This window comes from Juglans microcarpa x Juglans regia, chromosome 4S, assembly GCF_004785595.1.
Source record: "Juglans microcarpa x Juglans regia isolate MS1-56 chromosome 4S, Jm3101_v1.0, whole genome shotgun sequence".
In the NCBI taxonomy this organism is placed as follows: Eukaryota; Viridiplantae; Streptophyta; class Magnoliopsida; order Fagales; family Juglandaceae; genus Juglans; species Juglans microcarpa x Juglans regia.
In genome coordinates, this window is record NC_054601.1 from 7,285,502 (window position 1) to 7,342,617 (window position 57,116).

Sequence of the window (57,116 nt, forward strand, 5' to 3'; positions counted from 1 at the left end):
AAAATTATGACTAGATTGGAGTGTAAAATACAATTTATGGATAAAATTTGAGATTGCAATATGTCAATTTTGATAAATTACAATGTAAAGTGTAAAATTCTTAGTAGTTTGAACTTTGAGAGTGTAAAGTACAATTTATGGATCAAATTACATATTGACACGAGAAAATATAAATGTAACGAAGATATAGTATGTTGAATTTTTCGTAACCATAAATATTACTATTTATATTGAGTCCCGTTTGATTTCATAGATGGTCTCAATTAATTTCATCATATCTTATCGCATATTATCTCATGTCAATAACTAAACACCATTCAAATATAAACATTTTTCAATTTCAATTTTTTAATTTTTTTAAATTTTTCATCTAATCATTACCTAATCATTATAACTTTTCCAAATTTCCAAACAAAACACAAAAAATAATTAAACCTTTTCAAATCCTAAAATAAAAATAATATTTTAACAATATTTCAACTTTATAATATTTTTATTCAACTTTTTTTCTCTCATTTCCTAAAATTCTACAAAACATCTTAATTAAAACTATTTCATTATTATTCACCAATTATCTCATTATTATTCATAAAGTTTTCATTTTCTCTCATCTGTATAAACAAACAAGACTTAAGTTTCTTCATTAGTCGTTACCAAACATTGTTTTTGTGCACGCTTGACCGTAGGTGTGTTTTTTCGTGATCTGGAGATGCAACTCAGCATGCTTGTCACCAATTTTATTAATAAATATTATGTACTAAAAAGATACTTTGTATCATCAATTTAATACAAATTTCATATATTAAAATCATCTTAATATAAATTCTACAAAGTTGATTTTAATGGGTATGAGAGAGAAAAAACAGTAAAATAATATTTGGAGAGTAAATAGTATTCTTCAAATAATTTGAAGAAATATTATTTATAACTATACAAAATTTTGAATATGCATGATTTAATATAAATTAATTTAAAAATATATTATTTAAATATAAAGATGCATAAGTTATTACCAATGCTCTAGATTTATATTGCTAATATTTTTACAAATTTTTGTTGGGAAGAACAAAGTAATTGAAAGTGGGAACGATGAAGCCGAAGATTCAAAGAGCCAATTAATGCCCAAAAGAAAAGGAGCTCAAAAGTCGAGCAACTTCCCATCAGGGGGGGGGGGGGGGGGGGAGGGGGGTAAAAGAGCCTATTGATTTATATTTACGAAGATAAACCCAATTTGGGGTTATTGGCCTAGTCAAAGTATTCCTTCCTTCGAGTGCTGCTAATCCTACCAAAGTGAGCGTATATCAAACTTGCACGCGTCGAAGCGTAATTTCATCCTCCATGAAATAGCAGCTACGCATCTTTGCTTCGCACTTTCTACACTTTTCGCCTCAAATTCAGTGCGGCTAGAGTAAACTCCCTGTTAAGTAATATTTTTGATTAAGAAATAAGAAAGATTTTATTGTTAATAATTATGTAAAACATAGTTAATAAAATATTTATATGATATAATTTAATTTAAAAATAAATTTTAAAATTTAAATTTTATCAATTAAATCTTATCATTAAATTATGTGAACGGTATACTCTACATACTGATTCGAGAATTGAATATCTCATGAAAATACATGAGTACCAGACTTTATTCGGGCTAGGCTGAAACTTCCGTTGCAAGACTGAGACACTTCCTATGTTTGGATGTCAAGATCACTTCAATCCATCTCAAACCAATTATTGATGGAACGACTCATACTTTTTAAACTTTTTATAAAAAGTTAAACGCATCTTAATATATTTTATACATTCAAAGACATATTTTAACTTATTTACATTTAAACACATCTCCATAAGACATATAAAATATTAATATTTCTATTTCAACTCAAATTATCTGATATCATTCCAATATTCAAGCCATTAACTAGATCTCTAGTGTGATCGTACTGCCCCAACATACGCGAGGTTATAACACATACAGTTCATGCGACATAAAGTAATAGCGAGAGCAACAAATCAAGAAAGTATATATACAACCGCGCTATTCTTTTAGATCGAAGCTCCTTAGCATGCTTTTAGTGTTTCTCGCAGCTAAATTGTGAAGGGTGATTACTTTTCCTTTAACTCCTTAATCCCATTTGTCTTTAGGCTATAGCTGTAGCAGTTCACAGAGAGAGAGAGAGAGAGAGAGAGAGAGAGAGAGAGAGAGAGAGAGAGATGGAAAAGTTGTCAGGGCTGAGCCACCTCTTCATGACAATATTTCTGCACAACTTCTCGACTTTTATGGTAAGCCCAGCCATCACAGACGTTACAATGTCTGCACTTTGTCCCGGAAGAGACGAATGCTCACTCGCCATCTACCTGACGGGATTTCAACAAGCAGTAAGTTCTTTCATCTCCCAAAGCTTTCTAATTTATTATTAATGATCACCTCTCTTTTTCCATTCCCAGTTTTCCATTAATTCTCTATCTTCCAGCCAGGTTTCCTTTTATCATATATATATATATATATATGTATATCAAAGTTAGACTGCATGCAATCTCTTTTTCTCCTAATAGTGGATGCAAGATATATAACCCAACTCAATTACATTCTTTTTTTACGTACTGATCGGACGTGTGCTTAGAAATTTTTCCTCCTTCTTCTTCTTGTTGTATGCTTTTTATTGTATGGTTTAGATAGACTATTGGACATTAATTAGTGTTTTGATTTTATAATTATTACAAGCTGCATATTGGGAGTGCCGCTAGGGTGCTGCCAGCAGTGATGATGGCCGTACTCATAGGCAAAATTTATTTTTTAAATTTTTTTATTTAAAATTTTTAAATATTTTTAAACATTTTAAAAAATATTAAAAAAATATCAATATACTAATAGTCATTTTCTTAATCAATAAATAAAAAAAAAATTAAATGTATAAGGAGTCAAAATGAAGAAGTGAAATAGAGGGATATAATAACATTATTCGCATATATATTGGACGTCAATTCTTCCTATCAATTAAAAATTATATAAATAAATAAATAAAGTGCTTTCGCCATAATTTTTTTTTTATAAAATATATTTACAAATTAAGGTTAGTTGGCGTGTTTATATCACTGAATAATTGTAGCTAATCTCTCCTGCAATTTAAAATCCCTCTCTCTCTCTCTCTCTCCAGTCCAACGAAATTTCCATTCACTTTCACGAGGCTTCCTAGCTTTTTGGCTCCTTCGGTTTTTATGCATTTCCACGAACTTCCAAATCGGGTGACCCACATTCCCTATTAAATTTACGACCCATATCAGATGCAGTAACAATGTAAAATGCAGTTTGTGCACTGCACCCTTTGTTTTTCCCACAAAAATCCAGTTTTTCTTTTATTTCATCGTACACTTTGTCCGCTCATAATAGGAAAATCATACGTACCACTCTTTCTTTCTGGCCCTGTACATGTGGCTCCCATCCACAGTTCCCATCACTGGTCTGTGATCCAATGATTTCAAATAGAAAAATATAGTCTATTGCTAATTAGCAGTTAATTACAAAACAAGTTATTCCTTGAAACCTAAAGTTTATAGAATATTCAAAACGCAAGTATTTCCTTTTATTACCAATTGATGTGACTTGGTTTCGATCGTTTTGGATGGGCACGGATTTGTAAATAGGAGTTTGTTTTAAGTAAAAATCACAGGCCCACTCGACAATATTGCAGGCCGGGGAAGAAGCAATGCAGTGACGTTTCCCCTTTCCGGGAAGTAACGAACTTTTTTCTTTGTTTTGGTAGGCTGACACAAGCACTCCAAGACAGTTCTAACTTCAATTTAATCGACTTCTAATTAACTGAATCCCATGGAATTGGAATATTTAACTCAGCGCTCGTTTGTTTTTAGAGATGAGATGAGATGAAAGTTAAAAAGTTAAATAAAATATTATTAGAATATATTTTTTAATATTATTTTTGTTTTGAGATTTAAAAAAGTTAAATTGTTTATTTTATTTTGTGTGGGGATTTGAGAAAGTTATAATGATGAAGTGAAATGAGATGAAATGAGATATTTTCTGAAAACAAACGAGGCCTTAACTTCTAAATCATTGTTTGTCTTAAAAATTTAAATAACAGAATCCTTCAACCACACGATTCTGAGATTTTCTAATTGTTAACAAGTACAGTGAAAAATATGCAGACCAACCATTGAAAACTGCTAACTAATGAAAGAACAGAGCTTACTTACTACGTACGACTAAGCTATCTGTCTCCCTTGACTAATGGGAAACCATGTCACAGCCTTCAGACCAGAGCATATTCACCTGACTTTGTTCTGTCATTCTACCCATTTCACAGCTATACCCCAACGTTTTATATATAATTGGATACTTTTTTCTCTTCTGGGAGTGGGAACTTTATATATATAAGTACTGCTTTTTCTAAAGGTTGTGTTTTATAAATCATACACAGATGACAGGACATTTAACTGCTTTAATGGAATAAATGATACTTATATAAGTCTGTCGTTGCTTCTGATCATGGCTGGCAAGCTATCGTTCGGCTGCCCCCCACCCCAGTTTTGTTTCATTTGATTTCGTTCAAAAGCTTTCGAGGGACAGAGGTGAACATGAAAGAGCTATTAGGGTTGAGCCACCTGTTCATAACAGTGTTTCTCTGTGACATCTCCACGTTTATGGTGGTTCCGGTTATCACAGATGTTACTATGTCGGCGCTTTGTCCTGGAAAAGACAAGTGCTCATTGGCCATTTATCTCAGTGGATTTCAACAGGGGGTAATATTTTCTTCATAACCCAGGCTTTGCTAATTTACTTCCCAGTTATCTTCTTCATCATTTTTGTTTCCCACTTGAGAGTTAGAGAGCGAGAGCGAGAGCGAGAGAGAGAGAGAGAGATCATGTTCTTGTTCATTACAAATCCCGGATTGAAGACTTCTTGAGCATTATTCAGGATATGATTTGATTGCTTATTCGGTCTGTATGCTGTGAATGTAACAGGTGTTTTCTATTTGCCTGAAAGCAAAACTTTCAGCCTTGCAGCATAGAAATCTCTTTCTCTCTCTCTCTCTCGTATTCATAAGTAATATAAACTCATGATTTATGCAGATAATAGGGCTGGGAACACTGGTGATGATGCCTCTGGTGGGAAATCTCTCTGACAAGTATGGGCGGAAAACTTTGCTTACAGTCCCAATGATTCTCACCATTCTTCCCCTTGGTATGCAATTTCTTTTTTCTCTTTCCAGCTGAAACTCAGTATTAATCTATCACTCATCGGGGTCTCATCCTTTTCACTTTCCGTTCACCATTTGTGGTGGAAAAAGAACATGGTCTCAATATGTGTCAATGCATGATATGTTAATAAGAAGAGCAAAACTACTTTTCTCTTAAATTTATTATTTTCAATATGTGATTTATTATCAAATAAACAATTGTTTAAAATTTAGAGTAATGCTAAGTATGATTGTGAGTGTGTAAACGTTGTGCAATCGCTTTGAAAAAAATAGGGTCTACCATTAAAAAATTAATTTATTTTCATGTGAATCTCGTATTTATTCATTTTTTTTTAAAGTGATTACACGACGCTTATATACTCACGACTGCAACTATCATTTCTTTAAAATCTATCGCATCATTCAATACAATTGAGAATGATAAATTACTGATAAAAAAAAAATAATTCTTTATTAAATATGAGTGTTGAATACACCTTCGCACACGATTATTTTCAAAGTTTTAGAGAATAATATTAATATTTAGAGTTAGGCTAGCCATAACACTCTAATGACATCAATTAACAATTGCCCATTGCCCCCTCATTCATTATTCAATAAAAAAAAAAATGGTTGACGTGATTCCATGCCATGTTAGTTAGTGATGTTATGTGGAGTAGAGATTTTTCAATATTTATACAACTAGTTTATATTATTTTAAAAGAAAAATTCTTCTCATTAGTTATTATTCACTACTTCACACCTCATACTTTATAAAAAATACCCCGATATCCTATGAAAAAAAAAAATTATAAATGTAAGATATAAAAATAAATAGTAACTGATGCATGGTATTCATTTATTTCAAAATTATATTTATAACACTACTAATTGAAATATTGTGGAATCAACTAAAATAAATTGGTGACATTTAAGCTTTACAAGACAAATAAGTCAAAAAACAAAAAAAAGAAGCACTTTACTTTTTTGAAAAAAAATAATAATGAGAGAATATCAGAATAAAGGTTATAAGTAGTACTCTTATCTTTAATATTATTTTTTTCAACAATTGGAGATAAAAAGGATTGGGGTCACACTTAATATATGCTGTAACTGCTGGTCCATGTTTATTTATAACAGTGCGTGTCGATTGTCCAATTGACATAAGGTTGTCTCCAACAGATCATATGCTAAACTTCTAATTTCTAAAGCCATATTCCTGGAGGAGGGCCCATACGATTGAAGAAAAAATAAATTCACATCTATTTTCTTATTATTTTAAATTAGACACCCACTAGTGTGACTAAAAAAATATTATGTATAGATCAATTATATATTCTCATGGCATTAATTTTTATTAAGAAAAATCAGCACAATATCTTTTTTGCCATAGAAATATTAATTTAAAAAAAAAAAGGTGTAAGATATCGATTGCTCTTTTCTCTTCTCATCGAATTCTATATATCTAATTTCCGCAAAAACTTATTGTTCATCATTTTTTTTTCAATAAAATAATGAAAAAAATCCTTTTTCTTTGATTTTTATATGCAAATCAATAAATACTATTAAAAATGGCTTTTTATTTAATTATATATATGTGTGTGTATGTATGTAATACGAAGATTCTCATATCTGAAGGCACCTATTGCCGACTTAATGAGTGAGTTCCAGGTCACCCAATGCGTACGCCGACAACAATGCCACTTCCAAAGCTGTTGATTTATTGCTATTTGGTATTTTAATATTTATAAATTTGAAAAACAAAAAAAACACGTTGGATTAAAATGACGACAGCATTTGTTGACGCTTTTACAGGAGTATTAGCGTACAGCAGAGAGTGGAATTTCTTCTACACGTACTATGTGTTAAAGACCCTCACTGCCATGGTTTGTGAGGGCAGCGTTCACTGCCTTGCCCTTGCTTATGTGGTGACTCTCTCTCCCTCTCTAGTTATATATAATTTTAGAGAAGTAATAGTTATAATCGTGACTGTGTAAATATCGTGTAATTATTTAAAAAATAATAAATAAATACAAGATTCATATAAAAAAAATTAATTTTTAAATATAGATGTTACTCTTTTTCTAATTGACTGTTCGACACTTACGTAGTTTATGATTATATATAATATTACTTATAATTTTAAGACATGCATAATCTTTTTAAAAACTAATGTGGCCTATCTATTGTGTCACTGATAATGCATCTTTTGGGCTATGGAATGGCCCATTAGGTGAATTATGGGCTTTGGATGGGCTTCAGCTTTCAACCATTCGCTTCCCATCGAGCCTTTATAGTTGAGCTTATGATTTGACCCGCATAAGACTTTAAGGGCTCTCTCTCTGTTTCTATTTTTTAGAAATTTTATTATATTTTTTTATAATAATATTTTTTATTATAAAATAAAAAAATAGTAGCTTAATATTTTTTTATTATAAAATAAGTAGCTTGATGTTAAAACGTTACATCAGTATATAAATTTACTTAGAACGTTATTTATAAACATTGCGTCAGTATCGTGTGATGCATTTTGACATTTAAAATTTTAGTACGATCAAATTTCATATATATTTTTAAAGAAGTGAATAAATTTAAAATTAATACAAAAAAAATCTTATTTTAATAATAGACTCAAATTTTTTTTTTTAAAGAAAATAGGCGATACACATTCCCCGTATACAGCATCACTTTTTTCGTTTGCAAAAGGTTCTGTTAAGAAGTACCAAAACCTCTCGAATTCAATACCTTTTTCTTTCAGGCAGACAATGTTGCTGAGGGCCGGCGAGCGTCGGCCTTCGGGGTTCTATCGGGGATTGGATCCTCTGCATTCGTCTGTGGAACACTTTCCGCTCGTTTTCTGTCCACCTCTTCTACTTTCCAGGTTCTTTCTCTCTCTCTGAATTAATGAACAAGTTTCATTCGAGTTCCCGGAGGTCCTTATCCACTAAACAACATGTCATTAGGTTGCGACCTCCGTGGCGGTGGTAGCAGCGGTGTACATGAGAGTATTCCTCCCTGATTCCGTCGTAGGCCACGGTCTTACGGCTTCATTGATCTCAAAGGAAAAACCGGACCTTACTAAACCAGATGGAGAATCGACTAGGAATGGCACGCAGCTTTTCAAAAGTATGCCTTCTTTGGAGGACATGGTCTCCTTGCTGAAGACTAGGTCCGTATATTTTATTTCTTTAATTTTTTTTTTTTTTTTTTGGCCTTTTGTCTTTGGTTCTTTGAATGAAAATTTGTAGTCCATTCTCCTCTAAACAGGTTCTTGAATCTTAACGTTTCTTGTTGGGAATAATTATATTTACTCGATTTGCAGCTCGACGTTTTCCCGAGCTGCAATTGTTGCGTTTTTTAGCAACCTTGCAGATTTTGGCCTTCATGGTTCGATGATGGTACTCCTCTATTTCCATGAATTACACACATTTTTGTTTTATGAACTTACGTAATTATAGTGGCTCTACACTCACTGTTCCAAAAACTTAAAGCTGTCAGAAATAGTGTAATGGGCCGTTTGGATACTTAGAATATCTCAATATATCTGTTAGTAGTAATGAAATGGTTTGAATTATAATGTTTTATTGGGTTTTGGAAAATAAGAAAGAAAAAGTTGAATAAAATTATTATAAAATTAATCATCTAATTCAACACTCCTCTAGTGCGTGGCCACTCCCTTCTTCTTAATGTAAGTCACTGCACATTTGTTTTGGAAAAACAACTAACACAAGAAATGGTTGCCTGAATATGAACTGCTGTCTATGCCTCTTATGCTGACAAAAACAGAATGATTTCAATTTTCTTCATGCTTGGTTGAAATGAACTAATTTCAGGTCGCTCTAAAGAACTACCCCTAAAATCTTCAAATTTAGACATTATATTTTAAAAGGTTTTAATTAATGGGTAACTTAAAAGTCATGAATTGCCATTATGCAGGTGGTTTATATACCGAAATATAATGTTATGCAAGTGGACCCTATAATTTTACACAAGGCATTAAGGTGTTGAAGTTTGTTATTTCCTTTGCAGTATTACCTAAAGGCCAGGTTTCACTTTAATAAGGACCAGTTCGCTGACTTAATGGTCATTTCTGGGATCGCAGGGACCATATCACAGGTATGTTAGACATTTTTTTTGGGTGCCACTTGCATTCCCCTTGCGGAGTCATTTTCAATATAGCCATGGTTCCTTCCATTCCATGTTGAAGTCGATGTCAAAAATAAAAAATAAAAATTGAAGCTATCATGCAGCTCTTCCTCATGCCTGCATTGATTCCTGCTCTAGGAGAGGAGAAGCTGCTTTCAGTAGGGCTCCTTTTTAGCTGTGCGCATGTAAGCACCTTGTCTCTCTGTAATAATTCCCTTAGATGCCACAACGGCTTGAGCATAAGAACTTTTGTCAAAGTTGATTGTCACCTTTTCAAAGCAAAAGTTATATAGCATGTAGATCATGTTCTTATTTAATAACTTATGGACTTGAATGCAGATGTTTCTTTACAGCATTGCGTGGTCTGTCTGGGTACTTCTTTGCAACTTTACTTCAAATCCAAGCTTCTTCCTTTTAATTTTATTCAATTTGCTTGCTCCATTGTTTTTATTAAGACTACTTTTATTCTTTTCTAGACTAAATTCGGTATATGCTTTAGCTAACTTCGATTATGTTAAAGTCTGACTAACAGTTTGAATGCTGATAGGTTCCTTATGTCGCTGCTATGTTCTCCATATTTTTTTTTCTCTCACATCCATGTGTGAGTCTTCTTCATTTTGTAGTTTCAATCTATGGTGCATTTACTTGGTTATAGTCTGTTAAATAAATTACTGTAAAATGTGCAGATGAGGAGCATTGTTTCTAAACAAGTTGGGTCCTGCGAACAGGTAAGTTTCTTAAAGAGTCCCTTCAATATCTTGCTGATTGGCATTGTTTTGACAGTTCAATGGCATAAATCTGTTGACTGCTGCTTTTATCCCATTAAAGAATAAACATGGATTGTTTATCTTTTAGTGAAGTGACATTAATAAAGAAAAAAAAAAGAGATGAAGTTGCAGAAAAATAGTTCTGCAGTCTGTATGGCCTCAAATATGTCCCAATTAGAGCAGATGCTTTTCTTCCCCCCCAGCACAGGTTCTGTTTTTTACATCTGACTAATCGCTTTTCTTTTGTTTTTGTTCCCGTCTCTTACAGGGAATGGCTCAAGGGTGCATTTCAGGCATATGTTCCTTTGCCAACGTTGTTTCTCCCTTAGCTTTCTCTCCTCTAACAGGTGATTGGGAATTTAGTTCAGTCTTATATTAAGCCCAAAGCCAATTGATCTTAACAAGGTTAAATTGTTCTTTCAGCTTTATTCCTGTCTGATCAGGCACCTTTCAATTTCCCTGGATTCAGTATTATGTGCATTGGATTTGCTTCGGTAAGAGAGCTTATGTTATGTTGAAGATGTGCGTTAGAGTCATTATCAACGACAGCACTTGTCTTTTGACAGCAGAACTAAAACTCCTTTCTACATTTAGATGGTCTAATTAGTTAAGATTCATAATTTTACACTGCTGCATAGAGTGGCATATCTCTGTTATATGTGCTGGTTCAATAGATAAATCCATATGTGATTTACACCACCGTGTAGACTGACATATGTTTGTTAGATGTGGCTACCTATCAGTCTAAACCAGGACTTGCTCATTATATGGAATGAGAGAATAAAATAAGACAATGCTTAAGGTGGTATATTGTAACGACCTGGCCCAATATTTTTAAGGAAAGTTTACTAGGCCTAAATTATGTTTGATGGGCCATATTGGAAAGCACAATTGCAATTTATTGACTGTCTCCATAACCAAGTGGGCCCCATTTAATGACTGTCTTTTCCAGTTTAGTTGGTTTGGGAAACTATGATTATGTTTTAGACATGGTTTATTTGATTAACTCTTTCATGAGGTAAACAATGTTTTTATTTAATTACGCAAGTCTCTTGCCTAGCTTAATTTACGCAAGTGCGTGACATCCCTAGCCTACGGGAAAGGGGTGTTGCATATATAGTTTATGATTCAAATGACTCCTATATCATGTTGCATTGAATAATTAGATCAACGAACTTGCATCTAAGGGCATGAAAGCCTCCTAGATTCAGGCTAGCTAAATTTCAGAGTCCCAATCTTTGTAATCCCAATTCAGACTAGCTTCCCTATGCCTTTTATCTTAAAAATATTTTCTTGTTCATTTTGAGGTCTTTAGCTTTGTATTTTGCTTTTTATCTAAATGTTTTAATATATAATTAAAATTCTTAGAGTTTCACCTTTTATACTTTCTGGTTATAGAGATGAATTCTAAGAAAATTTGTATGTGCAGATGATAGCCTTCATTCAGAGTATGACGATAAGAGCAGCTCCTCCCATGTTATTTCACAGAGGCAGCGATTGCAACAATGCAGAGGTATAGTTTTTAACAATACGAATGCTCCCAACTGGAAGCATTCTCCCTAGTATTCTGAAACCATTAGTTATTAGATATATGCATGTTGTCGAGGAATAGAACTCTCAAGTTGCAACAACCATCTTACCCCAGTAATCTTGAGCAGGTGTAAATTACTCCAAACCATTTGCTCGCAGTCGCATCTGGAGTCTGTTTGACATCATGGCAACATATTCTGCTATTTGTAAAGGTTGCCTTCAAAATCGATTTGGTGACGAAACAGCACACTTGAGCCTATTTTTTAAAAGCACCTCAACGGTAAAAATATCTGTATGTTCACATTTTCAGAACATGATACATGCCTTTAACACTTCTTATCACAAGTTGGACTTGAATGAATTGTGTAGAAGAGAAAAGGGCATACTCCTTGAGTCATTGATGACTTTCCAGCTGTATGATAGTGAAAGTCTTATGTTCCCCCCATCTGTTCATTGCCACCTTTTGTGTGATTTTACAGTCGACACATGAGTTGCGCAAATAGAGGAATGTTATTTGTAAAACCACGAGCAGAACAACCACCCAACATTACTGATGTGGCAGGCATGTAGTAGTCATAAAAAGTCTAAAATTGAAAAAGAACCACAATGTCCATCACATGCATGCCCACATAAGTGACGTTATGCGAATGTAACTCTACCAGCATTGCTCGTAAAGCACCTATCCCGCTGTCTCGACCTACGCAGGGGTGATCAATTTTGTTTACAAGTGGGCCACTCTCTCTCTCTCTCTCTCTCTCTCTGTAAATTAGTAACTAACGTATTAGATGTATGAGAAATGTTTTATCTACAAAAAAATTTTACAAAAATATATTAATAAAATGACGTAATTCAATGTGGTGTGATGCATTAAATTATGAAAAATGTCGGCAACCGCGAGGGGCACCATGGTGGAACCATTGCCCTCGTGGAAAATGAAACGGCGCGCGTTTCATTTTTTCCTTCAGCCTTGGATTGCCCCCCAAACCCCTTCTCCTTTCATTCATCTTCAACCCTCGCACTCCTTCAGCAATCCAGCTCTCTCTCCCTCCCTTCGTCTTCCCCAGGAACTCAATCAATGCTTCGTCTTCCACATGAAATCCATGCCCTAAGCCCTACGAAATCAAAGCCATCTTCTCTCCTTTCGTCTTTCACATGAAATCCCTATCCTAAGCCCAACGAAATCAAAGCCCTTACCCCCACGAAATCCCCCTTCCCTTCGTCTTCCCCAAGTGATGAATGTTTGAGGACTCACACGAAGTCGACGAATCTCTGCCTCTACCTCGTCTTCCCCAGATCTTCTGAGCCACGAAGTCGTCTTCTCTTGATGCCTAGTCAAGGTGTGAGAAACCATTTCTGATCCCCCTGATAATACCCAAGCTTGCATCTGTGAATTTACCTACTGGAGCTGTTTTAATAGTCAGTCTATCTCAAATTCAAAATCATTCTCTGAAGTATCAGTTTTTGCCATGGCCTTTGTAGAAACCACCTTACGATATGAATTCATTTGTTCATCCAACTGAGCTTCAAGCTTCCGAGCCTGCAATCACATACAGATGAAATACTCAGTGGAAAAATTACATTTACCACATAGCAAGAATTTAAGAAATAAAACGCACACAATACAACCCATGATGAATGCCCTGTTCAGTACATACAAAAATATTAACCGGCATATACGTTCTTAAAATTATGCGGTCCTATCATCTAAGATCTAATATGTTAAATTGTTTGTTCAAGCTCAAAATGAGATAGAAATCAACAAAGAGAAATTGGGTTGAAAAGGTCGATAGACAATGTAATTATACCAAGAAATTCTTCATTTATTTGTCGATCTACCTTCTTGTCCAATATTTTAGAGGTTGCGGCCCATACATACAGCTAATATTTATATGGCCAACGATTGCAACAATTAGGATCAGAGATTAAATTTAGACGAGGAAAATGCCATCTTTACCTAAGATTTGTATATGTATGATAAGTTGATGATAAAATGTCATTGCCATCCGTGGAGGAAAAAAAAAATTCCCAAATTTTAACAAATGACCATGGAAAAGTTCCCAATGGAGGGAGATGCAGAAATTTCTTTTATTATAGGTATGGCGATAATTGAAGGAAAAAATAAGGAATCACAAGCTGATTTCAGACATTCAATTTTCCGCTCAGTAAAAACTCCAATTTTGGCTGTCGAAACCGAAGGACAAACAAACTTCAATTGTATTTCTCTAAGAGATTTGGATTTTAGAGGTTGTTTGACGACGACGACGCAGTGAGGAAACAGAGCTGTTCTTTCACGTTTTGTATTGAAATTTCGAATTCTTCCCTCTCGTTTCATCCATTTTTAATTTTATTTTTTATTTTTTTATTTAAATATATAGGCTAACGTGGCAGACGTGGCCGGTTACCCAACAATTATGCCCGTCGGTTGTATGTAGCATTGTTGTTAAATTATAAAGTTCTTTTTACTATAAAATAAATCTAATATATCTAACACTTATATTCAGATATTCACTTTGATATAAAGAAGGATAAAAAGATGGCTTACACATCTTTTTCTTGTTGCTCATTACAATTTTCGGACTATCCATGAGAGTTAATTGGCCTTTATCCTTTGTGTCCTTTTGATAAGGAAAGTGGTGCCAATATCCACCATCGTCAAGAACGGAAAATCTTCTTGCAAGCAATTTTGCGCATCAAACCGCACACTAATATCAAATATAAGGCATTATTTTATTTATTTTTTAATAAAAAAAAGTTATGTGAGTGTTGGTATGCGATTTGGTGTCCCTAACTGCTTGTAACTAGTAAATCCCCGTCAAGAAATAGGTCTCATGAAAATTTAAATGTGGGATAGATAATTAATGTTGTGACGAGATCATTTTGAGGGATGCAATTGGATGTGAGTTCATTGTATGCTATAGTGTACTATTGTGATAAATAATCTCATTATTATTCACAAATCATTTCAATTCATCTCATCTCACTATCCAAACAGGTCCTAAATCTTCTCACACCCACCCAATGTGGGGGAAGTCTAATTAGCACTATAATCAATAGGAGAAGTACTAAAAATCGGATTAGATGAAGGTTTGTAAGAATTGTTTTGGGGAAGTCGGGCTCGTTTAGATAGTAAGATGAGATGAGATTTTTTAGGTGAGTTGAATAAAATACTGTTAGAATATTATTTTTTTAATATTATTATTGTTTTGAGATTTGAAAAAGTTAAATTATTTATTATATTTTGTATGAAAATTTAAAAAAAATATAATAATGAGATGAGATGATATGATATGATTTCTATATCTAAACGAGCCTTAATTTTTAATGGTCGTAAGACTTTTAAAGTAAGACATAGATGTAAAGTCTACAAGCTATAAGTATTAGAGGAGAAGAGAGATATATGAAGTGAAACTTATAACATTTATTTACTCATTTGAGTCTACCAAATAATATTTTACGCTCGATAAATACTACAAGTTTTACTTCATGCGTTTAATCCTTTCTTATTCTAAATCCTAGAATTTTGATGATGTCTAAAAGGCGGAGGTACACTCTAGAGTGAGTGCAATGTTGATATATTCTGTACGTACATTCGTGAAGAAAGATTTTGGGGAATAAATTTAAAAACTCCTTGAAACCACTGACATATTTGCAATCACCTCTAAACTATTAATTTCAAGAATCACCCCTTTTAAACTATCAAAACATTGTAACGTATAGCTCCATAAAAATTTGGCTTTTATTAAAAATTAGAAAATAAAAAAAGCATATAAAACTTAGAGAAAAAAGTTTAAAAACTAATTATAAGGTAGGAAAAACTTAAATTGAAGATTAATTTTTAAAACAAAAAAAAAAAAAAAACTTTTTCGGATACGAAATTTTGAAAAATGTAGACAAGAAGTGAAAAAAATATTATATTTTCTCGTTTCTTAAAAAAATTATTCTAAATTCCTTTTTTATTTGTTTTGAATTCATTTGGATATTAGTCATTTAAAATTTTATGATAGTTTAGAAAGATGGTTGCAAAATTTAATAATATGAAAGTGATTGTAAAACGGGTGCTAGTTCGAGAGGATTGTGTTATTTCTAAAATTAACATGAAGGTACGGGTGAGACAAATTTATAAGGGTTCATGTTGCCTAAACGTTCTTAAATATTTTCCACTTATTTTATCTTCCATCTTGAGAATATGGGGAAAGTTGTAAAATCGAAACGGCTAATTTGATTACACAAAATCAAACTATCTCATCTTATTTTATATAATCATTAGGAAAAGCTTTAAGCCGGAACCGGTGTAAATTTTAGAATTACACCAGCAAATAAAAAAGGGACACGTAAGAGACTTATTTAATTTATAATGGATGCACACTGAGAGCATTCCTTTCTCAATTCTCTTGAAACCTTCATTCAATCTTGTATCTCTCCCTCTCTCTCTCTATCCAAACAAATCCAGTTTACAATATTTCTCAGCACTCACTTTCTCTATCCGAACATATCCAGTTTACAATATTTATCCAGAAGAACCCTTTCAATCTTAGTCTTAAGAAGCCCTTTCTCCAAATGAGGTCACGAGTTCAACGAAAGCAGTAGTATTTCGCATTCTCAGGAATAGGTATCTGGCAACACAAACCATCGGTTAAGCTCTAAGATTTTCCGAGAAAGTGAGAAAATGAGCAAGAAAATGAGCGGAGCAGGTAAGAAAGTTGCCGATGTCGCATTGAAGGCGTCAAGGGCCATAGACTGGGATGGGATGGCGAAGCTTCTAGTCACCGATGAGGCTCGCGAAGAGTTTGCCACTCTCCACCGTGCATTTGACGAGGTCAACTCCACCCTCCAGACCAAATTCAGTCAGGAACCTGAACCATAGATTGGGGGTACTATAGAAAAGGAATTGGGTTTCGCTTGGTGGATATGTACAAAGAGGCTTATGACAGCATAGAGATCCCCAAGTATGTAAACACAGTAACTCCTTAGTACAAGCCTAAATTCGATGCACTGTTGGTGGAATTGAAAGAAGTAGAAGAGAAATCCTTGAAGGAGTCTGAGTATTTGGAAAAGGAAGTTATTGAAGTACAAGAGGTGAAGAAAAAGATTAGCACCGTGACTGCAAATGAATACTTTGAGAAGCATCATGAGCTGAAGAAAAAGTTCAATGATAAAATCCGTAATGATTACTAGGGTTATTGATTCTTCCACCAACTTGTTTCAGTTCAGCATAATTTCTCAGCAAAATTCTCTCATCTCATGTTTGTTGAGTAATAAATATAACCGTCTTTTATACTATATAACCTGGTTGCTTGTGATTTGAGGATTTAAGCTTTGGCAGAATCAGGATCCAGTTTATCATCAGATGCTTCGAAAGAGAGAGAGAGATGGGTGAAAAGTGAAAAGTGAAAACACTGAATGAAGAAGGGAAAAAGGCATCAGTCCTACCAAAAGTTCTACAAATTCACTACAATCAATTATATTCCACTTTTAAAAGAACTCTTATGTGTCACCTTGTAATTGGATGGTGTAAAATATGTAAATACAACAAGTCCTACTGTCAGCCACTCTCATAATCATTATAACAATATTTTATTTAATTTTTAACAAATCATGTCATATTATCTCATCTGAATTATATAATCATCTGAATTATGTAATCAAACGAGTGACTTGCATCTTGGGTTTGAAACCAATTGGGTTAAGAATCCCTTATTATCATTCACATCACACACTTCGCATCACCATTTTTTTGGGCATAATTGAATCTACTTTGCCTTCTAACTTGACGAAAATAAAAACAAAAGCACCCAAAATGCTCAATTAAGAACTGCACCAGAAATCTACAAATCTCAAATGGAAGAGAATGATAAACCAGGTTCACCACAAACATTGATTATTAAGCTCTACTACCTTTACAAAAAAAGTACAAGGGATGGAAACATGATCATGATTATCCTTGGCAGAGCTAGCTTTCAAACAAACTTAATTAACCGTCACTTTTCCCACCATGCCTGCTCCCTGGTGAGGAGAACAGTAGAAGGAGTAACTTCCCTTTTCTGTCAAGGTCACAGCGTACGTCTCTCCTGGGGCATTGAGGAGGTCTTCCTCGCTCATGGAGATCTTCCCGGCGTCGACACCGCTGGGAATTTCGTCCTCATCGAATACAACGTTGTGGGGGAAACCTGCATTGTTCTTGAACACTATCTTCTCTCCGGGGCTGATGCTGAAGCTGTTGGGAACGAAAGCCAAGCCCCCATCATCACTGCCGAGCAAGACCTCTATGGCCATGGCATTGCTTGCAAGCAGTGCGCTTGCGGCAGTGGCCACAACAGCAACGCCCACATCCTTGATTGAAGCCTTGATGCTGAGCCTTGGGACTGCAGAGGCTGAGACTTTAGCGGTGGCGTTAACTTTGGCTGCACCGGCTGCTTTTAGTCCGGTGAATGATGGGATGGCAACAGCTGCAGAGGTGACAGTGGCCATGGATAAGGATTTTTCCTTTTTCTTTGCGGTCTTGTTTTGTGTTGCTAGTTGGAGGGGATCGAAAGGAGCAGAGAGGAGAGTTGGATTTTAATAGGGTGAGGCTGATTTTGTGTGGTATGGATTGGAGGAGAGATCTGTGGTTAGATAACGAATGGGTGTGGTGTATTGTGCATGAGTGGATGAAGGGGTTATCTGCTGGGGATTGTTGCCATTGGCTGGGTTAGATACTATCCAATGACGTGGCTTTGACTTTCCCAATGTGAGGCGGAAATGTTAGTACTAAGAAGTAAGCCAAATTAGTCGAGGACGACAGCCACTAAATAAGATTTTGCATCTTTGTTATGAATTCTTTGATCTTTTAATCATGGGAAGATATTGCATTTATATGATTCCATTTCCTTGGGAGCATTCGACAGATGCAAAATGCTATAGAATAATATTAACATGCTCCCTCATTTTGACCGTTTATGTATTTAATTTTTTTTATATAAAAAAAAAAAAATTACTCACTGATTAAGGAAGTGACTATTAGTATATTGATATTTTTTTTTAATTTTTAAACATGTTTAAAAAATGTTTGAAATAAAAAGAAAAAAATAAAAAAGTACAACTAGAGGCACACCGCGTGGACAAATCGAGAGGGCATAGTAGCACTACCCAGATGCTATATACTACAAACTCCATCCCACTTCTGTTATACTGGGTGGATGTGGACGCGATATTATCATTTCAACCTGAAATTTATTACTTTAAAAAACAAGAGCTAAATATACTATACTCATATTTCTTTATTGGTGTAACTTTATCTATCGATCTTTGAATTTGAATTTGTTATTTTAAAAGAAAGAACGGATCTAATGTGTATGTTGAGGCAATAAACCAGTCACGGCAGTTCTGGTTCTTCTTCACTTGTGACAAAATATCACTAAGATAATTAAAAGCCATAGAATAAGAAGAAAGCGTAAATTTTGTTAAAAATGTGTGTCCCTGTCATTTTGAGGACCCATTAGATACTTACTAGTAAAATCTTGGATGCATCTTTCCATTCCAACCTTGGAAATATGTGGCCCACGGAACATTCCTGTGCGAGATTTTTTAGGCATGACAAATCCATTTGCAGCATTGCTTACTCAACCCATCCATCAAAGTGCTGATGACCACAGAAGCGAATGTGTATAAATAAATGTGGAGATGAGTTTTCGTCCCTGATCTGAGGACTTCTTGTCAGATGATCATACTCACCCACTTTACATGAATGAATTTAATCTATAGAACCTATTGTTAGGTAAGATGAAGAGCATTGTTTCTGAATACAGAATAATTACTTCGAAAATAAGGCTTTGAAAAAATAATCAATATACTACTAAGGAGAAGGACAAATAAACATGATTTCTAACACAACTTCATATGATCATCTAATAAGTATAGGGACATTTTCACCGCATTAGAGCTGTATAATTACTATTTTGATAACAAACAAACGAAGGTTTACTTTAAGCCTTGCATAGTGTTGCAAAGCCACGATGGTTTAAAACCTATGTGACAACAGCTTTAAACATGATCCTTGAGCAAAACGTAAGTCTTTATGAAGTTATTCAACAAAATGATTCTTCCAAAGAATGAATTCAAATACTTGTGACATGAATCCTCCATACACATTAAGAGCAATTATCTAGTAATGCATACTCTCTAAAGCTATTGCATAGCAACTCTCATCTCAAAGATTCCAATTAGATACAAAGGTCTGTTTAACTTTAAATTAAGTTGACTAGTCAATGTTATAGATGGAACTTGAATCACTATAAAACCCAGTTTCACCAAATAAGGAACCAACCTGGGACTTTACACGGCTACGCTTGGATTTTGAGCTGAGCTCAACTGAGTTGAGTTCTTTATGAATAGTAGTAAGTTGAGTAGTGGAGGGTGTTATGTGGAGCTCATCTAAACTGAATTTAAAATGTGTTTTGATGTTAAGATGAGTTTAATACTTTTTATGGAAAATTGAAAAAGGTTATGAGTCCTACGTGTAAGAAAGTTTTGAGTTGGAATGAGTTTAATAATTTGAGAGTTGGATATTTGAATATTAGACTCAACTTAAAATTAGACTAAACTCAGCTGAGTTTGAGAATCAAACGTAACCTAAATGCACCTCTATCATACTTCTACCCAATGTAGGACTTGGTAAGTGGGGGTTACCACCATTCTCCTATTGTCAAAATGTCCAGGCCCCGGGGTATCCACAGTGACTATCACTATACAACTTCCCACCCTATCATGCATGCATTAACCAAATCAGCGATTAGCGTCTCCCATGCAACTCGTACAAATAGAATGGCCAACCTACATTTCCAAAGAAACAATTGGAATATGAACAATCAAGGCAGATTGCTGTTAGACTCCTTTTTCAGCTAGATGGTTTCACAAGTGAAGAATACTTCACAGAGAACAAATAAATCTTTTAACGGCAACCATTTTTAGACTTTCCTGACTGCTAACATTTGATATGACCTCATTATTGGTGAGTTGGATTTGCAACAACAAAATTTGAATCTTCAAATCTATCTAGAGAGTGCGCTCTTCCAAAAGTCCTACAAACAACATATATGAGTCAATACCTAACGTTTCAATGCTTATCATTCTACCAAATTTCATTGATGAATCCAACTTTGACTTCAGTTACCAATATGAAAAGAATACTATAAATAACAGAAACATTTACAAATGGGACAGAAAAAGTTGCCACGAACAAGGAAAGGAATGTACACCACTTATACAATTGCTCTTCACCTCATTATATGGGAAATCCATCATTCCTATCATCCTCTGTATCAAGGTACTTGAAGCCAACCTCATCCCATTTCGGGTCTTGATAATTGAAGCTCGGGTTCACATAGCACTTCATCTCGTGAAACAGGTTCAAATTATCCACCAGCTTATGAAATATATGACATCCACAGCACTGGCAACAAGTTTTATTTCTTTCAATCAGTTTTTAAATAAATTTAAACAAAAAACAAAAGCATGTAAAATTGGTTAAAAAAAACCATTCAACAGAGCCTACTTCAACCTTGAAAATAAATTCAAGGTAAACTTTTATATGGGAAAGAAGCTATATATTTTATATTATTTTACTTTCTAGGCAACCAGACAGATTTTAAAAGAGAGAATTAATTACCTGCACAAACACAGTGCCATCAGTGTAAGCATGGGGATTGATGGCACGAGTGGTTCTCTGGCCGCAAACATTGCAGGTGAACGCAACACGCATACGCCTACGTGGTGACTTAGTGAAGAGGGACCACGGGAAGGTCGAGATCCTTTCTGTACCGGATCCATCTTCGGCTCCGGCGGGGATGGACGGACCCTCCATACCTGATCCGGTCGTCCAACCTCTCACAGAAACCGCGCTCAAGACCAATCCCATCGCCGCATCCTATTCATTTCCCAAAAACAATACGCCAATTTTTACCTAATTCCCATCAAATATAAAAAAGTGAAAAAATCCAATAAATTTAAAGTAATTACTTTGGAAAGAGTGTGATTGCCGAAGAGGGGGACAATACTGGAGTCTTTGGGGTCGGATGGGAGATCGAAATCGTTTCCTTCCTCTGAACCGATACGAAACGTTCCAATCAGAAAAACGAGAGAACCAGAAATTAGCATAATATGGGAAAAGGATGAAGGAAAAATCTTACTTTTGGAAGACAAGGTGAACCGTACGAGTCTTGGTGAGTCAGGCCTCACTGGAGAGAAGACAGAAGGTGGAGAAGACGAGGAGGAGAGGATGGTTGCAAAGGAGCTTAGAGCTTCCATGGCGATCGCGGAAAGTATCGAGGGTTTTGGGTGGCTTTTTTGACGAGAAACAACGTGCTATCGATCACAGATTGGTAAGCATAATAAGCAACGACTTCTAACGAAAATGACAAAACTCCCCCACAAACTCACATATAATTTATAGTAACCTCTAAACTTTTCCTTTTAACAACGTTCTCCCAAGCTATAAACCGCGGCACCAGCTCCGATAGCAAATAGGAGGAGGTAACCAGCGTAATATTACTATCTCGTCTCTTTTTACTTTTTATTTTAATCGTTAATTGTTTTTATTTAATAATTAAAAAAGTACTACTAATATATTAATTTTTTTTAAATATATATATATATATACACACATAAAATTTACGCTTGACGCCCCCACAAAGCGCGGAGAGTATCACCACTCAGGTAATAAACATCAATCAACTCCCGATAAGAAGTGTGGGGGACACTGATTTAGGAGAACCCCCCCCCCCCCCCCCCCCCCCCCCCCCCCCCCCCCCCCCCCCCCCCCCATCACAATTGGGAAAAGGGAGAGCCACGTCTATGCACTATGCGCCATGCGGCTATGCCTGTAGAGAGAGCGATAATCATATTTGTTTAGCCGCCCAATTTACAGCTTCGCACTTTAAAATCTTCTTTAAATATTTCCTGCTGGCTGGTCCCAAATTTACTCACTCAAGCAAGCAAAGGATAAAGTCTTCCTTGTATATATGGTCCAAAACCAAACAAGAAATACACCTATTGAGTACACAGAGAGGGAGCAAGAAAGCAAGCAAAACCCAGAACCCAAAGCTCTCTCCAACCAATGGCGACTCCAGTAAAAGTGCACGGACCACCCATGTCCACGGCTGTGTCCAGGGTCTTAGCTTGTCTCCTTGAGAAAAATGTCGATTTTCAGCTCATCTCCGTCAACATGGCCAAGGGCGAGCACAAGAAGCCCGAATTCCTTAAGATCCAGGTACTTCGACATACTAATCTCTCTCTCTCTCTTTCGCGCCCTCTCTTTCTCTCATGTGGTTCTTGTAACAGCCCTTTGGCCAAGTACCAGCATTTGAGGACGGGGGCGTCTCCCTCTTCGGTAACTATAGCCAGACTTCGTCATTTCCATTCGTTCTTTTTGGTCATTCGACATAACTCCATTGATTTGTACTTTTTGTTTCTATTTGTTTGTGTTCGAGTAATTCAGAGTCTCGAGCGATATGCCGGTACATTTGTGAGAAGTACGCGGACAAAGGAAACAAAGGGCTGTATGGAACGAACCCGCTGGCAAAAGCATCCATAGAACAGTGGCTAGAGGCGGAAGGGCAGAGCTTCAGCCCTCCAAGCTCTGTTTTGGTGTTTCAGCTCGCGTTCGCGCCGCGAATGAAGATCAAGCAAGACCAAGTGGTGATCAAGCAGAACGAAGAAAAGCTTTCCAGGGTGCTCGACATCTACGATAAAAGGCTCGGGGAGACCCGGTTCTTGGCCGGCGATGAATTTACTCTGGCTGATCTTTCACACTTGCCCAACACCCAGTACTTGGTGGGTGTCTCTGGTAGAGGCGAGCTCTTCACTTCGAGAAAGAACGTGGGAAGATGGTGGAACGAGATATCCAGCCGAGACTCCTGGAAAAAGGTGGTTGATATGCAGAAGAAAAGTGCTTGAAAACTAGGCTGGTGATTTGGTTCTTTGTTTCTGAGTTTTTATTGATGGCATTTTGTTGAATAAATTGCTTCAATCGAACACTAATGCCTTTCTAATTTTGGTTATGCTGAGTCCAGAAGATATCTTTCAGTACAGTCTATTAATTCAGTTGAATTGTTCGCTTCATTGAATTCACGAAGGATTCTTCTGTATGTCTCGATTATCGTATTTTGTTACGAGACTACTATTATTCACAGTTTGCAATATTTTTGTCGAAAACGTCAAACACAAGTGTTCCTTCGTTGAAAACCAAGGAAAAATACAGTAGATAATTATTGAAATCCAGGCCTCGAGAATTCCATGTAGCAAGATCTTGTTTTAATAAAAACATCAACCCTCGATCTCCAGAAAAGCTTTTCATTTTATCAAGCAGAGAAAAGCATTCTCTGCATCCCTCTATCTCAGGCTGTCATTTTATCAAAGCAGGTGAGGGAAACCAAAAAAAATGTACAGAAAGTTGACCACAAGAAAAATTCTCCTCATTAACAACTATTTACCACTCCACGTCATGCGAAAAACACCTCCATACCTATATAAAACACCTTCATTGAATGCATTTTGTCAAAGAGTCAATGTTCAAATTCAATTCATTTGTTTCATAAAATCCACTTCGCTTGTTTAATAAAAAATAGTTTTCAAGTTCATAAACGTTGAAATGACAACAGAGGATTTGAATAAAACTTGTTTGCTCAGTGGGAAAATTTTTGGGTCTGAAATTTGTAGGGCTTTACCCCAGAGGGGAGCCCTTCCAGAAATTCTCGAAGGCCAGGGGCAAACCCAGGCCTAAGAGGGGGTTTGGAAATAGTTTTCAACCAGCAATAGACGCGCCTCGGTTAGAACCTCACTAGCTGCGTCATTGCCCCAAGCGCAAAGATACCTTCTAATTGCTCAACCCGCCCCTTCTTATAACCCATCATTTGCCCCCGCTATTCTGTACGTTTTCGATGCGGGACTAAAACAAGTCTCGAAGAAATTGTTTTTCTCAGTCAAAAGCCTTAATAGTAAGAGTTTTACTATGTACAAGTAAGTTTATGTATCAATCTACATATTAATATTGTTATCTTCATATTTTAAATTCAAATTAGCACTATTTTTAATAAAATCTACTTTCTGACTAATCATATTGAAAGAGTGCGCATATTAGTGCGTAGAATCGCTTACAATTAGATTTTTCCTATTAATAATATTTATAGCGAGAATGAGAAGAAAAATATTACAATCACAAAAAATTTTATAAAAATAAATTTATAAATTAATATAATTTTATATAATACGTTATATATATATATTATAAGAAAAATAATTTTATAATTTGACATAGTATATTAAGACACATCAATTTTTGAGTTTATTTTTACGAAACTCATTTATATTTAAAGTATTTTCCAAATGATAATGGAAACAAGTCTGTCTTGATTGGTATGGTATTGGACATATGAGTGACTCATAGTGGGATGGATTCAATGACTGACTTCCCTAAGTAGACCGCCGGTTGGATGGACCAAAATCTTGATTAATTTAGGGGTGCACCTAATGAGTTTCCTGCAAGTGACTTCTCTTTTACATATTCAAATTACAGAAATTTTTTATTCATAAAGAGATTTTACAAAATAAAATTCACGTGACTATTGTGGTATATAATTATATTAGATTGTCAAACTCTTTTTTCTATTAAAAAAAAATATAACTTGGCATTTAACCATGTTGTGAATTTATTTATTATTTTTTTTAATGAACCTAGCACTTCTCTAGCTAATGTTTTGGACACGTTGAAGTATTTTCTGGGCCATTGCTTAGACTATTGAGTTGACGAGCTTCGTTTTCAGTCCATTTCGACTTCACGGTTCCGAGATTTTCTCAGACATTTTCTGCTTGGACTCGTTTGTTTTCATAATCCATCTTATCTTATTTAATTATTATAATTTTTTTAAATTTTTATATAAAATAAAATAAATAATTCAATTTTTTTAAATTTTAAAATAAAATAATATTAAAAAAATATATTCTAACAATATTTTATTTAACTTTTAATTTTTATCTCAACTCATCTCATTAGTAAAATTAAAAAAGACAAATCCTCAACAATATTTATTCCATCTAAGATAAGGTTTCGTTTAGTTCATAAACTCATTTTAACTTATCATTATAATTTTTTAAATTTTAATATAAAATATAATAAATAATATAATTTTTTTAAATTTTAAAATAATAATAATTTTAAAAAATAATATTTTAATAATATTTTATTATCTCAACTCAGTTCAATTTAACGAGCCTTAACGTTGAAATTGAAATCCAAAAGATCAAAATTCCATCTCTTTTGCCGGGAAATTCCATCAAAATACCCCTTTTCCATGACTCGAAATCTGAGCCACTTCATTAGCAAATAGCAACAAAGTCTCTGTTTTGAAACAGGTCCTCTTTTTTCTTCTCTTTACCCATTTTTCTTTAGAATCTGGGATTTTTTTCCCGTTCTTACTGGAGAAACTACAAATTCTTACCTGTTTGGCAGAGTCGTAAAAAGTGAAGTTGAAACAGTCATTCCTTACCAGAAAACCACAACTTTTCCTTTCATAGAAAAATTACAGTTCTAGCGTTGTAAAATTTAACAGTTTATTTACACGAGACTTACTACAAATATCATTTAAAGAGAAATTACCATATTTGGTAAAGGAAGTTTACTACAAATGAGAATCCTAGCTTGAGCACTCTCAATATTTGGCTATTCCAATCAGAATAGTTATTTTTTTATTATATAACAATAAAATAATATGAGATAAATTTGATTTTAACTATTTCATTCATATCGAACTCTCTAATTAGATTATTTATTTATTTATTATATAATAATAAAATAATATTACTTTAAAAAATATTAAATTTTTTAATTATTAATTTCTTTAATTTTATCATTCTATCTATTATATGTGAATTAGTAATATCATATTTTAATTATATTAATGTTGCTGATGAGAAAAAGGAAAGATAAATAATTGAGAGGAAAGAAGTCGAAGAAGTCGAAACAATTTATGAGAAAGAGGAAAGAGAAATAATTGATGAAATATATATTTGATCTGTCAACGGTAATCTTCAAATTTAAAAAATATTTTGAAATTCATTGCAGCTAAAGTCTAATTATTTAGAATTTAACTAATCTATTACGATCATATAAACATTAGAAGGACGCTACCAACGGCAAAATCGTGCTCATGAAGGAATTATACCAAACTGCGCACTTAAAATTGTACTCCCAAAAGGACCATGCCATATAGACACCCCAACCCTTCTACTACTCGGTACATTCCAGGGCAAATGATTCATTTTTTGGATTGAGAGAAGCTAACATCTCTCTAACTTAACGGAGGCATCTCCACAGGGTTCTCCAAGGCTCTTTCTTTGGTAGCAGGTTGGCTGAGATTGTTACAGACATAGCTGGAAATTGCATCAACATACCAGTTTGTGTGAGAAGATAATTAGAGAGAAAAATATTTCTTAGAAAGATATTCGTGATCAACATTGTGCACTCGTACCTTGAATTAAAACAGAGTATAAACAAAGATCTAGTACTAAAGCTTTGCTGTCAATACAGAGTCATAATTCATCATACTCTTCATTTATTCAGTTGCTATTGTGAGGTTTGATTTGTAGTTAGTATTATTGTTATTACAAAATGAAATAGAATAGTATAAGAAAACCCAAAGCCATCAACGACCTAAACCATTCCATGCTTGGTCTATTGGTCAGTCCGACATTTTAACAAGCATCTCTTGTGCGGGCGACAATGCCCAATAAGGCACCCAACGGAACTCAAGATGCGTCTCCGTGTCCACTTCAAAATCAGGACAGGCTTTTAAGACGTGTCTTGTTACAAATCCATCGATATTTACAAATCCAACAAAGCTCTTGGATCATATATGATCAAAGGGACCTAACTATCTAAAATAATTGAAAAAAAAAACTATAAAAATAAAATAAACCTAGACTCAAACAAAGAAGGCAAATAAAAAAGGGTAGTGCTTGCCACTCAAGTTTGTCCACTTGTGTGCCTTTTGAGTTTTGTGTAAATTGTACTTTTGTTATTTTAAATATTTTTTATACATCTTTGAATATTTTTAAAAAATAAAAAAATACCAATATATTAATAATCACCCGTAAATTTTTTTTAAAAGAAAATATATTAACCGTCAAATTGAGGTGCAAATTTAGAGGCATAGTATTTTTTCCAATAAAATCCCCGACAGAAATTGCTCATCAGACTTGTTTCTTCCGAAGCTTAACTGAAAAAACTAGATCTGCTTCATTTACCAAAACCAGCATAAAACAAAAAAGTCAAAAACTGTTATGTGACAGCATTTTCGACAGACTCCTCATGGTTCATGCACCATATGATATCTCGTTTTTACGACACCAAAATCACAAAGAAATCTGCACTTACATTCAAGACGAAACATCAGCAAGGATTCGGTGTAACCCAAATTGGAGGCCCGTGTACCTGCGAGTGCGGATTTCGCTGATAACAGGGTAATGGTTCGATGCTTCCATCCCATATCTTGAAGATGCCCAAATCATACTCTCCAAAATCACTATCAAGATTGAATTCACAGTCATCGTCTGTGAAATATATACAGTTCCCTAAACATCCCGGAAAATCAGAAGCCTGTAACGAGAAGGATGAATTTTCTCCGATAAACAACATCCGGTCACCCAAGCTTGTAACTTTCTCCCACTGGGGCCCGCTCCAAACCATTCTGAACACCTCAAACCGCACCGTTTTGTAGAACGCGTTCAGCGAGTATGGGGCGATGTCATCGTAATGAAGTTCTACGTACCGCGTTACCATCAACAATTCATCCCCTGAATTTACCAAATATCTCATGTCGCCACGGGATTCGATTGGCATTCTGATAATTGAGACGCTCGGCGACTCGCTGTGTAAATCGCACACCGCGATAGCGCCTTGCTTGTCCACCGCGTAGAATAAGTCCTTATGATATATAACGTCCTCGCAGAAAAACCTCGCGCTGTGTAACAGTGTCCAAGATTGGTCGCCGTTCTTGCAGTACGCTAAAATATCTGGTTGAAGGAGAATTGCCAGCGCGATGAAGTTTTTATTATTGTTGTTATCACTCTGCGGGCTTGAGGAGAGAACCACTTTCTTGATAAACGAGTCGCGCATTTCCCTCAAACCACGCCGGTGGATGTCCCGAAGGTGCCTCGAAGCTCGTATTCTTTACCGACTTCGGAGTAATTGAAGCTCAGGACGTAGGGGAAGGTGGAGAGCGGAGGGAGGTGAATCTTGGATCGAGTGAAAGGGTTGAGGAGAAGGACTTCTGGGGTTTCGCCTAGGATCACGACCCAACCGTGGGAGGATCCGCAGCGGCGCTTGCGGTGAGAGGCGGCTTCAGGAAGCTCGAGGAGGTGGAGTGACTGGGCAGACAGGTCAAAAAACGCGAGATGGGATTGGAGAGATTGGGTGTAGGGAAGCATAAGCCAAGGCAGCTGAGGAGGTAGGTGGCGCGGAATGTTTGAGACGGAGGATCGCCAGCTGTGACAGACGGCTCGGAATCGGAGGTAATCGGCGTAAACGGTGAGGCACTTTGAGATTGACTCGAAGAGTTCTCGCGGGAGTTGAGTCCAGTCGACGGCCATTTCTACGAATTTTTCAATTTTGGAGAATTCCCTTCAAACAAACCATTCAAATTCTCGTGGATTAGAAACACAGCTTTATACTTGGGGAACGGGCGGAACTTGAGAGCGTCTCCTTCAATGCTTACCATGACATTGACCGTCTACGTAGGACTCCCAAGTCGTCCTTGGGGCTCGAGCAGACCCACGCTTACGATCACGACGAGAAATGACAATTCAGCCAGCTATAAGGCTAACACACGGCAAGGATTGCGTATCTCAAATGGCAACTTTTTTATTTTTATTTTTATTGTTTCTTTCACATTATGTTCCTTGCATGTTTCTACTTTACGTAGTGGAAGGAATCGAAGGATGACACTCGCAATTGACAACTCGATGAAAATGACATGTTTTGTTCTTTCCTCCCTCCCAACGACAGGTTCTGGCTTAAATCTTAAGCGTCTCTGCATAAAGGACCGAGGGTAATTGCCAATTGGTATGGCCTGATTCGCTCAACTATATACCGGAGATGTACATTGTACGATGCCCGAAACATTTTTGACATAAAGCTTTGAGAATTTTAATAGCACTATTTTATCAAATTCTAATTTATTTATTTATAAATCGGTTGCTTGAACAAATGAATCGATCACGTATTCTGTTCACTTTCTCCGAGTTTTATTTTTAAAACTTTGATTAATCATCCTCCCACTCATCCACACTAAATTATTTGAGAAGACAAAACTTCTTCTCTGTAGATAATGACATTTCACTTTTAATAAAAAAAACTCCGTAAAATGCTCGAATGACGAATTCTTGGTGTATTGCACTCAAAGCAGCATGGCATTAGACCTTGTTCGAATTGTCTGAAAGTCCCAATGAAAATTAAGCTAACATGGGTAGCGAAGACAGGAGGGAAACGCAGAGACAGAGAAGGAACCAAAAACAAGAGCTTTAAACGAAGGCGACAAGCTACTTGGTGAATGTATTGGAGAGATCTTGGACTTGAAAGAAGGTCAGTTACTGGGTCCTAAGACAAATGAAAATTTTATACACCACAATACTATCCTACTTTCATTCTACTATGTATTATGTAAGATGCAATTCATTTATCACCATTTTATAATCTTTTATTAGAAGATTCTTTATTATCCAATAGTGATAAACACGCTGCATCTTAAACAGTGGGATGAGAGTATGCATATAACATTACTTTTTCCTAGAGTGATGGTTCTTCTCACTCTCACACCAAAACAACAAAAGGGTTTTAAGTTCGAATAAGGAATCCATCAATAAAGAAACCCAACAAAACTCCTCAATCAAATTTGGTTAAAGAACCTGAACTTCATTAATGTATTCTTAAAATAAAAACCATACTCCCTCAGGCTTGTGGTTCCTCTGAAGCATCGATCCAAAATGCTTCATCTATTCACTTCATACAAAATCACTTTGGTAAAAGCTATCTGACTTTTTGAATTCACTATTGGTACAGGTTTTCCATCGGAGAATGACATATCACATCAATTGGGAAAGACTGGAGCAGAATCCCCTTTTGTTTTTCATTTTTCTAGCGTGTTTGTCAAGTCTAATAACAAGTAAATTAACCATGCCATGGATAAAGGAAAAGGCTCTTCTATAACATCTCAGCATGCATTTGAGTGCCTCTCATCTGAATAATTCACCATAATGCACAAATCCAATATACAAATCTCACCCAATTAGGAAAGGATGCTAAATTCACCATTTCGTGAGATTTCATACGCAATAAAACAATGCACAAATCCAATATACAAATCTCACCCAATTAGGAAAGGATGCTAAATTCACCACTTCGTGAGATTTCATACGCAATACAAGGAGTAATTCACACACAAGATACATGGAAAAAGTAATTCTATATACAACAAAGGAGTCTTTGCAAGTACTTACAGTCAAGACGCGTTATTATCATGGATTTGGTGTAACCCAAATTGGAGGCCCGTGTATCTGAGAGTGCGAACTTCGCCGATAACAAGGTAAAGGTTCAATGCTTCCATCACATAACTTGAAGATGCCTAAATCATAGTCTCCAAAGGCGAATTCCTCATTGAATTCGCAATAATCATCGGTGAAATAGATACAATTCCCTGAACATGCCGGAAAATCAGAAGTCGACAATGACAACGATGAATTTCCCCCCACAAACAACGTCCGGTCACCTAAGCTGGTGAGCCTCTCCCACAACGGCCCGTTCCAATTTATTCTGAAAACCTCAAATTTGACCGTTTTGAAGAATACATTCAGGTCAACGTTGTCGTTTACGAGATCCAGATACCGTGTGACCAGTAACAACTCCTCGTCGTCCTCTGAATTCGCCAGATACTGTATGTCACCCCCGAATTGACTCGGCGTTTTGATGATTGAAACCCTCGGCGACGTGCCGCTGACATCGCACACCGCTATGGAGCCGTTCTTGTCCACAGCGTAGAATAGCTCTTTGTGATATATAACGTCCTCGGAGAAAAACTTCGCGTCATGAATGAAAGTCCAGGATTCGTCGCCGTTCTTACAGAAGGCTAAATCCCCCGTCAGGTTGAGTATCGCCAGTGCAATAAAGTTGTTATCACCCGCCGGGCTCATGGAGAGAATGACTTTCTTGATAAAAGAGTCGCGCATTTCCCTCAAACTACACCTGTAGATGTCACCGGACGGGGTCGTGAGCGCATACTCTTTACCGATTTCAGAGTAATTGAAGCTGAGGACGATCGGGAAGGTGGAGAGCGGGGGGAGTTGAACCTTGACTCTGGTGAGAGGGTTTATGAGAAGGACGGCTGGGGTTTCGTCCATGATCAAGAGCCAACCATGGGAGGAGCCACAACAACGCTTTCGGTGGGAGGACTCTGGATACTTGAGGAGGCGGATTTTTTGGGCGGAGACGTCAAAGAAGGCGCGGTGGGATTGAGATTGGGATCGGGTATGAGGAAGCATGAGCCAGGGGAGTTGGGGAGGGAGGTGGCGTGGGGTCTTCGGGACGGAGGATCGCCAGCAGTGACAAACGGATCGAAATCGAAGGTAATCGGCATAAATGGTGAGGTTGTTGGAGATTGATTCCAGGAGTTCACCGGGAAGTTGGGTCCAGTCGACGGCCATTTTCTATGGATTTACTGTGTTACAGGAATCATAGCCCTTGGTACTCTCAGGATTCGGAATGCGGCTAAAATCTCAACGTCTTCCTTCGATACCTCTGGACCCCTGGTGAGCCCCTCTTTCTCGCATTTGATATTGAGGCCCGCACTTGTGCAAAAATGATGAGCCCTTCTTCGTCGCATTTGAGATTTAGGGTGCGTTTGGTTACCAAACTCACCTCAATTTATCTTAACTCATCATTATAATTTTTTTAAATTTTAATATAAAATATAATAAACAATTCAACTTTTTTAAATTTTAAAATAATAATAATATTAAAAAATAATATTCTAACAATATTTTATCATCACAACTCAACTCAACTCAACTCATTTTAACATCCACACACATCCTTAGTCCCACACTTACATAAACAGGGAGAATTACGACATATGAAAAAAAAAATGATTTACAAGTAAATTTATGAATCCAGTAGGGGTCGGCCCCCTCGTGCCGCGGGGCGGATCGCCCTGTCTAGCCTATGCGGGGGGCGGGATGGGAGTGAATCCCGCCTCGTAGATACCCTGTCCAGCATCTATATATATATTAATATATTATATATTTATATAAAAAAAAAACTCAAGCATGAAACGACGTTGTTTCATGTCTAGGTTTATAGCAAAACCCACAGCACCCCCCTCCCGATTCCCATTTCCCCTCTTAGTTCTCCCTCGCTCTCAGTCTCTCCCTCTTTCTAAGTTCCCGTCGCCGCACCCGGTCCCTCTCTCTTCATTTCCGTCACCGAAGGTAAGAAACCCTAAATTCAAAATTTTATTATTTTTGTGATTTATATTTTTAATGAAGATTTGAGGAATGATGAGATTTATCGGAGATGTAGGATGAGATTTTGTGAATTGTGTGCTGTGGAACTTAGATTGTGCATGTAGTTTGAACTTTGAATGAGTCCCGTGAGTCTCGTCCGTTTGTTTTTTTTTTTTTTTTTTTGTTTGCATTATGTAATGTGTGCAAATCACTGACTAATATTATTATTTGTGTCTAATTAATTCGGATTGGAATCCTAAATTAATTTAGGACTCCAATCCGAAACCCTAAATTAATTTAAGGGTTTCAATCTTTGCAACCCCTAAATTAATTTAGGGTTTCGAAATACCCTAAATTAATTTGCCTCAACAAAATTTAATATGTCATAGTGGTGATTTTCAGTAATTCCAATAACAATTAACAAACCTCATGTGGATGATTTACTTGAATTGACTAGTTTTGTAAGGTTCAACAGTTCAAGTGCCACGCACTCAATTTGTTTTGGATTTGAGAAATATGTAACAATGGTTACCCACCCTTCACATCAACGTTAATGGCAGTTATCACAAATGAATCTAACAAATTGCTAACAATATCCAATAATAATTTACAATTAAAAAGTAATCTAAAACTCGTACGAAATAAATTTACATCCCAATATAAACATTAATTATCACCAAAATGTTCACATAACAAACCATATATCATAAACTGAACATACTAACCTCCCATTTTACAGATATGTACATCTATACACAAATATCATGTCTCCAAAGTGTTCAATGTTTACAATATTATCCTTCTAAAAAACTTGTTTGAAGAGTAGGACTGTAGTGGAACTACCACGTTAACATTATAATAATCTTAGTAAGTTAGCCCCGAAGACTACACTCATGAAAATTATGCAATCACATATATTAAAAATATTCATATTAAAAAGACTCATTTTTTTTTCTTCGAAAATTTTCACCACTATGACGTATTAAATTTTATGTTCATTATATAGTTGTTATGCTTATAGTCTTTCAAGTCTAAGAAACTATATTGTTAATATACTTTACTACATTTATAACGAAAGTACTCAATATTTTTTTTTTATCGTGTTTTCGTAGTAGTTCTGAATATATATATGAATGTCAAGTGATACTTTTTTTTATTCTACTTTTTTTTATGTTCATTATATAGTTGCTATGTTTTCTATAATTTCAGATTTATTGTTTACTTGAGTTTATGGATATGCCAGCAGATTCTAGTGCGAACTCTCCTTTCATGGCCAATGGCACCCCTTCCCCTACATCTATACCTACCCTTCCTACTCATACCCCTACCATTATCCCTAGCCAACGGCACCTTGCCCCCTCCCAAGTCCAGCAAGAAACCTGTTTTAATAGTTTGGAGTCATTTCACCAAACTAGAGGGTGGTGACTCAAATAACCCCTAAGCCAAGTGTAACTATTGTGAGAAAATTTATGGATGTCATTATAAGAAACAAAGCACCTCACAATTAAAGATGCACTTAGAAGAGCAATGCAAAAAAAGTCCAATATTAAAATCATTACAAGAGAAAAACCAATCTAGGCTAGAAATTAGACTTCAAAAAATGGCGGATGAGACTAGTGGGGGTGCAACTTTGAGGGGGTATACTAAGTATGATCCTGATGAGTGTAAAAGACACCTAACTCGTATGGTCATAATGGACGAGCTACCTTTTCAACTTGTTGATGGGAAAGGGTTCCAAGCGTATTTTCGCTACTTGGAACCAAGGTTTAATATTCATTCTCGTCACACGGTGACAAAGGATGTAAAAAAATATTTTTACATTGAAAATGAAAAGTTGAAGGGTCAATTGGCGGATCAATTTGTTTGTTTCACCACTGACACTTGGACATTGATTCAAAATTTTAATTATATGTCTTTGACTGTACATTTTATTGATTGTCATTGGACATTGCAAAAAAAATTATAAAATTTTGTAAAATCATTGATCATAAGGGTGAGACAATTGAGAAGGTCTTGGAGGCCACAATAAAGGAGTGGGGGTTGACCCGAGTTGTTACAGTCACAGTCAATAATGCCTCGTCTGACGATGTCGTATTGGAACATCTGAAGACCCATCTTAAAGAGGCAAATAAGACACTCATGGGTGGTGAGTGTCTACATGTGAGATGTGCGGCACATATTCTGAATTTGATTGTCACTGACCAGGGTGTAAATTTAAACCGGAAAACCGGACCGGACCGGACCGGTTGGTCCGGTTTTGAACCGGTTCGATCCTGAACCGGTTCCTATATTATGAAAACCGGTCGGAACCGGTCCGGTTTCGGTTCTGTAGTTTCCGGAACCGGACCGGTTGAAAAAAATATATATCTAAAAATTAATTTATATATTATACAAAACATTTATATATATATAAGTTTTATATATAGTATATAATTATATATTAAATTTATATATATAATATATAATTATATATTATATATGAAATAATTTCATATTATAATTTATAAATTATAACATAAAATATTAATCTGAAATATGAACATTTGTAATTTATTTGATCATATGTTATTAATATATTTATATCTAAGATAATGTTATTATAATTTATAAAATAAAATTTTAATCTTAAAGATGAAAATTTAATTGATCATATGCTTTAAACATAATATATATATTAAATTATTAATAATATTTTATCATAAAAAGTAACATTTTATTATATATTTTTTACATTTTAAAAAAATCGAAAAACAGGACAGGACCGGACCTGAAACCGATAAAACCGAATGTACCAGTTTAGGAGGGTAACCGAGGCGTAATCAGTTTTGAAAAATAAAAAACCGGTACATACCAGTTCGATCCTAGATTTTGTCCAAAACCAGACTGGACCGGACCGGTTACACCCCTAGTCACTGATGGTTTGAGGGATTTTCATGACTCGATTGCTCGGGTTAAGACTGCTATGAGATGGGTGAGATCTTCTCCTTCGAGGTCGGAGAAATTCAAGGTTGCTGCGAGATCTACGGGCCTAACATCTAAGAAGAGCCTTTGTACTGATATGCTTGCACGATGGAACTCAATATTTCTGATGTTGGAGGCGGCCCAAGAATATAAGCTGGCATTTGTATTATTGGGTGACGAAGACATCCAATATGTTAAATATTTTGATGATCACGAGGGATTGGGGAAACCCGTAGATGATGATTGGAAAATTTTAGCTATTTTTATAGAGTTTTTGAGGTTTTTTTTACGATATCACCACGAGGCTATCTAGAACTTTGTACCCTACATCCAATGTTGTATGTCAGCAAATATGTAGGGTAAAAGAAGAATTACATGACATGGTCGCGAGTGGTCACATTAGGCTGCGGGAGATAACATTGATTATGAGGACAAAGTACAACAAGTATTGGGAAGATTTAACTAGGGCTAATATTTTGTTATATGTAGTTGTCGTCTTTGACCCGAGATATAAGTTGGATGGCATGATATTTGGATTGGGCCTTGCGTACGGGCAAGTATGGGCAGAGCTTATTGCAGTAAGAGTTCGAGAAACCCTTACTAGATTATTTGATGAGTTTTCCACCTTGCGGGGTGGTAATATTGCGGCACCTACACCTACCCCCTTAGCCTCAGGCTCACAGTTTCCTGAAGTCGAGGTTGGGAAAAGACATAGATTGGAGTGGGGTGAGAGATATGAGCAGACCCCCTTCCTCTGGAGTTCTGTAGAGGCTCAGTCAGAAATAGACAGATACTTAGCAGCAGAGATTCTACCACTTTCACGAGATTTCGATATATTAAGTTGGTAGAAGGTGAATGCCGTGAAGTATCCCATCCTTGGAGAGATAGCCCGCACACTTTTGGTCATCCCTGTTAGCACCGTAGTCTCAAAGTCGGCCTTTGGCACCGGAGGGCGTGTATTAGATTCATTTCGGAGTTCATTAGCTCCTGCCACTGTAGAGGCTTTGATTTGCATACAAAATTGGATTAAGAGAACTCCAATTCATGTTCCGAATGTTTTTGAGTATGAGGAGGCCGACGTCGAGGAGGAGGGTGATGATCAGTCTGGATCTGATATTTATTTTAATTTCATTTTCTAATTTCTTATTTTAATTTATTTATTTTCATTTAATTAGTATTCATTAATTTGATTTCAAATTTAATACTTATAGTGATACATGAGACAGCGTCTACGGCTACCTTCGATGCAGTATGATTTTGTATTGGACCCACCATTGCCATGGTTTGCACAATTTCTCCCTTAATTATTTTTTGCATTTAAAATTTTGTTTCATCTTTATAACTTTTTAATTCTAATTTGTTTTATTTTTAACTTATTAATATTTCAGGTTTTATAACTTATTAACTTTTATGATCTTGATTTTCAGTCTCACAGCAATCGACACAACAGTCACAACTCACTACTCAGTGAACTCACCGCTACGGCTCCACTCCAAAAGCAAATTGATCAAATTGAAAAATTATGATTTTGTTAATTTACAATTAATTGTAATGTTGATACAATAGTTAATTGTACAATTTGTAATATTTATTTTTTTTAAAGGAGTTTGTAATAGTGTAATAGTTTATTAGTTCTCTTAATTTATATAATTGTAAACTATTTATTTTAGTATAGTGTCTTACTGCCTTAGTGATGATTATTACTTAATTAGTTAATAGTTGAAACTTAATATCTACTTAATAGTTCAATCTATGATTCTAGATATATATATTATTATTTTTCTGTTTTTAAATCTATATATATTTTAATCTAAATAATGGGCTCAAAGTGGCCCAAAAATAAATTCTGGGCCCAAAGTAGCCCAAAAACCTATTCTGGACCATTTAGGGTCCAAAAAAATGTAGGGATGCGAGGTGCGGACGGGGGCAGGGCCATGCAGGGGCGGGGGAGAGGTGGCCCCGGCCCATAGGGGCGGATATCACCTCTAGAATCCAGTGTCGGATTGGTATTGACTTTATTAAAATTATCTTTAAAATTCAATGAAAATTACATATTTTTAATAAATCTAAAATCTTTCTATCCATAACTCTATATTAGATTAATCATTAGATTAATCAAAATAATAATATAATATTTTTTTAAAGATATTTTGTTTCATATTTTACAATTATACTAACCATATGTACATTAATAATTTAATTTGATACTTAAATTATTATTTTTTAACTATTTTTTTTCTCAACCTAATTACTCACATCATACTCATGTAGCCTCATCATCTATTACTTGTTTACTATAATTATTGCTTGCTAGATTCAATGACTCCCATTCTATCACTATATGCCAAGTACTTGTTTACCTGTATTGGTACCTATATATGAAAAATAAAAAAATGTTGTGGGATTAAATCGGAATAAAAAACATATTTGGTTGGTGAACAGTAACATTTCAAATATGAAGAAAAATAGTGTTTTATTGTAGTTTACAGTTTTCAAATTATCTTTTGATTAATCTAATATAACTGTGTTTGAGAGAAATAAACTATATTTTATATTTGACTAAACTTTTGATAAAGTCAATATCAATACTCAAAAAAGATGCCTTGCAAATAGTGCATAATTTGTCAAGTGCAAACTAGATTAGAGTTAGGTAGGTTGGTTAATTGAAGCTTTGCTCAATTCCTATGCTATATGGTCAGCTAAGCACATTAGAAGAGAAGTCAATCAAGCTGCTGATATTCTTGTTCAAAAAGCTTTATCCCTACAAGAAGATTTTATAGGCATAGAAGAAATTCTATCTTGTATTTAATTATTGTATCTCAAGAGATGTTGTAAGACTTGTTGAGCAATAAAATTATTCTTTTTATCAAAAAAATTATGAAATCATTTTTATTATAAAATAAATTTAACGTATTATATGAATATGTTTTGTAGAATTAAATTTATAAATATAATATATTAGATTATAAAATTATTTTTATTATAAAATAGATTTATCTTACGAAGATTATAAGATCTCTTTGTATATATTTATATTTATTTTTATAAAATTTTTTATATCTGTAACATTTATATAAAGAAAAAGTGAGTGAAAACTAAAAAAAAAAACGCCACCAATAAATCATTACAAATATGTATTTGATTTTTGAGTTTCATATTTATTTTTCATTATTTACGCTCGCGTCTTAAATTTCTTGCATAAATGTAAAATTAGTATTCATTTCAATAAATTAATGTCTAAATTTTTAATTTTCGTAAAATTAATATCTGCTATTAATCTTTCGTTAAAAGGTTATGAGAAAATTGCGACGTATTGGAATGTCAGATATGTCAGTCAGGTGTTAAATCAGTTTGACGATGAAGTTAGCTTAATGCTTAAGAACTGGGCACACAGCGTGCACAAGACCACACATGTTATCCTACACCCGCGGCGTAGAGCCGTGAATGGAGAAAGATGATCACGACGCGATAACACGGACATTAGTAAACCAGATCGGCGGCAGGAGTTACTGGACTGCATTGAACGCCTTGTTACTTCCGAGTCAGCGACTCCAGCGTCGCACTCCTACTGACTACTGTTGAATGTGAACATTCCCTCCATCCACCGCGTAAACAAACTGCCGAAGAGACAGAGGTAGAGATTCCCCAACCCAATTCAAAAAGGAAAATATTTGTAAAGATATAGATCAGATTGTAAAGATATTTGTGGGTTTACTGATCCTTGTGTCGGTAACAGTTCTCATTCATAAAAGCCAATTCCCTTTTCCTTTCATTCCAATAGAGAGAATTCGGAACCTGCTGCTTTAGTTGCGTAAAAGGCAAAAAGCGAATCGTTTATCGAGTAACTTCGAGATTCTCTGATTGCTTTTTTTTTTTTTTTTTCCCGTCTTATGGATGGTATTGCGTGATTCCAATTTGGTTGTCTCGGTCGAATCTTCAACTTTTCGTTCTATTTATTGGTCCGAAGCGCAAGCACATAACCCACGCTTCGATTGCAACCTCGAGATTTGTGTCTGTGGCTACCATTATATACTCAAACTCAAGTTTTTCTATTCTTTCTCGTTGATTTTTCTTTGTTACAATGCCTGCTAGATGTTACTGCATGGCTAACCTATTTGGGTTTCAGTTTGTAACTGTTGCATAAGCATTGGTTCTTATATGATTCGGAAACATGTAAAGAATTACGCTTCTTTAGCCATGTGCCAGGGTAACTCTTCATGTGACATGTCTCTTAGCAAAATTGTCAGTTTATAAATTGTAGCAGCATCTACAAGACAATTATGCTTTAAGCTTTTTTTTTTCCGCAGTCGGATTCCTGCCATTCTATCTGTTTTGAGGAAAGTAGTACCAGGGTGAGGAAAGGGAAGTGTTAACATTGATTAGATGTGTTGCGCATGGCATCGTTTCTCCTCTCTCATTTGAATATCAAAGAGGTCTCTAATGTTTCTCTCGATGCCTATGTATAAGTCGAACAGTAGCCTTAAGTTGTGAGTCTGATGTGGATGCAGGAGATCTGTTGGTGCTTTATATTGTGGGATCCGGCATCAACGTTTGGAAGACTGCCACCTGATTATTATGAGTTACCTGAGCAACGTATGAATCCTGCTTTTCATCTGGCTCTTTTACTTGGTTAATAAAATTGAGGGCCGGACGGCTTTGTTTGCCCCAGCTTTGCGAATCGCATCCCCGCGCAACGACATTGTGTGTGCGCCCCTTACCGTTCTCGCTCAGTGTTTGCAACGGCTGGGGAGGCAGATTTTTTTAAACAAATTGTTTCTTCATACATGAATACTTTTCAATGAAGTTTTTTAACCTGCTTTTTGCTTTTCTTTGTCTAACCTTATCGTTGGTTAATTGCAGGATTTTGATGAAAGTAATGGGCAGAATGATCTGGGTATGCCTCTTTTCCCTTTGGAAATGCATTTCATTCTTTGGTATCTTACTAATGAGAACATTGGTGGAATTAAAATGGCTGTAAGTCATGAATTGAAATAAAATATGCTTTCTCCCATTAAGGATGGAATCTAGTATCTTAATATATCAATGCCTGCAAGCTGTACCTCTGAAGTGACATAGTTCAGCCTTGTCAATTGTTTTGTGTTTCACTTGCATGGTTATGGTTAGAAAATGTGGTTAGATATAGAATGATATGAACATAATGGTTTTGAGTAAGGTAAATTAAATATTAATTAGATGATGAGAGCTATACAATTCTGCTATTTTTGTGTGATGATACACATACTCATATAAATGGAAAGCAAAGCCTTTCAAAATATATATATATATATATATATATATATATAAATGGAAAGCAAAGAAAATAAATAAATTAAAGTGAAATTATCGTTTCAGGAAATGACAACTAAAATGTTTGAATCATGAACGAAATGGGAGATAGAAAATATAAAGTTGACTTCAATGGTCACACAAGAAATTAATAGGATAATTATGAACTTCTATAAAATAAAGCTCAGAAAAAGAACTTGACTGCAGTTTTCAAAGTTTTTAACTTGATTGCATCTTTTTTAACACCAGGGACCAAAATAGAGCCTCATATTTTTTTTCCGGATTAAAAGAGGCATGCCCTATTTTTTATTAGTGAAATAAACATAAGCCATAATCTGTAAGATTAACTGTTATTTTTTAAAATAGGGTTTGTAAAGGAAAAGACATGGACATTTCTAATGATTCTAAATCATGGTTTTGGATTCATTTGCAGGTGCAGTCATACGCAATGGAAGGGAAATTCTTTTCCAGGTAAATTTGCCAAGGATGTTGTCTGGGCTTCGTTTGGATACTTTAGAATATCTCAGTATATCTATGAATAGTAGTGAAATGGTTTGTGAATAGTAGTGAAATGATTTGAATTAAGATGTTTATTGGGTTTTGGGAAAGGAGAGAGAAAATGTTGAATAAAAATATTATAAAATTAAAATATTGTTTGAATATAATTTTTTAATATTATTTTTGTTTTGAAATTTGAAAAAGTTGTATTGTTTTTTGTGTTTTGTTTGAAGGTTTGGGAAAGTTGTAATGATTAGATGAAAGAGTTGGAGATTTGAAATTGAAATGTGTTTTGTGTTTAAGTAATGTTTGGGAATGAAATGTTCAAGAATATTTGAGTATACCTGAGAATATTCTTGTACACAAACGGGGCCTAATGTAACCATAGAACTAAAAGACATAGCAGGGACCATTATCGTCACTCTATATTCTACACATAAAATCTGTTATCTGTATGTAACAGAACAAATTAGGATTAATTCCTTTTCCCTCCACAAACTACCCACACACATCATTAACAAGTATCATTTTACGTGCAAGTGGCAATAAGGTGGTAGTTCATGAGGGAAAAAGGGAATTAAGCCAACAATTTAATTTATCCAAATAGGAATTTTCATGTATCTAATACTGAAGCTTTTGTAGCTTTATTCTGAAACATGCTAGGCTTTGGTTACATTCAATCACATTTTAACGGATCTAAGTATTTGAATGCTTGAACCTGCTATGAACATTGAAGCACATAGATGATGACATGATTAAAAATGCTCTACAGGCTTTTAACTGGGAGTCTAATAAACATGATTGGTGGAGAAATTTGGAAAGCAAAGTTCCTGATATGGCAAAATCTGGATTTACTTCAGCATGGTTGCCACCAGCAAGTCATTCCATCTCACCTGAAGGTTGGAGGCCTCAATACATTAAACATCCAAAAATCACATGTTGTCTTTTTAGCAGATACTTGACTAGTTTACTATTTTTGTTATCATTTTCCTCTCAATTACAGGTTACCTTCCACAGAACCTTTATTCCCTCAATTCTTCATATGGTTCGGAGCACCTTTTGAAAACTTTACTTCAAAAAATGAAGCAATACAAAGTTAGAGCAATGGCTGACATTGTAATCAATCATCGCATTGGTACTACCCAAGGGCATGGGGGAATGTATAACCGCTATGATGGAATTCCTTTAGCATGGGATGAACATGCTGTCACGTCTTGTACTGGTGGATTGGTAAAGATAATTATTGTAGCTAAATCTTTCCTATTAAACAAAACTTATTGCAGCTAAATCTTTACAATTGGCATGATGGGTACTATTTTTGTAATGTATCTGTACTGTCATGTTCCAGGGTAATCGAAGCACTGGAGACAATTTCCCTGGAGTTCCAAATATTGATCATTGCCAACAATTTGTTCGAAAAGATATTACTGAATGGCTCCAGTGGCTACGCAAGAGTGTTGGCTTTCAGGATTTTCGTTTTGATTTTGCAAGAGGGTAATGTTCCTACATTCCGAAAACAATTTTGCTTTAATTGGATTTACTTGGCTCATTCTTCATGTCTCTGTAATGCTTTGATTTAGCTATTCAGCAAAATATGTGAAAGAATATATTGAAGGAGCTAAGCCAATGTTTTCTGTTGGGGAGTACTGGGATTCTTGCAACTACAATGATCAAGGCTTGGACTATAACCAAGGTATTCTACTTCATTTATGTTTTTCAGGGACCAGAAATTGGTTTTAAAAATTGTGGAATGAAAAATGAGAAAAATAGAAAATAATAAAGCAACTCTTGATGTTCACTGCATAACCAAGATGTTTCTTGTAGTATTTTATATATGTTTTGTAGGATAGACGTACTAGTTATTTTTGGCTTTGGAGTCTGATAACTTGTAGACATGAAGTTATCTTGATTTGCACTATTTTATCATATTGGATATCATATTCTCTTGATGCTCTTCTTTTAACATATATTTTCTGATGTATGTCTGAAGCACTTCAGGTAAAGGCACACATTCCTCACATAATTGGTCATTTGAGCATTGTTGCTTCCTATGAAGTTTTCTTTTATTTCCTGTTAAAATGCATCCCTGTTGGGCAAGGATGGTTATTCCCTGTCCTTTTAAGTTTTATTCTCAAGTTTTGTCTGGGTACAGAGCTTATTTGCTAGAGTAGTGAGTTAGCTTTTTAAGAGATGTGTGGAATACTGGATGGTATCATGCAAGATATGCAGTTTTAGAGAATGCTATGCTATATCAAACCCTTCTAGAAGACGGGGTTGATGAGGTGTCCCTACCAGATCCTTTTCCAGAACATTTTTTTGTCTCATATTAAATGTTTCTCCTACGTATATGGAATGGATAGAATGAGGGCAGAATATAGAAATCAGCTCCTCCTTTCACTATTTCTTTCTCCATAACAACTGTGTGGTATTGGAGCAAGGACATTAGTCCTTTCCTTGTTCTGGTAGCCTTCTTCACGTCTTATTCCTTTTTTTCGATCTTTTCTTTTTCTTCTATTTCTCCATTCCTTATTTCTTTGCATCTGGTTGCTGTTTTTAGTGGTAGCTTCCAACATTAGGATGTTGTGGATGGGTGTATGCAGACGGATTGGTTTGTTGTCATCTCCACCACCATCATATCATTGTTTAAACTCTGGTAGAGGAGCAACAGACAAGTAAATGGCTGACATGGTTACTGATTTCAGGACATGAGAGGTTACCCAGGGTGTTGAGTTTTTGGTTGGTTGGAGTTTCTGTGGCCCTTCCTAGTCGATTCATGGCAATTGATAGTGGTTCTCGGTGGTTGTATGCTGGTTGGTTTTCTGATCGTAGAGTTTTCTGTTGCTGTTGCCCTATTGGATATTGTTAGCCTTAGTGTCTGCTGAAGTGGTCATCCTCGATGTTATCTGGGAAGTTTTCGGCCAGTTCATGGTGGTTTGCGGTGGCCTCCAATGAAGAGTGTTGCCTTGCCTCACTGGTTGCTCATTTGGGTGTATCTGATGGTGTCTTCATTGCCAATGGTATTTGTTGGTGTTGGCATTGGAGTTGTCGATTATTTTTTGAGCATTGCCGGTGAAGCCTCTTGCCAGAGCTGACAGGGAAGACCCCTGTTGGGATATCAGTGATTCAGTTCAGTAGTTGTTGATTGAATGACTACTTCTCAATCGGTTTGGGCACAGAGTTTGGCAAGGCTCACTTCTTTCAGTGTCATGGCCCAGATTTGTTCAGATCCAGCTCAGTTCATTTGGTCCAGAATCTCCAGATGCAACTTGGTCACGAACTAGATTGGTTTGGACCCAGCCTAGTTCATTCGGTGGTCCAGCTCGATTCGCAACCCATGCCATTTATCTAAATCCGAACGTTATTAGGATCCTATATTTGGAATTAGATCCACCCCGGGTATTGTACCTGAAAGTGTAGTTGCTCAGTTGAGTGTAGAAGCAGGCACAGATCGATGGCTTATACTGCTAGTGAGTTGACTTTATTGCAGCACTTTCTTCAAGTGCTAAGCTTCTGAAACCTACTTCTATTCAACTCTGTTGGGGTAACCAATCGGCTATATATATTGCTTCCAATCCTGTGTTCCACGAGAAGGCCAAACATATTAAAGTAGACTACCATTTTGTACGAGGCAGGATACTATAGTGTAGACATAGCTACACCATTTTTAATGTTTGCAGAACAACTTGTAGACTTTACAAAGTCATTATGTAGGAGTAAGTTTGAGTCTTTCCATTCCAAGCTGGGCTTATATGACATAAATGCTCCAGCTTTAGGGGGAGTGTTAGAGAATGCTATGCTTTATAGTACACCCTTTTAGAAGATAGGGTTGATGAAGTGTCCCTATGAGCTGTCTCTTGCCTGAATATTCCTTTGTTTCTCTGTTAATGTTTCTCCTACATATATGGGATGGAATGAGAGCTGAATATAGAAATCAGCTCCTCCATTCACTATTCTTTCTCCATAACAACTAACACAGGTTTGAAAGTTCAATATTAATTTACAAATACTAGCTTGTCCATATTGAAAGCGTGAACTTGGCTTCATTTGCCGGCAAAGAAATGCGATGTTGATATTGTAATTACATCGGTCAATATCATATGCTGTCTTATATTAAACCTCATCTTCTACAACCCCCCTTCCCCCCCCCCCCCCCCCCCCCCCCCCCCCCCCCCCCCCCCCCCCAATCCCCAAGTGTGTACCTCCCTTTTTTAAATGATGAAAATTTTTGGTCCTGTGCTTGGGACACTTCCGATTTTCTGCAGATAGCCATAGACAGCGGATAGTCAACTGGATCAATGGCACAGGACAACTTTCAACTGCATTTGACTTCACAACAAAGGGAATTCTTCAGGTATTCCAAATTGTTATGTATCCGAAATTATGCTGTCATAGGATTAGGGTATTGGGGTTTTTAAATTTATGCATTCAATATGTTAGTTAAGTTGATTAGTTAAGTTACGTCAAGAACTTCAATTTCCATTAGAAACGAATTTATTTATGTATTTCTTTGTAGGAAGCTGTTAAGGGACAATTCTGGCGACTTCGTGATGCTCAAGGGAAACCACCGGGTGTTATGGGATTCTGGCCTTCAAGAGCCATCACATTCATAGATAACCATGATACAGGCTCAACCCAGGTACCTGATGTTCTTTGCTATTGTTGCAAGAGGGCTGAGATTGTTCTTAGATCATTGATCATTGTAGGAGGTTATTGCACTTGCTTCTTGTGCTCGGTGCTCAGGCACACATGGAGACTATTTTTTTAATGCATTAAATTGCGGCAAGTGGGCATCTCCTGCTGTGTTGTGCGTCTTTCTGATGACGTCATATCTTTTATTCTTTTGCTTTCTGTCAAATTATTCTAGTGTAAACAAAATTTGGTACATGCCACCAATCCCTGGATATAAAGTTTAGGTGGCCTGTGCTAAAGGTTGGTATGAGTAACTTGAATCCAGAGTGTACACTGGACAGGTTCTGTTTGGTCCATAGAATAGCTTACCCACATAATGTCGTGATTAAAATTTTGTTAGGTTGACAGTGCCCCTCGCCTTTGTGGGCTCGTTCCAACTCCGACATTACCGGCCTAATGTATAGATTTTTCATTTGTCATGTTTATTGTATCAGTTTTTGTAGTTTCAGAAAGTAATCTTGTGTTTCACTAATAGAGACTATGAATACACTCAACATGATCATTTCATTCTTGCAGGCTCATTGGCCCTTTCCTTCAAATCACATTATGGAGGTAAGTGAACTGGTTGTATCCACGTAATATATCTGCTTAAGTTCAATTTTTGGGGTCCCAGGGTTTGTTTGTATAAATTTTGATCCTAACAAGAAAATCACTTATTAATTTAATCATCCAAGTTTTTAACTCATCTAATAGAGCAAGGTAATAACTATTGATCATCCATGTCACCAGTTTCCAATTTTCTGTGTCTATCGATACCAATATTTGCTTAGGTGCATAAATATTCTTGTTAGAGAATATTTTAGCCACAGAGATATTTCATAAAACTAAATCCACAAACTAATATAGTTTGATGTAGAATGTTAGATTGTAAAGTTACTTTTATTATAAAGTAGATCTAACGTATTATATGAAGCAATGTCAGTTTGTAGATTTACTTTTGTGGAATCTCTTTGTAACTGTAGCACTTCTATTCTTGTTAATTGTCTACCCTTTCAGGAAATTGAACAATTAGGGAACTTGTGGATACATGCAAAGTAGTTACATTAACAACTGTGTCCGAGTCCTCAACTTAAATATTTAATTTATTGGTAGAGGCAAAAGCCTGGGATGGAATTTTTTTTAGTCTAAACTTTTATGACATTATTTTCTGCAGGGCTATGCATACATTCTCACGCATCCAGGGATACCAACAGTGTTTTATGACCATTTTTACGATTGGGGTGATTCGACTCGTGACCAAATCACGAAACTGGTACGTTACCAACTATTTTCACTTGTCGAGTTGTTCTGTTTGAGCAAAAATTCTCCATAGTTAAAGCTTCTCAAATGTGATGTCTCCAGATGGACATTCGAAGGCGTCAGGACATTCACAGCCGTTCATCTATTACAATTCTGGAGGCACAGCCAAATCTCTACTCTGCAATCATTGGGGAGAAAGTGTGCATGAAGATTGGTGATGGATCCTGGTGTCCAGCTGGCAGGGAATGGACACTGGCAGCTAGTGGCCATAGATATGCAGCATGGCAGAAGTAAGGTTTTTCAGCTATTTTATTCCCTAGGCATGTGCATGTCTATTTTTGGGCTGGAGGCCCGAGGCTGAGCTTTGGTTTTTCCCAGCCGGCCACGGTGTACATAGTGTATCAATAAAAGCCCTCCAATGTCCAAGTTTGATATGGGAACCGAACCGTTGAACAGTTTTTCATTTACCTTCTCAAGTGCTTGCTAATATATACTAATATATATAGAATAATGCTACTTTGTACACTCTCACTTTGCTCATTCATTTTGACCGCTTATGTATTTTATTTAATTTTTTTTTACTTATTGAATAAGGAAGTGACTATTACTTTATTAATATATTTTTATTTTTTAAAAAATATTTAAAAATGTTAAAAAAAAGCAGACGAATTTTGCCTAGGTGGCACAACTAGCCGTCACTACTGGGCGGCAGCTTAGTATCACTTACATATTATATATATATTATATATATATATATATATATATATAGTGCAAATGTCATGCAAGCAATGAAAGGAAATTAGGATCTCAAAAAAAAAAATCTTTTTTTTTTGAATTGTGGGTCTTTTTTTTCAAAATAAAAATTTTATGTGTAATCACTTTTGTATACTTTTTGTACATTCTATTAATGTGATTAGTTGTATTATTTTTTTAATATAAAATAATCGTTTTGGTCAATTATATTAATAAAATGCATAAAAAATATGTAAAAGTGATTGAACGAGAGATAACTCTTTCCAAAATACTTTAAGAAATTTACACTCTGAACTTGACTTGTATACAACATTATGTTGCTTGCTCTGGAATTAGCTACATCATGGATAATTACTGAGACATGTTCCTAGTCCGGAGCAAAAGGAGGTGTTTCTTGCTTTATGGAATAGATCTCTTGAATGTTTCTCTTCCTTTGGGTCTGACAAGAAAGATTGGACAATTTGATTCCATTCTGATACGTCCTCTTGCAGTCAACACATTATGTTTTGTTTTGTGATGCCAAGGTGGCTTGAGGGGGAAAACCAAAAGGAAAAGAAAAAGTCCATTTTTTCTAATCTTTGTTTAGGCTTTTCAATCAAAAAAAAAAAAAGAAAAGCAGCTGCCCCATCAAACTATTGTTTGAAAGAGCCTATGATGGACTCGAAAAGTCCCATAGTAGGCAAAACGCAAAGGAATCCAACACAGGTTTTGGAAACTACAATCTCTCATCATGAGATGCAGCCAGGTTTCTTTCTGGTCATGAGGTTTGAAACTAAGAAAATGCTGGAAAGAGGATATCAGAATCAGAGTAACGACATTAAACCGTCTATTGTACCGTATTAAAGCTGGATATCACTTGCTGGGTTGCGCGGGAGAAATGTAAAGGAGAGGGGAGGGGCTTTGACACAGCTAGTCTTGAATCTTGAGACTTGAAAGACAGAAAGAATCACGTGGAAGTAGAGCTGGAAAGAGACTCGCCAACATCAACATCATGACCATCGTCATCACCCTCATCATTCTTCTTTTGAATTTGAAAACTCCTACTCCTCCATACAACATCTCTCTTCCCACTTCCCCTAACATTCAACCCAATTGACCCATATCTCTCTCTCTCTCTCTCTCTCGACAGCTATAGTACTATAGCAGGGTCTATTATTCTCTGCTACATTTAGGTTGTATTTGAATGTTGAATTGAATTGAATTGAGTTAAGTTGAGATGATAAAATATTATTATAATATTATTTTTTCATATTATTATTATTTTTGAATTTAAAAAAATTAAATTATTTATTATATTTTATGTTGAGATTTGATAAAATTATAATGATAAGTTGAGATGATTTTAAGTTTCAAACGTGATTTCTTTTTTCACAGTTTCACCAAAGTAGTTACTTTCTCTGTACTGTTTCTGGTTTATACATTTACACGTACATATACATATGAATAATGCTATTATGCCGTCCATTTTATCCTGTATGTGGGAGTGTTGGATCCTATTTAAAGTCATTAGTTGAAATTTATGGTCCACCCTAATTTCGCTTATTTGTATTGGGATAGATCTACAATATTATTATCTGTACAAACTATTTTTTGCAAGAATTTAAAAACGGATTAACAAGGTGTAATGTCGAATGCCACGAAGATAGATTAGCAATTAATGGTAACATACATAGTGGAGTAATGTAAACTATTAAATATTAAGACCAATATTTTTTAAGAAAAAAAAAACATATATAATTATGCATAAACAATATAAAATCGAACAGAAAATTAAAATGGAGTTTGATCGAGCCATAATAACAGTTAAAATAGTCTCCATTTCCAAGTGCATGAAAAGGGTCATATATATATATATAACCGCAGTACGCATGCATGAATATTAAGGGCCTCTATGTCTAGAGCCATCATGAATGCATGGCAGCATATAAATGTGTGTGTGTGTGGGTCTCAGTGAAATAACTAGCATTTTAATATTAGTTTGACATTGTGTATATATGAAGGACCTACATATATGTACTATGTCTAGAGCCATCATGAATGCATGGCAGCATATATATATATACATATATATATATATGTATGTATGTATGTGGGCCTCAGTGATATAATTAATTAGCATTTTAATCGATAAGTTTGACATTTATATAGCTTGAATTTATTAGGTAGCGATGTTAACACCTCAGCTTCACACTTTCTTTTAGAAGTCAAAGCCGTTGCATGCCAAGCCAACTAGCCAGCCGGTACGACTACTTCATGCATATTCAATCCAGAAAAGGAAAAATGCAACTACGAAGGAGAAAATAAAATATATCTTCAACGATGTTTAAAAATGTGAAATTGTCATTTATAATTTATCTCTCATTTGAAAAATGCAGCAAAGATGGAACAATTTGGAATCTCAGTTTCTTATGTGATCTTTTTGTGAATATCTTAGACTTGGATGCTGCTTTTATATAAAAAATAATGCTACGTACAGTTGTAGAGTTTATAAATATCGTATAGTCGCTTTGAAAAAAAATAAGATTCACTATTAAAAAATTAATTTTTTTATATAAATCTTATATTTATTTATCTTTCTTTAAATTATTGCATAGAACTTTTACAATTTAACTATCAATTCTATTTATTACAGTCTCTTTGTTTCAAATTGAAAACACTTATGGCCCCAATCCCTGACATGGCACCTAACACTAAAAGCCTTTTCCAAAAAGGAAACATGTAAGAGAAAACGTTGGTAAAAGTTTACAAGACTGCACAGAGTGCAGGGAACAAAGTGCATGAACTTTTTTGAAAGCTTAGATTAATTAAGCATAAATGCTTATAACTATAAAGAAACGAAAAGCTAAATTATTTTGTTTCTGCTGATCACGTTTCATGAGTTTCCATATTACACGAGGAAATGTTCTTATATATATATATATATATATATATATATATATATATCCTGCAACCAAGACAGCTGTTCTTCATTTTGCAGCTTGTTTCATGATCTCATGCCACTCTCACCCCCAGAAAAAGGTAAGAAATTGAAGGTAAATGCCACGATCCTTTGCGTTTATCTAAGGTGCAGGGCGGCGGCAGCAGCAACAGAACCCCGGCCATATTGAACTTGCTTGGCGTTGGTGAATTTAATTTTCACACTTATTCTAGTTACTGATGAAACATTAATTATTCTTCTTAATGTCTCATTTTCCAATTATTCAATCATGCCTTAGATCACAGAAACACGGCATGCATGCAGCAGAACATTAACAGGTCTGTACCTCACAGACTAATGGGGGTGTAAACAGCTAGGATGGCAACAAAGTCAGCAATTATCCACCTATATATTCTTAATTCTCCGTGGGATTGATCCCTAGCTTTTATTATTTGATCTTGATCTCCATGCATGTGTGGTCGATCCAACTCTGAAATGAATAGGGTAAAAAGATTAATGGCATATGGTTGAGGAGGTAGATTTGGAGCAATAAATGGTACGAGTAGACAAGGATTGGTATCATAAATACACACACGCGAACACGTATAAACAATGAATATTTGTGGAAGTCTGGTCTCACTAGGATTGATGCATGAAGGTTTCAAAGGGAGCGTGCACAGGGTTTTTTGATGCCTTGTGGGAGTGATGAGTGCGACGTATCGATCGACAAAAGGGGATATTTCTCATATCTCTTCCTCTGTCTCCCATCTGTGCATTTCTTTGGCTTTTTCTTTTTCTTTCCTTCTCACTTTTAGGACAACAACAGAACACACCAACTTTGTATTCCAGTCAATGTAAAAAGGAGTACTGGACTGACTATATAAAAAAGGTTCATGCATGGAAGACATGAGTGCTGCTAATTAATACTGTAACTGCCGAGATTGACTTGTTTTGACCTTTTTGTTCTCAGTTTTTTTAGGGTTCCACTTCCTGGCTAGGTCAAAAAGGAATTGCTTTGTGGGTTTTGAATGCTGTAGTTTTTTCTGATGTTGTGATTCCACACTTGGTGATTCTGGTTTAGTAGGACCCATGCCTGAGATGGTTGGCTTTTCCCCTATGTATATTATTTGCTCTTGCAATTCAAGATGCTTGATCTTAATGCGTCAAAGTAAAATCTTGTTGAGGTGACGAGACATCTGTCAAGTTGTCAACCGGCCAACTAACACCTGCGTATGGTTTTTTTTTTTTTTTTTTTCACTTTTTTTTTTTCATCTCAATCTCTATTTAAGGAGAAGTTTGTATTTATAATCAATCTCAACTCATTTCAACTCATCTCATTACTATTTATTATTATTCATCAACTTTAACTCACAAATCTCACTACTATTCACAACCAATCTCACTACTACTCATAACTCATCTCACTACTATTCATATTACCAGATGATAATGCTGCTGATACACAAAAGGAGCACAACAGAACATAGCAAAACAAAGCACCCGTTTCTGCACAACAACATTATGTGCCTCCCGAATATCCTAACAAACGTTTTGCATTGTATAGCTGTTTAGGGGTAGTTTAGTATATTCAGTTGTACATAATATTCTCTTCTTCTTAGATAAATAGTGTATTGTACAGCACAATTCAATATATACAATTTTACAGAAGGAATCGATATTGTCTTCTTCATATTTTCCTCTCTTTTCGTCTGATGGCAAGCACACTAAACCAGACCTCATGCCAACTCTGACATGGTATCAGAGCCAGGTTAAAATGGCCACCACCGATCCTCCCACCACCAATCCTACCACCTTCAAATTTGAAGACCTCAAAAACCCAATCAACCCATACCGACTTGAGACTTCTGACAACCCAGGCATCTTGCTTGTAACCGAACCCCTTACCACAGAAAATTATCCTACCTGGTCTCGTGCCATTCAACGAGCTCTTCGAGCAAAAAATAAGCTCGGATTTATCAATGGAACCATCTCCAAACCATCTTCAGCCGATGACCCTCTTTTTAATCTTTGGGAATGATGCAATGATATGCTTGTATCATGGCTTCAAAACTCCATTACTCTGCCTCTACGATCCTCAGTAGCCTTTATGGATGATGCCCATACATTATGGGATGAATTGCAGGAGCGGTTTTCTCCTCAAAACGGACCTCGTATCTATGAGTAGAAGAAGACCCTCACCAATTTATCTCAAGACACTGATACTGTCAGTATCTACTACAGTAAATTAAAATCTCTTTGGGATGAATTGTCTCTATATGACTCGCTATCTGTTTGTTCTTGTGACTCAACCAAGGTTATCTCTGACCGCTATCAAAGGGACTGCGTGATTCAATTTCTCATGGGTCTTCATGACTCTTTCACCAACGTACGGGACCAGCTTATGCTCATTGACCCACTGCCACCAGTTACTAAGGTTTTCTCCTATATTCAACAACAAGAGCGACATCGACACATTATTTCGGCTGCTCCTAGTGTTGATATAGTTGCCTTGGCAGCTCGAAAATTCTATTCCAAACCTTCCAATTTTGCTGCCAAGAGAGACAAATCTTACTGCTCCTATTGTAAGATTGCAGGCCATACTTTGGCTCAATGTTTCAAGTCGGGCAATGCTGAGGCCCCTCTTTGTACTCACTGCGAGATGACTGGACATAGAGCCGAACGCTGCTACAAGTTACATAGTTACCCTCCCGGTCACAAGCTTCACAGAACACTTGTTAATGTTGTTGCTGTCGAGTCCTCTACTTCCACAAGCTCTTCCAAATCCAATGTGGCGTTAACTAAGGAGCAATATAATGAACTCATGGCTTTGCTGCAGAACAGGAATTCACTTGCTTCTCCTTCCGCCAATCATCTTCAAACAGTTCACTCCCCTCACCCACATACTTCTAACACCGCCAGTATCTCTTATTCTTTATCATCTTCTTTTCATTCTTCTACACCATGGATCATTGACACGGGTGCTACTGACCATATGGTTTGTAGCCCCTCTTTTTTTACTCATGTAACATCCTCAGTCTCATACTCTGTTAAACTCCCCAATGGTGACTCCGCCCCTGTAACTCACGTTGGTATTGTGCAAGTAACATCCACTCTTATTCTCCATAATGTTTTATGTGTTTCGACATTTTCCTTTAATTTGCTATCTGTTGGAAAGCTTGCCAAACAACTTAACTGTTGTCTTATATTTCTCTTTGACGTGTGTTTTATACAGGACCTTTCTCTTTGGACAACGATTGGGAAGGGTAACATGGGTGCACGGACTCTATCACCTCCACACCGAAAATGTCTCGCCTCATGCCTTGGTGCATACATTATCTCATAATTTCCATCATCACAACTTTGTTTCAGCTGCTGTACAACCTATCGACGGCACCTTTGATTTGTGGCATTGTCGATTAGGCCATACATCACCTTCCCGATTACAACTTATCAATCATCCTCATGTACTTACTCAATTGAATACAAAGAAAACTTTACCTTGTTTAATTTGTCCTCTCACCAAACAAACACGTTTGCCTTTTCCTTCTAACACTCATTGTACTCTTGCTTGCTTTGATTTAGTGCACTGTGACATATGGGAGCCACACTCGATACCAGCCCACGATGGTTCACGTTTCTTTCTTACCATTGTTGACGACTTCTCTCGTTGTACTTGGGTATACATTTTGAAAAATAAATCCGATGCACGGACTTGTCTTAAAACTTTTTGCAATTTAGTTGTTACTCAATTCAACACTCGAGTCAAAATTTTACATAGCGACAACGGTTTAGAATTATTTTTATTCTGACCACGGCATCATCCATCAAAAATCTTGTGTCAAGACCCCTCAACAAAATGGTTTAGTCGAGTGAAAACATAGACACCTTCTTCAAGTAGCTCGGGCTCTTAGATTTCAATATGGCATTTCTTTACAATTTTGGTCCGATTGCATTCTCACCGCAACATATTTAATAAATCGGGTTCCTACTCCACTTTTCAAAACAGGTCCCCTTTTGAAATTCTTTTTCCATAAACCTCCTTCATATTCACATCTTCGAGTTTTTGAGTGCCTCGCATTTGCTTCCACCATTTCTCAAAATCGACACAAATTTGACCCCCGAAGTAAACGATATGCTTTTCTCGGGTACCCTTTTGGCGTCAAAGGCTATCGTCTACTTGATCTCAACACACACAAAATATTTGTTTCTAGGGATGTTATATTCTATGAACATTTATTTCCCTTTCACACTCCATCTTTTCTCCCTCATTCTTCTACCCCTTTTCCTACTCCTAATTTTTCCAACATTCAACTCCCTAACCCTGACTCAATTCTTACTGCCACACCCTCATTCGAAGCACCTGTTCCTGCACAAATCTCACCCGACACACTCACTAACCCAGCTTCATTTGAAACACTAGTCAACCCTGCTTCCCTTGAAGACCCACCTCATCGACGTTCCACACGTACGCGTCGCCCTCCACCTCACCTCCATGATTTCGTTTGTCCTTCCCTTACCACCCCCCCACTATCTCAGACCATGCAATATTCTTCTTCACAAGATACCCATGCTGCCAGTCCTATCCCTTCCCTATCATTGTCCTCGGCGATGCCCTGTATTTCAGGTAAACCTTTTCCTTTATCATCTTCTCTTTCTTTTCATAAACTGTCACCTTCTTATCATGCATTTGCATCTTCCATTTCTTCTACTTTTGAACCTACTTCTTATGGTGAAGCAATTAAGAGCCCCAACTGGTGCAAAGCTATGACTTTAGAAATATCAGCTCTAGAACTTAACAATACTTGGACTTTAGTTGAGCTGCCCTTTCACAAACACTCAATCGGCTCCAGATGGGTTTTTAAAGTCAAGCATAATTCTGATGGGACTATTGAGTGATACAAGGCGCGCCTAGTCGCCAAAGGTTTCACCCAACAAGAAGGTCTCGACTACAACGAAACCTTCTCACCCGTGGCCAAGTTGGTCACCGTTCGTACTCTCTTGTTAGTGCTTCTATTAAAGGCTGGTTTCTATGGCAATTTGATGTTCAAAATGCATTCCTCCATGGTGACTTAAAGGAGGAAGTGTACATGAGAAAGCCCCTTGGCTATTTGAAAGGCTCTCCGACTCAAGTTTGCTGACTCAACAAAAGTCTTTATGGCTTGAAACAAGCCTCAAGACAATGGTACTCTAAATTTTCTAATGCCTTAATTGTTTTTGGTTTTCAGCAATCCAAGGCGGATTACAACCTATTCACACGCCTACACAATGGTTCACTCACGGCCCTTCTAGTCTATGTCGACGACATCATTGTGGCCAGCTCCTTGGATTCCATTGCTGATCTTCAAAGCTTTCTCAATAATCATTTTTGCATTAAATGTCTTGGAGACCTTCGATACTTTCTCGGCATCGAAGTCACTCGATCATCCAAAGGGATTTCGATTTGCCAACGGAAATATTCTTTGGACATTTTATCTGACGCTGGTTCCCTTGGCACTCATCCCCTCAAGTTACCAATGGATCAAAATTTAAAACTCAGAAAAGATGACAGCATGGTTCTCTCTAATCCTCTCCCCTATCGGCGCTTAGTTGGTTGCTTAATTTATCTCACAATTACTCGAC

General features: G+C 35.9%; 6 protein-coding genes, 1 non-coding gene and 2 pseudogenes across 14 annotated transcripts; 4 read left to right on the forward strand and 5 right to left on the reverse strand.

The window, feature by feature from the left end:
* Nucleotides 1-2,010: 2,010 nt before the first annotated feature.
* Nucleotides 2,011-12,077, forward strand: LOC121262948 (hippocampus abundant transcript-like protein 1). Of its 3 annotated transcripts, none has more exons than XM_041165657.1 (15): nucleotides 2,011-2,376; nucleotides 5,086-5,197; nucleotides 7,008-7,120; nucleotides 7,951-8,073; nucleotides 8,156-8,361; nucleotides 8,515-8,590; nucleotides 9,222-9,308; nucleotides 9,443-9,523; nucleotides 9,678-9,710; nucleotides 9,886-9,939; nucleotides 10,025-10,066; nucleotides 10,374-10,452; nucleotides 10,529-10,599; nucleotides 11,535-11,618; nucleotides 11,764-12,077. In XM_041165657.1, exons 1-15 carry the CDS (start codon nucleotides 2,212-2,214, stop codon nucleotides 11,767-11,769), a joined length of 1,332 nt encoding a protein of 443 aa, XP_041021591.1. In that variant the 5' UTR covers nucleotides 2,011-2,211; the 3' UTR covers nucleotides 11,770-12,077. The 3 variants fall into 3 exon arrangements, with proteins under 3 accessions (XP_041021591.1, XP_041021592.1, XP_041021590.1); XM_041165658.1 differs by having other exon boundaries at nucleotides 7,008-7,117; XM_041165656.1 differs by lacking the exon at nucleotides 2,011-2,376 and adding an exon at nucleotides 4,436-4,755.
* Nucleotides 12,078-16,313: 4,236 nt separating this feature from the next.
* Nucleotides 16,314-16,951, forward strand: LOC121263157 (annotated as a pseudogene).
* Nucleotides 16,952-17,461: 510 nt separating this feature from the next.
* Nucleotides 17,462-18,450, reverse strand: LOC121263156 (plastocyanin). Its single transcript, XM_041165974.1, has one exon. The coding sequence runs from the start codon at nucleotides 18,101-18,103 to the stop codon at nucleotides 17,603-17,605; it is 501 nt and encodes a 166-aa protein (XP_041021908.1). The 5' UTR covers nucleotides 18,104-18,450; the 3' UTR covers nucleotides 17,462-17,602.
* A 2,269-nt stretch (nucleotides 18,451-20,719) lies between these two features.
* LOC121263132 lies at nucleotides 20,720-22,026 on the reverse strand. The gene is made up of 4 exons (XM_041165934.1): nucleotides 21,799-22,026; nucleotides 21,629-21,711; nucleotides 21,279-21,536; nucleotides 20,720-21,062 (listed from the first exon to the last, which is right to left on the reverse strand). Exons 1-4 carry the CDS (start codon nucleotides 21,914-21,916, stop codon nucleotides 20,895-20,897), a joined length of 627 nt encoding a protein of 208 aa, XP_041021868.1. The 5' UTR covers nucleotides 21,917-22,026; the 3' UTR covers nucleotides 20,720-20,894.
* Nucleotides 22,027-22,580: 554 nt separating this feature from the next.
* On the forward strand, nucleotides 22,581-23,737 carry LOC121263125 (glutathione S-transferase-like). Its single transcript, XM_041165924.1, has 3 exons — nucleotides 22,581-22,877; nucleotides 22,949-22,997; nucleotides 23,106-23,737. The coding sequence occupies exons 1-3, from the start codon at nucleotides 22,725-22,727 to the stop codon at nucleotides 23,561-23,563; spliced, it is 660 nt and encodes a 219-aa protein (XP_041021858.1). The 5' UTR covers nucleotides 22,581-22,724; the 3' UTR covers nucleotides 23,564-23,737.
* Nucleotides 23,738-24,325: 588 nt separating this feature from the next.
* Nucleotides 24,326-24,477, reverse strand: LOC121263904. Its single transcript, XR_005940388.1, has one exon. It is a non-coding gene; the product is annotated as a U4 spliceosomal RNA (small nuclear RNA).
* A 2,261-nt stretch (nucleotides 24,478-26,738) lies between these two features.
* Nucleotides 26,739-29,570, reverse strand: LOC121262979 (annotated as a pseudogene).
* A 1,273-nt stretch (nucleotides 29,571-30,843) lies between these two features.
* Nucleotides 30,844-32,483, reverse strand: LOC121262984 (F-box protein SKIP23-like). Its single transcript, XM_041165723.1, has 2 exons — nucleotides 31,082-32,483; nucleotides 30,844-30,999 (listed from the first exon to the last, which is right to left on the reverse strand). Exon 1 carries the CDS (start codon nucleotides 32,354-32,356, stop codon nucleotides 31,175-31,177), a length of 1,182 nt encoding a protein of 393 aa, XP_041021657.1. The 5' UTR covers nucleotides 32,357-32,483; the 3' UTR covers nucleotides 30,844-30,999; nucleotides 31,082-31,174.
* A 7,110-nt stretch (nucleotides 32,484-39,593) lies between these two features.
* LOC121262968 (probable alpha-amylase 2) lies at nucleotides 39,594-48,343 on the forward strand. 6 transcript variants are annotated; one of them, XM_041165691.1, is made up of 14 exons: nucleotides 40,133-40,322; nucleotides 40,423-40,467; nucleotides 40,624-40,708; nucleotides 40,976-41,009; nucleotides 41,835-41,872; nucleotides 42,672-42,798; nucleotides 42,903-43,129; nucleotides 43,248-43,393; nucleotides 43,480-43,592; nucleotides 46,162-46,250; nucleotides 46,413-46,535; nucleotides 47,105-47,140; nucleotides 47,742-47,840; nucleotides 47,930-48,343. In XM_041165691.1, the coding sequence occupies exons 3-14, from the start codon at nucleotides 40,691-40,693 to the stop codon at nucleotides 48,119-48,121; spliced, it is 1,242 nt and encodes a 413-aa protein (XP_041021625.1). In that variant the 5' UTR covers nucleotides 40,133-40,322; nucleotides 40,423-40,467; nucleotides 40,624-40,690; the 3' UTR covers nucleotides 48,122-48,343. The 6 variants fall into 6 exon arrangements, with proteins under 6 accessions (XP_041021624.1, XP_041021627.1, XP_041021626.1 ...); XM_041165690.1 differs by lacking the exons at nucleotides 40,133-40,322; nucleotides 40,423-40,467 and adding an exon at nucleotides 39,594-39,956; XM_041165693.1 differs by lacking the exons at nucleotides 40,133-40,322; nucleotides 40,423-40,467 and adding an exon at nucleotides 39,620-39,956 and having other exon boundaries at nucleotides 41,841-41,872.
* The last annotated feature ends 8,773 nt before the right edge of the window (nucleotides 48,344-57,116 follow it).

Excerpts from the sequence above, each read along its gene's own strand:
- LOC121262948 (XM_041165657.1), top strand. The coding sequence starts at position 2,212 with ATGGAAAAGTTGTCAGGGCTGAGCCACCTCTTCATGACAATATTTCTG. Across the intron at positions 8,591-9,221 it reads GCCTTCATGGTTCGATGATG|TATTACCTAAAGGCCAGGTT; the intron begins GTACTCCTCTAT and ends TTTCCTTTGCAG. Across the intron at positions 9,524-9,677 it reads TCCTTTTTAGCTGTGCGCAT|ATGTTTCTTTACAGCATTGC; the intron begins GTAAGCACCTTG and ends ACTTGAATGCAG.
- LOC121263156 (XM_041165974.1), bottom strand. The coding sequence starts at position 18,103 with ATGGCCACTGTCACCTCTGCAGCTGTTGCCATCCCATCATTCACCGGA.
- LOC121263132 (XM_041165934.1), bottom strand. The coding sequence starts at position 21,916 with ATGGAAGCTCTAAGCTCCTTTGCAACCATCCTCTCCTCCTCGTCTTCT. Across the intron at positions 21,712-21,798 it reads GTTCACCTTGTCTTCCAAAA|AGGAAGGAAACGATTTCGAT; the intron begins GTAAGATTTTTC and ends GTATCGGTTCAG. Across the intron at positions 21,537-21,628 it reads GCAATCACACTCTTTCCAAA|GATGCGGCGATGGGATTGGT; the intron begins GTAATTACTTTA and ends GGAAATGAATAG.
- LOC121263125 (XM_041165924.1), top strand. The coding sequence starts at position 22,725 with ATGGCGACTCCAGTAAAAGTGCACGGACCACCCATGTCCACGGCTGTG. Across the intron at positions 22,878-22,948 it reads CCGAATTCCTTAAGATCCAG|CCCTTTGGCCAAGTACCAGC; the intron begins GTACTTCGACAT and ends TTCTTGTAACAG. Across the intron at positions 22,998-23,105 it reads CGGGGGCGTCTCCCTCTTCG|AGTCTCGAGCGATATGCCGG; the intron begins GTAACTATAGCC and ends CGAGTAATTCAG.
- LOC121262984 (XM_041165723.1), bottom strand. The coding sequence starts at position 32,356 with ATGGCCGTCGACTGGACCCAACTTCCCGGTGAACTCCTGGAATCAATC.
- LOC121262968 (XM_041165690.1), top strand. Across the intron at positions 43,394-43,479 it reads CGTTTTGATTTTGCAAGAGG|CTATTCAGCAAAATATGTGA; the intron begins GTAATGTTCCTA and ends GCTTTGATTTAG. Across the intron at positions 46,536-47,104 it reads ATGATACAGGCTCAACCCAG|GCTCATTGGCCCTTTCCTTC; the intron begins GTACCTGATGTT and ends TCATTCTTGCAG.